General features: G+C 32.1%; 1 protein-coding gene and 1 long non-coding RNA gene across 2 annotated transcripts; one reads left to right on the top strand and one right to left on the bottom strand.

The window, feature by feature from the left end:
- The first annotated feature begins 17,077 nt into the window (after nucleotides 1–17,077).
- LOC107947463 (protein DOWNSTREAM OF FLC) lies at nucleotides 17,078–18,083 on the top strand. Its single transcript, XM_016882110.2, has 2 exons — nucleotides 17,078–17,486; nucleotides 17,589–18,083. Exons 1-2 carry the CDS (start codon nucleotides 17,339–17,341, stop codon nucleotides 17,912–17,914), a joined length of 474 nt encoding a protein of 157 aa, XP_016737599.1. The 5' UTR covers nucleotides 17,078–17,338; the 3' UTR covers nucleotides 17,915–18,083.
- Nucleotides 18,084–43,443: 25,360 nt separating this feature from the next.
- On the bottom strand, nucleotides 43,444–45,376 carry LOC107947462 (uncharacterized). Its single transcript, XR_001697129.2, has 3 exons — nucleotides 45,087–45,376; nucleotides 44,241–44,305; nucleotides 43,444–43,916 (listed from the first exon to the last, which is right to left on the bottom strand). It is a non-coding gene; the product is annotated as an uncharacterized lncRNA (long non-coding RNA).
- Between the last annotated feature and the right edge of the window lie 26,713 nt (nucleotides 45,377–72,089).

Below are 72,089 nucleotides of genomic sequence, written 5' to 3'. Positions count from 1 at the left end.
AAGAAGTGAATAGAACAATACAACACATGTATTTTCTCATTACCACACTTCTTATTTTTTGTAATTGATCAACTTTAGATCATCTCATATATATTTCACAATTATAACATTACATAGTATAAATATTATAAACAATTATAAAAGAGATAATAAGGAGATGGGTAAATAAAATAAAATTGTCAACCAAGGTTTCCATAGTTCTATTTCTAGAAAATAAATAAAAAAGTAAAATTACATAGTTTTTCCCCACAAGGCATTCCTTGGGTCTTCAACCACCATCACTCCAGCTTTTTCTTGTCATGGATTTCTTATGGAAAAATTAAATTTAAATCCTATGCCTGTTTCTGGCTCATAAGAATTCTATCAATTAAAAAAAATAGTCCTACGTGGAGATAATAGTCCATTGTCTATTTCCTACGAACCACAACCTTGGCAAAAAAATTATAAGAAATATATAATATCACATTCATTCTCATATATAACTCAAAAATGCATAAGATCTAAAGAATTTCACTCTATATGAAATCAAATCATTTAAGAAGAAGAGAAATTTATTTTGATTATATGTTTATACTTATAGATAGTGCACAACCTAAATATGCTACCAATTGTTGGAAAATCGATTTTGGAAAACGCATTGGAAAATAAATTTACAGAAAACTCAAAGTTTTAAAAAAATCCAAAATAAGAACTTGGTTTTGATATCTACAGTAATAAACACTTAATCAAAATTTTATATTTTTTATTCATCTAATATGAACGCTTCAACTGAGTAGTCTTCTTTGCTATCCTCAAGCTAACGTCTAACGAGTGTGGGCTTGCTTCGAATCAGAAATGTTTTTACAGAACTTATCAGTGGGGTAATTCACAATTTCTCTAAACTTTTGGGCCAAGCTATAAATAAGAAAAATTTCTCTAGAAATTTTCTGAAATAATTTCTTCAGAGAATTTTCTCTCTACAATTTTCTTTTGAATTCAAGTGTGTGAAAAATAATGACTCAAGACTCTCTTTATCAATATAAATATTAAATTTAATCACTTTAATATTACATTAATATAATATTTATCAAGATAAATATTAGATTAAGTTTAATATTAAATCTTATTTAATTAATAAAATATTTATCTACAAGTTAAATATTAAATTAAATTTAAAATTAAAATAATAAATTTAATATTAAATCTATTAAAATAATATTATTTTTGGAATAGTTAATCTGAAATCAAATTCTCTGGCAGAATCCTAATAGAAGTGTAATTCTTCCACTGTTTAACTACCAAAGACCCATTGCTACCAACCATTTTCCAGCCACGGAATGTCGTTGTCATAGCCGACAGCACCCTGAGCAGATTTGATTATTGCCAGTTTAGTCTAGGCTAGTGACCCCCTGGCTGGTCCAGTCCAGCTGGTCGGCTCGGTTTCATATACCATGCTTAGTTCAACCATGTTTTGGGTCGTGGTTTCATTTTTGGGCTCCCGGGCCCAATTTATGATCTCCAATCCAATTTTCAAGTTTAATTACTCATTTGGCCAATTGTCTAACTTGAAAATTAATTTCCAAAATTATCATATTAATTTTAATTAATTTGATTAATTTAATTTTACTTAATCAAAATTAATTTTCCCAAAAATCACTTAGATTTTCCAAATTAATTTTTCAAGAAAATTCATTAATTAAATTATCTAGTTGAACAATTCTTACGATCGCCAATTTTAATTCCACATCGAAGAAATCAAATCAATTGAATTATTTCCAAAGTTGTAGAATTTTCTTCTAATTCAAATGCACTCTAATCCAAATTTAATTATCTAGCCAGAAACATCTAACATGCATATCGGAAAGTGACTTAGCCTTCGATTTTTTGAGAATCGGCTCAACCTAGGCTTTGATACCAAACTTGTAACACCTTAACCCCTACTGGAGGACTGAGGCGTTATACTAAAAGCAGGCTTAAACTTGGTTCGTACTTTTATTGAGGTTTTGGCATATACTCATTGAATTGGAGCGTTAACCCAAAAATTTTAAAAAAAAACAATCAAATTAGGGATATGCCATATAATATAAAACATAATTGAAAATTAACTTTTAGTGAAAGTCTTACAAAAGTCGACAAGTTTATATAAAATGCAAAGTAAGTTTCTTCCCAGACAAAAATTTCAAGTGCATCACTGGTAGTTAAATATCGTTTAAAACAATTTGGCATATACGACTAAAAGATGATCTCATAAACCTCAATTTACAAAGGTTTAACCTATACTTCAATAGTATGTAGGCATTCTCTTAAAATAGTGATTTGGTGGAAGATGCAAATTATTACAAATGTCGTTTACAAAATAGAGTAACAGTTACCTACCCAAATTGAAAGGATATGCATGTTACAAAACAAACATAAGTGAGGCTCACAACAGAGGTTGCTATCTTTTGGCTAAGTCCCTTCCACGAGCCCTCAACACCATGGTATGCTGGAGAAACGGAAAGAAATGGGGTAAGTTCGAAAGAACTTAGTAAGCTCTAGAAATATAAATCTTCAACCCTTTCCAAACAAGTTTCATGAATAAGATTACTAAACGTATATATACATATATATAAATAGCAATAAGTCAACAAACTTCACGCCAAGACAATTGGGCTTATACCCTCCTACATACAACAATGGCAGATACCTATCCCTGGCGAACAATATTCCCTGGCGGACTCTATCATCTATCGAATACAATTCGCAACTACTTTCTCAAAGAACAATTGCCTTACCATCAACAGAACGGATACTTCCTTCAAGGAACACAAATGCTACCAAACATTATCGTTATTATCTAAGACATATTGATTGACCGGTACTTACACACCTATCAAATTTTATTTCATTAGGGGGACCCTGTATGCCAAGCACAACCTAGGGGATACGCTACATACTCAACACAGTAATAGTATTAAGATTTACCACTCATCAAGCAATATTATCATACACTGCAATTACATTATCAAACATTCCTTCTCAGCGTCTCCTTCCTCTCTTCAGATATACATAACATGCATTACAAACAACAAATAAAAATTTACAATTTCTTACTCTTTTTCCCACCTTTCTTGTGTAACACCCCTTACCCGAGACCGTTGCCGAAATCGAGCAAGAAGCTTTACCTAACTTATCTTCCTAATTCGAAGCATAAAAATTTACTTTCAAAATTAATTCGCTCACGTTCAATCAATATGTCCCTAAAAAGGATCCTCGAGACCCTAAAACATGCAATGAAAACAATTCGGGTCAAAACTGAGAACATTAAAAATTTTCCAAATACTTAAACAAATTAAAATAATTTATTTCACTATTCACAATAAAACTGTCCAACTGCGCAACAGTCACTAAACTAATTATAACTTGAGTTACGAAACACAAAATTTAAATCTGTAAATTTTTCCTAAAACTAGACTCACATAACTTATTACCATAAAAATTTTAGAATTTTTTGGTCTAACCAATTAATACAGTTTATTCATTAAATTTTACCCTGTTTCTTTACTCGATAGTTCTGACCCCTCTTCACTAAAAATTAATTATCTCATTGTATAGATTTCATATGGTGCTTCTGCTTATTTCTACTAAAAATATACTCACCAAGGAATCAAGAAATATAAATTATAACTCATAATTATTTCTGTACAATGTTTAATTATTTTCCAAATTCACAACAGGGGACTTTAGAAACCATTCTGACCCAGTCAGACTAAAATTCAAATATCTCATAATATAAAATCCTTTTGCCTGTACTGTTTCTTTCATATGAAATTAGACTCAATAATATTTAATTATATATCTCATTCACTCCGTAATTCCATTTATACTAATTTTGGTGATTTTTCAAATTCACATCATTGCTACAGTCCAAAAATTGTACCATTGCAAATTTTTACTCTTTTATTATTTCTTTGTATTAACTATCATTTAGGCATACATAACATCAAACATACTCCTAATTAGCCATTTCAATAGCTAATTGTTATCTAATATTTTCATGTCATTCTTTAGCCATAACATAAAGACATACACACAAAATGACTAAGTCCCTATACATGCCATAACTTAAAACGTTTGTCAATGAAAATACCCAATTGGTAACTTGAAAGTTGATAGTGTGAAGCGATCTCCCATGACCTCCAACCTGAGCTTGTTTGATAAGACTCTGAAACAAAGGAAAGGAAATAGGTAAGCTTAAAAAGCTTTGTAAGTTTACATGTAAAATAACAATCATCAGTAATGAATTTAGATTATTACTAAGCTTTCATAATTTGCATAAATAACGTTAAGTTCATACTTTCCCATCTTACTCATCGGTAACCTTACCAAAAGCTGAAAATAAAAAAAGTAAAGCACCTCACTTAATAGCTTGCTTACGTACCTACAACATTTCATTTAACACATTAATACTCTTTCATAATATAGGCATATTGTTAATCATGTCACAAAGCATCATAAGTATAATTGAAAACTTATCACTTACTTAATACTTGAATATACTCATTAAAATACTTTTAATATCATCAACTTAGAACCTCAGTATTATTAAGCCTTATGTACATACATGTACTCTTTCCTCATGATCTTACCTTGTCATCGCTCTGAATTATTCTTTGGATTACTCAAGTACCTTTCCTTTTAAAACTTACCATTGCCATGACTTGACATGGTCTCATGTGGTATCCTTGTCTTATGAACTCATCAATTCCATGCCTTGGAATGGTTTTACATGGGATGTTTCCTATACTCCCAATGCCATATCCTAGAAATGGTCTTACATGGGAGTTCTCATATCGATACCCATGTCATGTCCCAGCAATGGTCTTACAGGGGACCTCTCATCTCGGTTCCAACACCATGTGCCAGACATGGTCTTACAGGAGACCTCTCATCTCAGTGCCAATGACATGTCCCAGACATGGTCTTACATGGGACCTCTCATCTCGGTGCCAACGCCATGTCCCAAACATGGTCTTACATGGGACCTCTCATCTCGTGTTGACATGGATGAACCAAGGTACTTTTCCGTCATTTCTTTCTTAATTGCCATGTTATAAACATGGACTTTTCCGTCATTTCTTCCTTCATTGCCATGTTATAAACATGGACCTTGAGATATCAATGCCTTGACAAATCATAGCTGAAACATACTTGCTCAAATTCTCAAGGTCTGTCACATAACTCAATAATAATAATAGCAACAATTGCATAATAATAAAATGCTACTCAACTTACATACTTACATTCTCAATATCACTGAAAATCGCTTAGCAAAAATCGTTTCATAATTCTAGGCTTCATATTCTATCATGAAACATCAAAATACACACTTTTCATCTATGGGTAATTTTCCAAATATAAACCCTAGCTCGAATTAATGGTAGAATTAGCTTAAGCGAGTTATCAGGATTCTAAAAATGTAAGGAACACGAAAAATGGGGCTAGAACGGACTTATTATGAAGCTTGGAAGATGAACAAACCCTAGCCATTGTGTTCCCTTGCTACATTCAGCCATATAGAAAAGAAATGAAGAAGATGATAGCTTATTTCATGTTATTTTGTCTTTATTCATTAATTAAGGCATTTTACCAAAATGCCCTTAAATACCTTACTTAGTAACCATGTCTATTTTTGTCCATCAAACTTTAATGATCTAATTACTATTTAAGGACCTCTACCTTAAACCCCCATTTCAATTAAGTACTTTATGAACTAGAACACATATTTTGCAACTTTTGCAAATAAGCCCTAATAGACAAATTAAACATGCAATCTATAAAATTTCTTATCGGTAGTCTTAACACATGCATCCAATCAATCGGTAAATCATGATAATTCATCGTAATAAAGTTTTCTATTTTAGATTTGTGGTTTGTGCAACCACTATTTTGTTTAGGCCCTATTTCGAGATGTTACATTTCTCCCCCTTAGGGATTTTCGTCCCCAAAAATCTTACCAGTTGACGGATTAAAGACTGATTTCACAAGGCATTTTTAATTTCTCGTATAGTCTCGGCATCCCTAGCATCTTACTGCTCAAGCTAAGATTATGAATTATACTCTCTTATCATAGACATATTAATCACATTACTAATCCTTCTCGGATTCTGACTGAAATACCTACTGATAAGTAACTAACCTTATTCTTTCTATAATCTTGTACTCTTCGATCAACCGTAACTCACTTTTCTCTACTTACCAAAATAAAAAAAATTATATTAATAAAATACATTCAGAAGCACCTAACACTCATCTGAGTTTCAATATTCTAGCCTTTCGATTCTATACACAATTTCTTATAATCTGTTTTTGATCTCAAAAATCAATTTTCACCTTTCTCTAATCTTTCAGCTTAAATTAACCCTGTGAGTTTCTCTTTCTCAATTGCTCTTAATATTTAAAACACGATACAAACTTACCTTTCTAAGAATCTGAATCATTTCCTTAATTTAACTATTAGTACTAGAGTGACACACAATAACATTCAGAAATCTCGTACTCAAGGCTTACTGTACCTTTCTTCTGGATTTATAATACAAATCTCGGATTTCAACCATAACCAATGAAAATTTGGGCTTTGTATAAACTGACAACCTCAGGATAAATAACTCAGATAACCCGTCAATAGAAAAAATTGGTCATACTGAGAAAAATATACATAAACTTCCTCGAGTAGATAGATAATTATCATTGTGTCAGACTTTATAACTATTGCATAATCTCTTTACTCAATTCAGATTGAATCATAGCAAATACTTCGGTCATCAATTTCTTCAGCTGTTTATAACTTTACTAACATGGATTTAAGCCAAACTAAACTTCATATAATGAGAACTCTAGCAATCGGGCAACTTGGATTGGCAAAATCATACCCCAAACGTAACCCTTCCAATGTGTGTATATCTATATATATCTCTGTATCATAACTTCTAGAGTAGGTACTCTTCACTCAGGTCATTTATCCATTTATACATAAACAATCAACATTTAATTTTGGAACTATGAATAATTCTAACATACATATAACTTAATCAGACTGCTGAACTGAATCGATTTTGACTAATAAACAATAACTTTTCAAGAACTGCTCTTCTTTATGCTGTCATAATATCTTAGACATACATCCTGTCATGATCTCTTTAAAGAGTTAACTACATATCATTATCACTGTAAAACTCGAAAGAACATAACATTCGATCTTTAACTTGCTGATACATGTATAAAGATCATTTAAAAAAAGTAAAAAAAATCAATACCCCAGTCTAAGCTGAACTTCCTATCACTCACAGTTTACCAAAGTCACTTTCTCTTCAAATCTAAGGAAAGATTAAACATATATTAGAATTTACTTTAACTATTTCTCATCGAGGCACTGAACTATACTGAGGCCACAATATTGATTCAGCTTAAAAATTACGGTGCCATAATAAGACTGACTTCTCAATTACTTTAGTAAATGACTTCCCAGCTCTGTACTTTCATTATCAGGTCCAAACTCATATTCATTAATAGAACATTTCTTGCTAATATCTCACGACTATTACTTTGAACAGTAATTTTTTAAGAAACGTGGGATAATAAAATCTCGGAACATGGAGCTATACAGAATTTCTGGAAATCACATCTCATGTAGAACAGTTAAGGTCTCGATGGCATCTCAGAAAATTTCCAAAAGGGAAAGATAATACTCACAAGCACTAAAATCAACTATAACAAATACCATACAATTTTCCTTTATATTTATTAAACAATAGCTAGTAGAACGGGACGCTAACATCATATGGACCTTACCGTCAACTTTCCATCTGCACACTGTAGTAGAAAACCAAAATAGATAGAGCAATATCAATCACAACTCAAGCAAACTACAATGCTTTCATCTGTCTATAAATTTAACTGACATCCTTATACTGTAGGAATTTCATCTGAAATCTTGTAGATATAAATATATATATACCTCTGAAAATAAATGTACACACATATAATAGTCGAAAGAAATATCTGAAATTTTCTCAACCAAAAACTCTGCATTCAACTATTAATACTGCTCAATCATTATTCCTCTGTCTAATTCTGTCATTACTGAATCAACATTATCTCATTCATAATCGAAATTTATTTGGAAGAAAATTCAGTAATCATATACCTTACAAATCATACCTGAATGAGTGCATTAGCTGTACCTGACTTTTCTTTAACTGTAACATTTCAGAATCTGGATGATCTTCATATTAACCTGGCATCTTTTCTGTAACTGTGTTCATTTGCTAAATCATTCACAACTCTAATTATATTTTCAACTAATCTGCCACTGAACTCTTTAGTTTTTCACTTGTAAGCCTATTCAATCTGAATTTCATGTAATCTCTTTCTGATATACCTTGTTGGAAAGGGGAGTTGAGGTTGGGACACCTCTGATTTACCTCATATATACTCATGCATATAACTTAATACTCATCAATATATAATATTATCACAATTGTACAATTTGCTTCAAGCAACTTAGCATGCACATTCATAATACAGAGACTTCATGATCATCTTATGAAAACTAGTGCACATATACGTGCATTCATGAATCTCAAATAACATTACTCATAAAATTCACTTAACTTCTCTAGTTATACATATAACATCATACAAATGCCAATTTAACATGAACACTTATCTCAATATAAAATTTCATTTCATCTTATCTCATCTTTCATATTTCCCGAACAATTCTTATTCACAATTTATTCATTCTAACATGGACATCATGAACTATTATTCTTACCTTTTATGAGCCCCAACTCATCATAAACATACTATCTGTACTATCAAACTCCGCTCGGTTGGACTGCACATCTGTCTGACAAAACATTTTACATCTGGGTCGGGAGTCGTCACACTATCACAGTTTAATATGGCATGTATAGCTAGACTCTTACGCATGCTAGATAGCCCGAGAACCGACTAAACTCTTGGTCTGATACCAACAAATGTAACACCCCTTACCTGAGACCGTTGCCAGAATCCAGCATGAAGCGTTACCTAACTTATCTTCCTAATTTAGAGCATAAAAAATTTCTTTTAAAATTAATTCACTCACGTTCAACCAATATGTCCCTAAAAAGGATCCTCAAGACCCTAAAACATGCAATGAAAATGGTTCGGGTCCAAACTAGGAACATTAAATATTTTCCAAATACTTAAACAAATTTAAATAATTAATTTCACTGTTCACAATAAAACTGTCCAACTGCGCAGCAGTCACTAAACTAATTATAACTCGAGTTACAAAACTCAAAATTTAAATCCGTAAATTTTTCCTAAAACTAGACTCACATAACTTATTACCAGAAAAATTTTAGAATTTTTTGATCTAGCCAATTAATACAGTTTATTCATTAAAGTTTACCCTGTTTCTTTACTCGACAGTTCTGACCCCTCTTCACTAAAAATTAATTATCTCATTGTACAGATTTCATATGGTGCTTCCGCTTGTTTCTACTAAAAATATACTCACCAAGGAATCAAGAAATATAAATTATAACTCATAATTATTTCTGTACAATGTTTAATTATTTTCCAAATTCATAACAGGGGACTTTAGAAACCATTCTGACCCAGTCAGACTAAAATTCAAATATCTCATAATATAAAATCCTTTTGCCTGTACTATTTCTTTCATATGAAATTAGACTCAATAATATTTAATTATGTATCTCATTCACTCCGTAATTCCATTTATACTAATTTTGGTGATTTTTCAAAATCACATCATTGCTATAGTCCAAAAATTGTACCATTGCAAATTTTTACTCTTTTATTATTTCTTTGTATTAACTATCATTTAGGCATACATAACATCAAACATACTCCTAATTAGTCATTTCAATAGCTAATTGTTATTGAATATTTTCATGTCATGCCATAACTTAAAACGTTTGTCAATGAAATTACATAAAGACATACACACAAAATGACTAAGTCCCTATACATGCCATAACTTAAAACGTTTGTCAATGAAAATACCCAATTGGTAACTTGATAGTTGATAGTGTGAAGCGATATCCCATGACCTCCAACCTGAGCTTGTTTGATAAGACTCTGAAACAAAGGAAAGGAAATAGGTAAGCTTATAAAGCTTCGTAAGTTCACATGTAAAATAACAATCATCAGTAATGAATTTAGATTATTACTAAGTTTTCATAATTTGCATAAATAACGTTAAGTTCATACTTTCCCATCTTACTTATCGGTAACCTTACCAAAAGCTTAAATAAAAAAAGTAAAGCACCTCACTTAATAGCTTGCTTACGTACCTACAACATTTCATTTAACATATTAATACTCTTTCATAATATAGGCATATTGTAAATCATGTCACAAAGCATCATAAGTATAATAGAAAACTTATCACTTACTTAATACTTGAATATACTCATTAAAATACTTTTAATATTATCAACTTATAACCTCAATATTATTAAGCCTTATGTACATACCTGTACTCTTTCCTCATGATCTTACCTTGTCATCTCTCTGAATTATTCTTTGGATTACTCAAGTACCTTTCCTTTTGAAACTTACCATTTTCATGACTTGACATGGTCTTATGTGGTATCCTTGCCTTATGAACTCATCAATGCCATGCCTAGGAATGGTTTTACATGGGATGTTTCCTGTACTCCCAATGTCATATCCTAGAAATGGTCTTACATGGGAGTTCTCATATCGATGCCCATGTCATGTCCCAGACATGGTCTTACAGGGGACCTCTCATCTCGGTTCCAACACCATGTGCCAGACATGGTCTTACAGGAGACCTCTCATCTCAGTGCCAATGACATGTCCCAGACATGGTCTTACATGGGACCTCTCATCTCGGTGCCAATGCCATGTCCCAAACATGGTCTTACATGGGACCTCTCATCTCGTGTTGACATGGATGAACCAAGGTACTTTTCCGTCAATTATTTCTTAATTGCCATGTTATAAACATGGACTTTTCCGTCAATTCTTCCTTCATTGCCATGTTATAAACATGGACCTTGAGATATCAATGCCTTGACAAATCATAGCTGAAACATACTTGCTCAAATTCTCAAGGTCAGTCACATAACTCAATAATAATAGCAACAATTGCATAATAATAAAATGCTACTCAACTTACGTACTTACATTCTCAATCTCATCATATCTGCAATTTATCTTACTCTCCGCAAATTATGCTATTCAATACTTTCTTGATTTTATACAAAGCAACTATGGTCTTATATGTAAACTTATTTGAATTCTCATTTTTAATGTCGAATCATTATCGAACATTTCTCAACTATTATCATTATATTCAAAAAGTAATACTAAAGTATTTATAACTAATATATTAATTTAGCATTCAAACATGCTTAATTAAATGCATATTAAACACATGAACTTACCTCGATACCAAAACAACCATTTGATCAACTTTCCCGATTTTCGGTTTTTCTTCCATTCTAGCTTCAAATCTCGTTTTTCAAGATCTAAAACATCATATGTCACTTATTTAATCAATTTACTAATCATTTCAGACCTAAAACATATTTTGACAAAATTTATATTTTTCCCCTAAACTTTTGCATAATTATGATTTTCCCATGGGCTCAGAAATTAAACTTTATTCCCTTTCTTATGTTTTATGACATGCTGAAAATTTTTCCCTTCTATGGAAACATCAAATTCTTGCTCTAACATGCACTTATGAACAATAATAATTTTTACTGATTATGTCGTTTCACTCGTTTTCCCTGAAAATCGCTTAGCAAAAATTGTTTCATAATTCTAAGCTTTATAATCTATCATGAAACATCAAAATACACACTTTTCATCTATGGGTAATTTTCCAAATATAAACCCTAGCTCGAATTAATGGTAGAATTAGCTTAAGCGAGTTATCAAGATTCTAAAAATGTAAAGAACATGAAAAACGGGGCTAGAACGGACTTACTATGAAGCTTGGAAGATGAACAAACCTTTGCCATGGTGTTCCCTTGCTACATTCAGCCATGGAGAAAAGAAATGAAGAAGATGATAGCTTATTTCATGTTATTTTGTCTTTATTCATTAATTAAGGCATTTTACCAAAATGCCCTTAAATACCTTACTTAGTAACCATGTCTATTTTTGTCCATCAAACTTTAATGATCTAATTACTATTTAAGGACCTCTACCTTAAACCCCCATTTAAATTAAGTACTTTATGAACTAGAACACATATTTTGCAACTTTTGCAAATAAGCCCTAATAGACAAATTAAACATGCAATCTATAAAATTTCTTATCGGTAGTCTAACACATGGATCCAATCAATTGGTAAATCATGATAATTCATCGTAATAAACTTTTCTATTTCGAATTTGTGGTTTCACAACCACTGTTTCATTTAAGCCCTATTTCGGGATGTTACATCTTGCGCTAACCTTGGATACCATATTTACACGTTAGAATAGATATAATAATCCACGTTATTTCGAACACTTGTGTGTTCCCATAAGTTTAGGGCTCTTTGCCATGGTTAACAAATAACATTCCCTACCGATGGTAGCACTCATATTGCTAGGCTGGTTAGAAACTAACAGGCTTTATCAAAGACCCAACATACACGCGAATCTAGTTAGCAACTAGCATGCCTACCAGTGGTCTATTACATCTGCCAATCTAGTTAGCAACTAACATCCTTTACCAGTGACTCATCCTATCCGGATTCTGAGTTTGCACACCAAGGAAATCGTGTTTGTTTCCTATCACTTACATACACATGCAATTGATTAAATGCAATAGCTTACCATATTTCATGAGGACGATTTCACTTAAACTCATAAACTATAACTAGGACGACTAGAACTTAACAGTATACAAAGACTCGAGGGAAACTTACAGACGACTAACACAAACTGGATACTCACAAAAGATCTCAAAGTGGCTAGTTACACCACATGTCTTTCGTTACACTCAACGATTTTTACTTGTTATTCAGACACGCGTTGGTTCTTCTCTGACGAAGAACTCTTTCTTAATCGGGGTAGAAGAATAAAAACAATAAAGAAGAAAGAAAAGAAGAACCCCTACCACAACAGTCACACATTATTTATAGCCCACACAGCTCTCACAGTAACCCTATAGATAGCCAGCAATTGGACATGATTCAGAATCTCTTAGTGGCTGACACATCAATCTATATACAGTCATTTCTACCAAACACCACTAATCAGAGTGGTACACTTTGCTTGTACTTATAAGTAACCAACTAAACAAGTTGTTCAATTACCTAAACACATCAAGCTATCATTTACAGTACTCTAGTTCAAATCCAACAAGGTTTTAACAAGAAACTAATTAAAACTAAATAGTATACTCATGTCTCACAAGCAAGCATGGTAAATTGTTCCACAGTTACAACCTTACCCATCGCGCTCTCAAGAAAAACTATCGAGTCCAACAATCTGCTTCTAGTGGACTCTACATACCAAGTGAAATAGACCATTTGGTGAATACTAACAGAAGGGTCCGCCAGCGTAAAGCTCACTAAGAGAATCCACTGATTGGCGGGTTCTCCACATCAACCACGCCATGATGTATAGATTAGTAACCTACATTTTGCCAAAAGACAAACCTTCCACCATATCTTTACAGACTTATCGGGATAGCCAAAAAATGCGTCAATCATAGCGCAACAATCAACACTAACTTAACCTAGCGGATAAGGCGTAAATCAGCCTTCTTTGGCTTATACTTAGCCAAGAATCCACCCACACAAACCACCAACTGGGACTATGTTGGGCGGGGTGTTATATGTTGTTATATCAAAAGTTTGAAACATCAAAGCTATCATAGTCTAATTCAATGCGTTGTCCTCCACTTCCTCAAAGAATCTCATAAGTGTAAGGATATGTTCTTTGATTGGAGTTTAAGGCTTCTACATAGAGTTCATCAAGTTGGGAATTGCAGATTGACAATCCAAAATAGTTTGACCTCCGAACATGTCTTTCAAATCGTTCATGATCTCTTTAGTTGTGTTGTAGCCATCATGTTGCTTTTTCAAAGTGATGTTAACACTTGCAATGATATAGTAAAGAGTTATTTTATTAGAATGTTTCGAATGAGCTTTTGCTTCAATTGAGATCCAGGGTGGCATGCTTCATCAAGCACAAATTTGTGTTTCTCGCAGCTTAGTACAATGTGTAAGTTCAATTTCTATTACTTATAATTGGTTCCCTTCAATTTGTTTATAGTAAAAATATTAATGAAAGGAGATGATACCATTTCGAATTGAAAAATAAAATTACCAAAGATTAATTATCTTTATATTAAGTAAATATGTCATCTAGTTTAGCAACATAAAAATACATTTAAATGATACATTCTTCTTACATTAAAATCTTTAAAACATATATAATTTATTGTAACAATAACTTTCACCGTAGGACAATCAAAATCAACTAGTAATCACTGTGGAGTTTATTATATCCCTTGAAAAAAACTTTAATTTAATGTTTTAATTTTTAAAAGTAATTATACCATTTAGCCAAGACGGCGAAACTTACTACTGCTCCTCTTGCTACACTACCCTACTTATAATGGCAGTGGTTGACACACCACCTGAGCATCGATAACTACCTTAACCTTTCTTTAATTTCATGTGATGCATGCTGTCATGCACATGATTTGCCTCTCGCATGAATATTTAGACAACTAAAAATATTGCAAAATACGATGGTTTTGTCATAGGGATTGATAACATTCATTGAAGTCTTAACATCAATAATTAATGAAGTCAAAATGGATCTTTTTTTCCTTTTTCAGTTTTGCAAAACTTTTTCCATGCTTACTCCTCCATTAAGTTCGCAATTGCACATGCCTTTCTAGCATTATGCGATAAGGTTGACTCTCTTCAATACTTTTTCAATTATTACTTAAGACAACAATTCTCACCATTCAAATCTACACCACTCATTCATGAATTATAGGTAAATAGTAATTAACTTGCTTTTAATAGTATTTTTGGATATACAACTACTCAAAACAATTACAATTTTGAGAAGGGATTGAGTTGTTTTTGGGTTATCAACACCAAATTGATTAACCATTTGTTTTTGGGTTGTTGACGATGGCGTTATTGTTTTAGTATACTCTAAAGTAGTTTAATGTCTCATATCAATATGGATTAATGGTGTGAGTATAAATTTTTAGAATGCTAAATTAAATGACACCCTATGCCAAAAAACTTTTTCACTTCTTGAATCAGAATGATAAAATGATAAAAGTAATTACTATTTTTTAAATAAATGGTAAGTTTACTTAGAGGTAGCTTTTGAAATATTTTTTTAAAGGTTTAAAAGTAAAAATAAAAACCCTTGTGAAAAAAAAATCAATAAAGCTCATTGACTTAATTTGTATCCACTTGAGCCCTTGTTGTTAGTCCCAAAAAAAAAACAATTAAGGTCCTTCGCTAACAATTTTCGTCTTTAACCTCGTTGATTGTTAAAACCAACTGACGGACCAATCAAATAGCGACACATGGTAACCCCAAATTCAATCTTTCATTTTTCTAATAAAATTTTTATATAAAATTATAAAAATTCATTACAACTTATAAAAATTCTAATAATTAAAAATTATTTAAAAATTATTGAAAATATTGAAAATTTTATTTTATTATTTTCTCATTTTAGAAATTAAGCCCCTAAAATCAAAATAAACACATGGTCTCAAACTAATAGTTGGATAATTGGAATAGTCATCACATCGTTGGGGTCTTTTCATGTTGAATTAATTGTTCTTGACCTTCCACGAATAAAACGAAAATTGCAGTGCCCTCTAATTTTATTGATAATGTATCATTTTTATTTTTGAATTTCTTATCTCTAATTTTTGAAGTATAGTATAGTAGTTTGAACCTTGAAAAGTTGAAAACTATGTGCTAAGTACTACATGTTATAATGTTTTTAGTACTATTTGATACTATAAAACTAAAATTTCGCTATCCAACAATTTGTTTAATAACACATGTTATATTGATTTTAAGGGTTTAATTTTCAAAAAGTGGAACCAATAAAAGACTTTTTTATAAAAAATAATTTAAATATTTTTATTTTTTGTTATAAGTTTTGATAATATTTATATTTTTTATGATTTTTTCCTAATTTTTCTATTTTTTATAAGTTTATATAATTTTTAAATATTTTAGGATTTTTAGGATTTTTTATAAGCTTTATTTATTCATTTTTATATATTTTTATAATTTTTTATAATTGTACTAAATTTTATAAGTTAATTTAACATTTTTAATTTTTTTATGATTTTCTATAATAGTTTATGGTTTTTTATTAGAAAAATAAAATATTAAATTAGAAGTTGTCACATAGCGCATTTTGATTGATCAAACAGTTGATTTTAATGATCATCGTAATCAAAAACAAAAATCGTTAACGGAAAAGGGGTCTAATTGATTTTTTTTACTTTTTCTTAAGGGCTTTTTTTTAAAGAAATATTATATAAAACATTTAAAAGTAAAAAAACCCTTATAATACAATCTAGTGATTTATGTATATCAAAAAAATTGTTAAGCTTCTCAACTGAATTTATATCAGTTTGACTTGTAATTCCAAACTTACTCGAGGTATAGGATAGAGTCTAAAGTAGCTTAACGTCTAGGATCAATGTGAAATAATGACGTGCAGACCTTACTTCGTATTAAGTTATATATTAGGTTGTACACGTTTAAGAATGTAACTTTTCATATTTATTACATTATTTTTTATGCTTATTAAACGTAGTGTATTCTACGTATATTTTCGTAATCACTGTATCACATATATAGTAATAAGTAAGGAACATTTTGTTAAAATTTTCATACATAATACGTATATTTGCGTATATTATCGTAACTAGTCACTACTTGTTTTCTTTCTTTCTTTTTCTAATAATTAATCACTATTGTTGCTGGTAAATGCTTCGGGGATCTTAAATTTCATACATTAATTGGTTGTGAAAAGCCGTGCGATAAATTATTCTTTGCAGAATCCATATGGCGCAAACGAAGGATTTGGGAACTTGGATCTGATCCCGACGCCTCCAATTAATGCAAAATTTGAGAACAAAATGCCGCAAGACCCGAATCATTCAATATGTTTCAGCATGTGACCGTCTTCAGAGTCCCCGAAGTAAACTATTACTATATTTTCTCTACACATGAACAAGCCCGCGCATATACCCCTTATAAAATATTACTCTCGTTCCCCCTCTTTGAGTAACCCATTTTCGTAGCGCCTCTTTCATCTCTCAAATCAAAGCAATGGCTACTAAGTTGTTCTTGTTGCTTGCTATCTGTGTCCTCCCCGTGCTCGTTAATGCAAACAATAAAGCTTTCCAAATCGTTGGCAGAGTTTACTGTGATGCCTGCCGTGCTGGTTTTGAAACATCTAAATGCTCTTACATCCACGGTATCATCATTAAATTAATTATCTTTCACCATCGATTATGTTTTTTTCTTCAATCTTTGTCTCACATCATAGCTTTCTTGGGTCTTTTTATTTTGTTTTCAGGTGCAAGGGTCGAAATCAAGTGCTTTGATAGGCCTACATTGAAGCTGAAATACAGCATCGGGGCAGAAACGGACGAAACTGGAACATATAACATTGTGGTTGAAGATGACCACGAAGACCAAATTTGCTACGCAACACTTGTTAGCAGCCCCATTCCCAGCTGCAGAATTGTGGACCCTAGACGTAATAAGGCCACTGCTATTCTGACCCGCAGCAATGGTGCCATTTCCAACCTTCACTATACAAATGCAATGGGATTCCTCCAGGATACGGTGGCGGATGGTTGCCAAGAACTGCTCCTCAAGTTGCTGCAGGATGATGAATAAATAATTTACATGATCTTCACGATTTAGCTTCTTTTATTTTTCCTTGACTTTAGGACGCAATTCATAATGATGATGCTGTTGATCGATCTATGTTCACCTGCCATTTTCTTGATGATCGGTTTTATATAATCTCATTGTGCTCATTAATAAAGAAAACTATTTTAGATTATTTCCTCTCTGGAAGGTTGTAAGGATAAATATTAAAATTATATATTAATTTTGATTCAATATGTAATTTGATATATAAATTTTGATATTATATAATTATATTTATAAAATTTTGATTGTGGTTTAATATATATGTTAAAAAATTATTTTTATTGAATTATATATATTTAAATAAATACATCAATTTATATTTATATTGAATAAATATAATTATTTAGATATACAATATATAAACATAAAATAATATTGTATCGATAATGATATTATTGGATAAACACTATATGTTAATTATTTAAGTAATGAAAAATAGCAGTATAGCTGTCATTATTTAGCGGTAGAGTTACCGCCACCGCTATAAGAAGAAAAACCGCTGTGAATTTAAATCACTATAGTAGTGACTGCAATAATTGGTATAGCGGTTAGTATAGCGGTTAATAGCTAAAGTAGTGGCTCATGATTCTCGTTTTCAAAATATTTTTAAATGAAAAGAAACGAAAACAAATGAAGAAGAGAGAGGGAACGCTACTGTTGGAGAGAGAGTGCTGTTGACGAGATGGAGAGAAGATGGAACAATGAAGATAAAAGCAAAGTAAAAACAAAAAAAAAAACAAAACTAATGTTTTAAGCTTTGACCTTCTAGGCACACAATAGAAAAAAATTGTAATGAAAGAAAGGGTTATAGAAATGATTAAGAAAAAGTACTATAATGCAATGAGTAAATTATTCAGGTTGGTGATTTAATTTTTACAGATTTTCATTTTAGGTAACTAAAATATGTTTGTAAAATAAATACTCTCCTAATATAATTTGAATATTTTGATCACTCCCATTAAAATGAGATATAACAATTATATGTTAATTTATCACTAAAATTTTAATTTTCCACCTAATTATGTAATTTCCAGTTCATTATCATACATACGCCACTACACCAAAACAGGTTTTTAGCGGTGTTTTTTTAGGTCTTTAGCGGCGCTTTTTAGCGCCACTAAAGGTGTTTGCGGCGCTTCTACAAGCGCCTCAAAAAATGCCGCTAATGACAACGTCGCTAACGTTTGCAGCGTTTACGAAAATAGACGCCGCTAAAGGTCATGTTCTTTAGCGGCGCTTAAAAAAAAGCCGCTAAAGATCATGTTCTTTAGCGGCGCTTAAAATAAAGACGCCGCTAAAGATCATGTTCTTTAGTGGCACTAGAAGAAAAACGCCGCTAAAGATCATGTTCTTTAGTGGCGCTTAAAATAAAGACGCCGCTAAAGATCATGTTCTTTAGCGGCGCTAGAAGAAAAACGCCGCTAAAGATCATGTTCTTTAGCGGCGCTAGAAGAAAAACGCCGCTAAAGAACATGATCTTTAGCGACGCTTTCTTCACGAATGCCGCTAAAAGAAATGTTCTTTAGTGGCGCTTTCTTCACAAACACCATTATAGAACACGCCTTTTAGCGACGCTTTTATAAAAAACGCCATTAATTTTGAGATTTTTGTAAAATAAAATTTTCCATTTTTTCAGCCCTCCTGTAGCAACAAATCAAAAGCAGCCAGATCTAAACCAGCCAAAAGTAATAAATTTATATAATATTTCAAATTAAACGAATAAAATAATATTAATATCAATAAATAAAAGTGAATTCATATTATTTTTAAAAAAATGTTAAAAGTTAAAATGATAAAAATATTTATGCAATACACTATGACGGCGGAAGTTGCGACTGCTGAAACATCTTCATCATACTCTGAAGCTGCTATTGGAGTTCGTCGTACTTTCTGCTCTGCTCTGCTTCTCTCGATGCCGCATCTGCTTTAAGTTGTAGCTGGAGTTCTTCATATTTCTTTTGAACCTCTGCTTCTCTCGCTGCAGCCTCTGCTTCTCTCGCTGTCGCCGCTGCTTTAAGTTGTAGCTGAAGTTCTTCATATTTCCTTTGAACCTCAACTGTGGTCGCTTGCATCTGAGTCATCTGGTCTTTTAACCTCTGAACTTCAGCTTGAGCCTGACTCCCCAAAGCCATGTATTGCTGGGAGCTGGATCCAAAATATTGGGTTGGGCTAACAAAAGATCCTTGAAATCGAACCCGACCATACCTTTCAGGACCCAAAACTTCAGTAATAATCTGGTTATCAATGTCTTCAGGATGAACAAAACTATCACTAGAAACAATCGCTTCGTACTCCGGCTTTTTATCCTTTAGTTTTTCCTAATAAATAAATCACATAGTTAGGAACGCAATATAGATTAAAAAAACAAATGCAACATAACAATAGTCGCATTACAAGCAATGAATTAAACCATTAGAAAATAAACACTATAAATAACTAAAACAAGTCAAATCGTATTAAGTAAACGTACCATAATTTCACCAGCTTCAGGAGTCATAGCAGATCCATCTTTCTTCCTATGTGTAATTTCAAAAAGTTGAAGGCGTCCAACTTTTTGACCGGACGATAGTTCCTACAATATAGTAGTAAAAATATTATTTAATGGAAAGTTATACATATTTGACAATATTAAAAAATTAAAAATACATCCGCCTCAACTACACATGCAAAACTTCTCGACCCGGCTGTGTGAGTGAATTTTTGTTTCTGCTTGCTGCTTTTTCCAACTCGTTCACGATCCTACGTTATCAAATTTTTAGTACGTAAATAGTAAATACTATAAACCAAAATAATTACAATAGTTTGGAAGTACGTCATACCTCGCCTTTCTTCGAATGCCAAAATCTAACCGCATCTTCCCATTGGTACCTCAGCATACCCGGCGGGACATTTTGCAATTTCTCATCGAGGTTTGTTTTTGTCTTATAATAATATTTTTTTCAAAGCACTTTTATGCTCTCTCCATCTTTTTCCCAATGCCTTCTTTACATAAGCATCCGAGACCTCTAAAGCAAACCTCGCCTACAAAAAACACAAGTTAATAAAGTAAATATAAATGAAACTATTTCCCAAGTATTACAGATGACATTAACATTTTGATACCTTAATATTATCGAGGGCTTGGTTTTTGTTGCTATCGGGCATTTGATGCCATGACTCGTAGTTGATAGGCAACATATTCGCATTTCGTGCTAAAATGCCCATGTATCCTGCTAAAAGTCGAGCTTTTGATCCAACAGGCTGACCAAAACTGTTTCTGCATACCTTGACACCCTCGACTAGATCTAAATCGTATAAATCTCTAAGTAGCGTACGTCCTCGACCTCTACGCGTCCCACCATTTTCAGCTGCAAATGGTATATTATAATATAAGAATTTGAAAAATAAATCAATTATAAGTCAACACGCATGTAAATTAAATGTAAAATTACTTTGAACTTCTGTAGGATCCTTAGGTGTAATCAGAACATTCGAAGATCCAATTACTGTCTGTTGTTCTGTACTATTTGTTTCTGTCGAGTTTGGATCATTTTGAACAATGCTTCCCCTTGGAATTTTTCTTCTAGGCATTTTATCTGCAATACACATAAAATAGTTGAAAACTTAATAACTAATTACAACAATAACAACACATATAAAATAGTTTGTACTCCATTCCGATAACTGTTGCTTACCCTTGACAAATTCATCCAAGACCGGTCCATTTCTTAATTCTTTAAGTCTGATGTTGGTAAAAAATTGCACGAGTTTAGGATTTAGGGATAAGTATAACTAAGCTATGAAAGTTATTATGTAAGTTAATATTTTTCTCAATGTAAGTTATGTATTATGTAAGTTATATAAGTTATGTAGGTTATGTATTATGTAAGTTATATAAGCTATGTAAGTTATTATGTAAGTTAAGATATAATATATGTTGATTATGTATTTAGTAAATTATGTAAGTTATATAAGTTATGTAAGTTATATAAGCTATGTAAATTATTATGTAAGTTATGTATTAAGTAAATTATATAAGTTATGCATATATTATAAAAGATATGTAAGTTATGTAAGTTATATAAGCTATGTAAGTTATTATGTAAGTTATGTATTATGTAAGTTATGTATTTATTTAAGTTATGTATTATGTAAGTTATGTAATGTGTCAATATTAAAAACATTAATAAATAAATTTTAAATATATACATATATTAAAACTATATATAAACATTAATAAGTTATGTAATGTGAGTTATGATATAATATGTACCATTTATTAAGTTATGTATGTATGTGACTTTTGTAAGTTATGTGAGTTATGTAAATTATGTATTAAATTAAGCTCAGCTTTGTCATTACATAACAATGCTCAAAATACTCATATTTTACAATGAACCACTAGCAATGGCTACTGCTATCAACAAACAAGGCTCATCTTTTTTTTAAAACTAGCTCTTCTTTTTTTCTTAACCATTTGCCTAAAGGTTCATGTTTTTTTAAAAACCACATCCCCTCAATTTGCAACTTTTATCATAAAGAAAAGCTCAAATTTATCATAAAATGATGCTCAAATTATACAAGTTATGAAAAACGATATTCCATAATGTAAGAACAAAAAGAAGAAAATGATATTATACCTGATAACTTGTTATTAGAATCTAACCGCAGCTTCGAGAGTGGTCAAGTTTTCAATATTTGATGGGCTTTCACCTAAAAATATAAATAAATTGGTCAAAATAGCTTCATGTTATAATTATGTTATCTTTGTCTATGTATTTTTTAAAATTTATGTTTAATGTCGATAGCTAACTCAGAAGTAATCATAAGCCATTACCTATAAACTCAGCTTTGTCATTACATAACAATGGTCAAAACACTCATATTTTATAGGTTGGTTAAAACACTCATAAAATAAGTTGGTTAAGAACTATACCTACCTCCATTCCATTGCTATCTGTCCAACCTAATTCTAAGCTTATTCTGGCTAAATTTTAACAACACTGAATTCACATGGCAATTTTAGGTTAAATTCCAATTTTAATCCCTTTGCAGTGTTTAACATTGATATTTAATATTTAGTATAATTATTTGCATTGCTAAAATAAATAATTAACACTGTAAAATACCGATTAAAATACTTTGGTTATGATTTTCATCAAAAGCCATTTAATTACTGCCATGTAAATGCAACTGAAAAAAACCGTTAGAAACTAATGCACAATACATACGGATGCATGACTGAAGAGAACTAGGTACAATATCAACCTTCATGACATTGCCTGATTCTGTATTGTAGAGGAAAAAAATAACTTAAGCCCAAGTAAGGACGGAGATTGTTGCAGCAGAGGCTATCACGAAAACTTACCGATTGTTACGGCAGAGGAGACCGACGGACGGAGACGGTGATGCGCCAGAGGAAACGGCAACGTCGCAAGAGGTCGGGTTTGGGGAAATATGGATTAGGGGAAATTTTGGGGACTTGGGGGAGAATGGGATTTTGGGGGATAAGTCACGATAGTTGGGGTTTAAGTTTTGGAAAAATGTATGGGGCAGAGGAGACCAACGGACGGAGACGGTGATGCGCCAGAGGAAACGGCAACGTTGCAAGAGGTCGGGTTTGGGGAAATGTGGATTAGAGGAAATTTTAGGGATTTGGGGGAGGATGGAATTTTGAGGGATAAGTCACGTTTAAGTTGGCGTTTAAGTTTCGATATAATGTATGGGAAAAAAACGACGACATTTTCTTATGAAAATGAAATCATTTGTGGCGCTTATAAATAAGCGCCACTAATATCAGTACAAACGCAGCCGTTTAACACACATTAAACTAAAACTTGTGACGCTTAGAGTAAAAACGCCACTAATAACATGGACAAAACGGTGCCGTTTCCACAACTCGAAATAAATATTTGCGGCGTTTTTTAAATGCGCCACTAAAAGAAAACAAAAAAATGTCACCGTCTTTGTTACACTTAAAGGAAATTTGCGGCGCTTCTTCGTAAAACGCCGGTAATACATCACCTTTAGCAGCATTTTTAAAATGCGCCACTAAAAGAAAACATAAAAACGGCACCGTCTCTGTTACACTTAAAGGAAATTTGTGGCATTTCTTCATAAAACGCCGGTAATACATCACCTTTAGCGGCGTTTTTAAAATGCGCCACTAAAAGAAAACAAAAAACGGCACTGTCTCTATTACACTTAAAGGAAATTTGCGGCGTTTCTTCATTAAACGCCGGTAATACATCACCTTTAGCGGCATTTTTAAAAGGCGCCACTAAAAGAAAACAAAAAACGACACCATCTCTGTTACACTTAAAGGAAATTTGCGGCGTTTCTTCATAAAACGCCGATAATACATCACCTTTAGTGGCGTTTTTAAAATGCGCCACTAAAAGAAAACAAAAAAAGGCACCGTCTCTATTACGCTTAAAGGAAATTTGCAGCGTTTCTTCATAAAATGCTGGTAATACATCACCTTTAGCGGCGTTTTTGCTGAAGCGCCACTAATGCCTTCCTCCAAGATTGAAGTCAAATTGATCCAAAATTAAAACAAAATTTATAAAATGAAATTATTAATTAATAAAAAGGGAGAATAATGCATTTTAAAAAAAAATTCATGTTCTAAAAAAAATTTACATCAATATATTTTTATATTGAATAAATATAAATATTTATGTATGCAATATATAAATGAAAAATAATGTTAATTATATCAATAGTTGTGTTAATATTTTACAAGATTTAGATCAAATTAAAGTTCATATATACAATTGAACATTAAACCGTTGTTCATGTACGCTTATGGGATTTAACCCATTTTGATATATATATTTTTTGAAATAATATTTTATATTTATCTTATTTAGATTTATATTCTAAAAAATCTAACCCTAAACCCTTAAACCCTAAACCCTAAAACCAACAACCAACCCCCAAAATTCGACCACCAATATACCATAAACCTTAAATCATAAATCCTAAACCCCAAACCTAAAACTCTAAAATCTAAATTGTAAACCCCAAACTGTAATCCTAAACCATATTTTTTGGAATTCGTGTGGCCAGTGTTAGTGTAGTACAAGACATATATTTTATATTATTATATTATATAATATGGGTGTAGTACAAAATGGCATGAATCCCAGTAGAATCCAAATGTTCTTCAATTTCCAAACTAAACCCTAAAACCCTTAACTCAAACCTTAAACCCCAAACTCAAAATCTAACAGATAAACAATTAACCCAAATTAATAAATATTATACCATAAACCCTAAACCCTAAACCTTAAACCCTAAACCATAGACATTAAATCTTAAATTTTAAACCCTAAAACCTAAAATAAAATGATGGATTTTGCTCAACATTTTACGACGTTGAAACCCTAACCCCTAAATCCCCTAACCTCTAAAGCATAACCCCTAATCCCTAAATCTCCTAACCCCTAAAGCATAACACCTAACCCATAAACCTTAAATCCCAAACCCTAAATCCATACCTCAGCATACTCCTTAAACTCTAAACCGTATACTATAGTGATAATTAATTCAATATTTTAAAATTAATACTATCTCTTTTACGATTATATAGGAAATTATTTAATATATAAAATAAAAAAATCAGTAATGTATCCAAAAAACTTTAAAATTATTTTAAATAATAGTATTTTAATTTTTCCATTTTTAATGAATATTTTAAATTATTTTAAATCCTTGAGCATTAGAGGCGTTTTCTAAAAAATGCCGCTAAATCCCCGAAAGTACCGAAAACGGTGCCGTTGGGCTTAGTTTTTTTTTGCGGCGCTTTCCCAAAAAACACCGCTAAAAGCCCTGATCATTAGCGGCGCTTTCATAAAAAGGCCACTAAATCCCTGAAAGCTCAGAAAACGGTGCCGTTGGGCTTAGGTTTTTTTGCAGCGCTTTTTAAAAAACGCCGCTTAATCCCCGAAAGCTCAGAAAACGGCACCGTTGGGCTTAGTTTTTTTTGTGGCGCTTTTCCAAGAATGCCGCTAAAGACCTGAGCATTAGCGGCGCTTTCGTACAAACGCCGGTAAATCCCCGAAAGCTCAGAAAAAGGTGCCATTGGGCTTAGGTTTTTTTGCGGTGCTTTCTCAAAAACGCCGCTAAAGCCCTGAACATTAGTGGCGCTTTCTTGAAAGCGCTGCTATATCCTCGAAAGCTGAGAAAACGACGTAGTTGTGCTTAGGTTTTTTACCGGCGCTTTCCAAAAAATGCCGATAAATCCTTGAGCTTTAGCGGCGCTTTCTTAAAAACGCCGCTAAATCCCCGACAGCTCAGGAAACGGCGCCGTTGGGCTTAGGTCTTTTAGCAGCGCTTTCCCAAAAACGCCGCTAAATCCCCAAAAGCTCGGTAAACGGCGTCGTTGGGCTTAGGTTCTTGGCGGCGCTTTTTGGAAAATGCCGCTAATTCTTATTTTCAGCGGCGTTTTCCATAGAGCGCTGCTAATGATCTATCTTTAGTGGCATTTTTTATCTAAACGCAGCAAAAAAAAGCCGCTAAAAGCCTGTTTTGGAGTAGCGCGCCTAAAGAACTATCATTTTAGTCACTATGGTCCTTTAATATAAATGAATACCAACCCTAAAAATTGGGGAAATTTTTCATTGCTTAATCTCCTTGTATATGGTGCACAAGTGACGCAATGGTGAAGAAAAGAAACTAGGAAGGGAAAAATTAAAGAAAGAAAGAAAGAAGTAGAATATTAGTTTTCATAAGAAACAATGAACTCAATGTTATTTATCTTGTCCTGTTATTAGCTTAAATTATTAAACTAAAACTGTCAAGAACGGATGAATAGATTTTTTTATATTTTGTGGATGCTAGAGAATAATGATACAAAAATTGAACACAAGAATTTTGAGTGCTTCGATCCCAATTGCCTACTGCACTACCTTAACTTTTCACTACTAAGGATTTTCCCAAATTTACTAATTTGACAATCTTTAAGGACAATGTTTAACCTTACAAACTCCATTAAGGTTTCTACCCTAACCTTAAGACGCAAACCCTCTCAAAGAGATACAAATAAGCAAACAAGGAAATAACTCTTACAATATCAGAATATTTGCAAATTAAGCTCAATTACAAAGAGAAACATTTGAGCTGAATAAAAATAATGAAAGTTCTCAAGTATTTAAAGAAAATTGTTGAGAATTGTAAGCACAATGTTGTTTTTTTATTTATCTTTAAGCTTGATAATCCCTTTTGTTGAGGTAGGACCTTTGAAAGCTGGTATTTATACCCCATAATTGATTTCCAATCGTAGTGGTTGTTGGAGACACGAATAGAGCTGTTGGGGATGAAATAACTATTGGAAAATCGAGTTTGAAAAACATAGGGGAAAATAAATTTAGGGAAAAACTAGATTTTTAATTTTGTTTTTCAAAAATAAGAACTTGGTTGTGATACCTAAAGTAATAAACACTTAATCAAATTTGTACCCTTTCGATTCGTTTAAGATGAATGCTTTGATCGAGTAGTCTTCTTTGTTATCTTCAAGCTCACGTTTGCCGAGTGTGGGCTCACTTCGAATTAGAAAAATTTTTACAAAAATTACCAGTGGGGTAATTTCACAATTTCTCTAAAATTTTGAGCCAAGTTGTAAATACGAAAAATATCTCTAGAAATTTTTTGAAATAATCTCTTTAGAGAATTCTCTCTACAACTTTCTCTTGAATTCAAGTGTATGAAAAATAATGATCCAATACTCTCTTTATATAGGAAAAGTTTAGAGAGTTCAACTATGATTAAACTTAATCACTTTAATATTAAATTAATATAATACTTATCAAGATAAATATTAGATTAAATTTCACATTAAATCTTATTAAATTAATAGAATATTTATGTATAAGATAAACATTAAATTAAATTAAATATTAATCTATTAAAATAAAATTATTTTTTGAATAGTTACTTTGAAATCAAATTCTCTAGTAGAGTCATAGTAGGAGTGCAATTCTTCCGTTGCTCAACCACTGAAGACCCACCGCCGTCGGCCATATGCCGGCCACGGGAGTGCCACCGCCACAGCTGCCAGTTGTGATCTCCCAAACCCGGCCTAGACGTTTATGGCTAGATTGAGAAGGCTACATTAGTCATCGAAATGGCTAATCTAACTTATGTTACTTTTGAAGACCTTCAATAAACTCATTTTAGAGAAAACTCGTAGTTGTACTATTGGGTTTGTAAAAAAAAACATTCATTTATTAAGTCATCTGTACTTAAGATTCATTTTATTATTGACAATGTTATTTTAGAAAAATCGTTTGTTCATCGCTTTAGTTTGTAAAAATTTGATGTTAGCTAACGCAACAGAAAAACCATTATTTATGTCATTTTGGAAATCTAGTTGCCTTATTGATTTGTTTTTTCAAAAACGGTTTCTTTGCAATGAACATAAATTATGGAACAATGTCAAATTTTACTTAAACCAGATATCATGTGTTTTCTGGTTATTATGATTGAGTAATCCATGCATGCAAAAATCCCCAAATAAAAAGTTACCAAGCCACAAACCAGAAATAATTTAAAATTACAAACCCAAAACCAATATAGACTTAATAATATATATTAAAAATAGTCCGATGTCCAAGGTGATTCTCCAAATGCCGAGTCCAGTCCTAGTTTTGAGGTTTACCTGAAAAGTTAAACACTATGGGGGTGAGCTTATGAAAGCTCAGTGTGAGTCGAGCAGTTATTTAAATGAACATAAATATCAAATATAGTGAAACATATTAGCATTAACAGACAAACACAGAACCATCATTGAAATTTCATACAATTACATAGTCATTATCAAATCGATGTCAAACGATGTGTGAGCATAGGTCATCATTCATTCGAGTAACAATCATTAATTTCGATACCATTCAATACCATACAATAAAATGTGTATCATAAATCAATAACATTCGAGTATGTCGTGAGCATGATGCAATACAAAAAAAAAGATCCTATCTAAAACACCTGCTACACACCACGAGTTTCCCAGAACCCGTTTGCCAAACTCTAACTTTTGCGAGCAAAGCTTGATGTGGTAGAAACCACTATATAACATAAATGCAAAAAAAAATCTGCTGAATAATGCGATAAAATCACCCATCCCCTCAATACTCCAAGCGCAACGCACTTACTATGTATAAATGTGGACTTAATATGCCGCCATACTCCACGAAACTCTTCCGTCAACCACAAAAATAACCAGCCCCAATGCACATGCATACATAGCCATAAATCAATACTTTCATATTTTATTGGCATTTTCAACATATGCCCTCAATTATCAAATACTTTCCTTTATGTGCATGTATAACAATCTTTCGAACATAACATAACAAATCACTTGTACGAATATATCATGCATAATCCTTATCTTCATTCATAAACATAGTATACATACAACAAATCATACATAAAATTCACCAAACATTCATGAGAACGTCAATCATTCAGTCAAACTAGCAATATTACTACCATGTCAAATAGTTAGGGCTCGAAACATACCTGATTCGACCACTTACAAATTAATTACTTAACTAATTAAGCACGATCAACAAACTAAATCACCAATTAAATCATAATAATTATCATTACCAATTAAGTTATTGAGTTTATGACCCACAACTTATTTACGCTCCTTCGCAGCACACTAACGAATCTTGCGATTTCTTTAATAAACATTAAAACAAACCTAAATTAAATTAAATCATTGTAGAACTTAATTAATACACCTCTTAAACAGCCCCTAAACACAAAATTATGGGTTCAATCCATTCTTCGAAACTACATCAATTTTCCGAATCCAAACTAGTTAGATTTCTTACACTGTTTTGATGCGAATTGTACTCATGAACGTCTTTCAGCTTTACTGTTGATTTAGAGCATTCGGATCAGCACCTAACACATTTGAATACTGGAAAACCAGTAGCTATTCTTGATTAAAATCATTCATTTAATCAATCCATAACCTTTTTCCCAAAATTTATGTCGAAACAACAAACTAGTTTACGATTACCCACACTTACGCTTCCCAAATTGTCAGGTCCGAATTGTCTATTGATCAAAAAATATTTTCCCTAATTAACATGTGATTAAATGATATTTCGGACGGGTTCAAGAACCCAAAATCATGCTGGAAAAATATGGTAAATAAATAAAAAAAAGTATAGCCCATTTTATTGCCTATAGGCATACACACCACCTCCCGCGGTGGCCAATTTTGGGGCTAATCTAAAACCACTTTTGGAATTGATTAAAAAGCTGGAAAATTATCCATTAAATCTTTAAACATCCCCCAAATTCCAAATTTGGGAATTTAGGTTCTTAACTTAAAAGATTCATCAAGAAATTGAAAGAAAACAAGAACTTACACAAGTTAGGTGAAAGGGCAGCAATGGAGTTCTTTTGGGGCATCAATGGAGACAGATCTTGAGTGCTAAAATTTTAGATTTAAGGCTAGAAATTTTATGATAAAATGACAGAAAGAATAGGAAAATAATGGTACAATAACCCATTGGAAAAAGAAGAGAAATTGATGGTAAATCTTGGTAGCTTGGGCGGCAGCACACAAAGGAAGAAAAAAAGAAAATTGAAGAGAAAAGAGGAGAGGAAGAGGGTGAACGGCTAGGGTAGGGAAAAATATGATTAAAGGCTGACTAAACTTGTTAAAAATAATATTTATACCTAGGTTTACAAGGGTATGGATGACACACACAAAAAAAGACAAGGGATTTTGCAAAATTTAATTATTTTGCAAGAGAAAAGATTCGGATGAAGGGATTTGAACTTTAATTTCAAGGAACGTTTCACTAACACTTAGCAAACAAACCAATACCTCAATTATTTCCTAAAAGCGCATAGATAATCTCAACAATTAGGACATGACCACTCTTTCCCTTTATTCACAAACCCGATTCTACTAAACCCTAATTTTTGGGATGTTACACTGGCACCTTAAACTGGTTTAGTTTTTGCCGGTTTGGTCAGAGCTAGTGATGGCCTAGTTGATCCAATTTAGCCACCGGTTGGACCGTCAACTTGATTTCATATACCATACCTAGTTCGATCAATTTTTGGATCTTAGTCTCGGTTTTGGGCTCTCGAGCCCTATTTACGATTTCAGGTCCAATTTTCAAGTTCAATTACCCATTAGGTCAATTGTCTGACTTGAAAATTAATTTTAAAAATCATATTAATTTTAATTAATTTGATTAATTTAACTTTACTGGATAAAAATTAATTTTCCCAAAAATCACTATGATTTTCCAAATTAGTTTTTCAAGAAAATTCTTTAAACAAATTCTCTAGTTGAATAATTCTTACAATCGCCAAATTCAATTCCACATCAAACAAATCGACTCAATTAATTATTTTGAAAGTCGTAGAATTTTTTTCTAATTCAAATGTAGTCCGATCGAGCATTTGTTGAGCTAACAGAGGGACCAATCGAACATATACAATTAGGCTCTAGTAATTGCAATTAAGTCTAAAAGCATCGTTCTGATAATTCGTAATTACTTAATCATGGAGTCAGTCCACAAGAAGTACCATGATTGAAAAATTCTTATTGTATACTCTTTACGAAAGCAATTCATACAACTGCTTTGCCCAATTACCTTGTCATGTGTTTGTTACCCTCATATGATATCATTGATTCCTTTGAGCTAAATCATTTCACTCAATACAATCCTATATTATCTCATTCTCACAATTGTGTCTTCTTAATGATCAATATGATCACTGTCAACAAATGACTGTGATAAATTGCTCGTTCAATAACAAACAACCCGTGGCCACGTTTCATATTTATCAATTCACACAATGAGAATGAGAGGATATAATTAACTCTTTAATGGAGATATGAATTCCACTATTGCTACTAAATTAATGCTAGACACAAGTCATGTACCTAACATACTAGCTATCGACTCGATCATCTTTAGAGCATAAGCCTTCACTTATATCAAAGTACATGAGTTACATATGCATGGTCAGTGACTAACTTAGGATTTAGGTAAATCACACCATGAACGTCACAAGTGAATTAATTCACAAATAGATTTAGAATTAATTCATCTTGGGTCTAGTCCAAAGTATCATTCTACCAATGAATACATCTATGTCTCTACTTGTGGAGTCAACTGCTCCGATAGTCAAGACTAGTCATCTTTTCAATTGGAATTGTAGACGATATAATAATCTTTCTAAGTATTTGTATCAGATGCTTACTTTGATTCTTTTACGAGATTAGGAACTCGTTTAGATTATCTACTAAATATGCTATCTTTCTCACAATGTAAACATTCTTACAATGCCACTTATCATTAGTTTGAACTTAGACAATTAATGAGCTAATATTTCCTGGTCATAATTTTTTTATGCATGCAAAATATGAAAGACAAAAATACCAAAGACATAATAGTGAAATGCGAAATTAACTGTATTTATTTATTCATTGTTCAAATAAATAAAAACAAATTACATGTTTACTACAATATGGGCACATTTCCAAAAAATAACCAGTGCCTTTAATTCACCAATAACTGTGAGTACCGATACTAACCAAAAAGGTATCGATATTTTTTGCATTTAATGCAAAATTTAGTAACTATTTAAGCTAAAGATATCGATACCAGAGGAATTTTATCGATACCATATGAGAAAGTATTGATATTAGATTGATACTTAGTTGAATTGGTTAAGAAACAGAATGTCAATTTGGTATTGATTTTTGAAAGGGTATCGATATTTTTGAAACTATCGATACCTAGCCAAAAAATATCGATATGTTTTGGTCTAGAGCTATTCTGACTTGTTTTAAAAACAATTTTACTGATTGAAAAAATTCTAACTTGATTGAAATCATTTTAACTTGATTTAAAAGTTAATTCAAAATTTTTGTAAGAGTTCAAAGTATAAGATTCAAAAATTTATCTCTTAGACTTCATTTGAAATATCATTTTGTCAATTTTGTTCAACTTTACCTTTTATTCAAAAACATTTAATTTGTTATATCAAAACTTATATAAAATAAAGCTTGGTATAACAATCTCCCCCCTTTTGATATAACAAAACACTTGGTAATTCTGTTTTTAAATAAATTACTCCCCTTTTATAAAAGTCATTTTCAATTTAAAGCCTTTAAAAAAAGTTGACATATATTTAAAAATTTTGCATTCATTAAAAACAAGGTCACGTAATTTGCATAAAGTTCACTTAGCACAATATCAAATATTAATAAATGAATTTACTTTTGTTTTCTCTCGTTTTTTGTTATATCAAAAATCAAATAAGGTTTAGGAGTTCAAGAATAAAAATTAAAAAAAAAACCAAGTGAACTAACATGTGAAAAGAAATCACCAAAGTATATTAAAAATACCAAATAAACATTAAGGTTCAATATAACATAGTCATGTGAAATAAGATAAAGTACTAGTGCAAATGTTATGAACAATGATATGAATATGCAGAAGTAAAGTTTTATTCTAATAATCATCATGGGGAGAAAAAGGAGGGGTCGAAGGAAAAAGAGCTAGAATTGATGCCGTTTATATCTCTAACGATGACAACCTAGTGTTAACATCATATCTAAATCCCCGAAGATCATTAATCAATGAACTAAAAGAATTAATGAGTGTAATATTGACATTGGAAGAAGAATGAGCAGCCTGAGATGGAGTAGCTGGTGGAGGAACATGCTCTAGAGCCAGAACATCCTCGAAAGCACCTTCGGCATCGTCATCTTCATGTGTAGCTGGTAGTCCAATCTTTATCCATTCACTGGAGTTAGCATCAAAATGGTAACCGGAATGGTGACGGGCCCCATAACTAATAGATTGATTAGAGATGATAGGGTGTCTCCATAAGTATTAATCCCTAATTTCTTAAAAATGTATGACAAATAAGTGTCATAGGGAAGGGTAATATTTGTAGACATTTCCTTCCCGGTTCCCTTAGTTATGTCATTGAACATTATCAGAGCTAGGTAGGGACACCTATTGGATTGGACGAAATCAATCTACCAATAATCAGTGGAGTGAAGCATGGCATGCGTTCTGATAGGATATAAATTCCAAGTAATGATGAGATGGAGAACATGATCGTGGAGATTGAGTTCGGATGCATGTCTGGACTCAATATAAAGAACAAGGTTGTAGGCTCATTTTTCATTGAAGGTAACTTCGAAAGGAAAATGAAGAAAATTTTTGACATCATCTAAAGTAAGTCAAATTAGGGTGCTCACTAAAAAGGATGTGATAACAATGGCAGTATCACTAGACTCATCATGTACGAGTTTGGCGTTTGAGTAAAAAGATCAAACAATATTAATGTAAGTAAGCGAGGAAATTTTTAAGAAATCAATCCAACCCCAACTTTGAAAAACCAAAATACAAGAAAAATTAACACCTTCTAACATGGAAAAATCTATCTTCCTAGTCTTCTAAACTCGTTTTGACACAAAGTTCCTATTGAACCCTTCTTGTTACTATTTTAAATGAAAACACTCATTAAATGATGATTTAAACCTACTAGAAGGATTTAAATAGGAGGCACGGGTTCTAGGACGCTTCTCAGGGGCCATGGAAAAGGACTAAGCACTAAAAAACATATTTAAGCTATCAAAAATTTTATTTAGGAATGTAACACCCCAAAATTTCTAATTTCCTTATTATGAAAATATGACACAAATATCTGTCAACTTTAGTGGTTATGTGCTCTGCGAGTGTTTGGGAGGTCCCAAGTTCAAGCCTTCGCTTAGGTAAAATTTGGTGTTTTGAATGAATTGGGCCTTACTCTTGTTCAGTAGGCTTTTATTTGATTGTTGGGTAAATTACATCAGAATGGGCCTGCTGGTCTAGTGGTTAAATAGTGTGATATTATGGTGGAGGTCATGGGTTCGAATCTTGGGTTGTGTTTTTTCACTCCTAATTTTGGCAAGAGTTGTGCTCAACTGGGTTTCTGAGTGGTGGATGTGTAGTGGGAAGTGGGGGAGTGAATTAGGGGATTATAGGGGAGTATATCCAAAATCTGATCATTTGTTTTCTTTTTTGAAGAAAAAGAGAGTCGTTTTTCTCTCCATCTTTCTAACGTTTTCTCCCTCCATCTCTGTCAATTTTTTTTCTTATTTGCTTCTTTCTCGATTATCTTTTCTTTTCTTACCTCTACTGCCGAAATTCCCTTGTTCCCCCTAAACCATTCTTTCCTCTTAATTTCGTAGCGTTAAGCAGCACTTGTACAAATTCAGTAAGTTGTTGGGTATCATTTTAAGAGATTATTTTGTGTTCAATAGTCTAATTCTGGGGTGTTGGCTGTAGCATTTTGCAAGGATTAAGGCTCTCATTGTGATTTTCGTAAACGTACCGATTTGAATTTTTTGCGGTAAGTGTTTATTGTTTTATGAGTAAGTATTTTAGTTTAGGGAATTTGATTAATCGTGAGGTAAGACTGATTATGGTGTTATTTGTTCAATTATAGGCTTTGGAGTGCTCGAGGACTGTTTTAGCATAAAAAAAACCAGGTCTGTACCCGAAACGCAAAAATAAGGTATTCGGCGAAAAGCCGAAATTGCTTGCAGTTTGGATAGCAGTAGTAGGATGATTTTTTAATTATCTCCATAAATTGTGGAAATAGAATTAGAGGATGAAAAACATATGAAATTAAATCTTGTTGAGTCTAGTTTCTCATAGAAGAAACAGTGTTAGTAATAGAACTGTAAATCGTGAGATATAACAAACTTTGTGAGACAAGGTCAAAATGAATTTGGGTTCCCCTGTTCTGACTTTTGAAAATTATCAAAAATTGGAGAAAAATAATTAGGGGTTAAATTTTACATGTTTAATTATTAATGAGTATATTTTCAATAGAAACAAATAGAAACACCATCCAAAATTTGTACTAAGAGATAAATAATTTTTAGTAAAGAAGAGTTGAAGCTGTCAGACAACAGAGCAAAGGTAAGTTTAAAGATTTTAATGTACTTATTGGCTAAACAAAAAATTCTGGAAATTTTATGGTATAAAGGTACTTGAGTCTAGTTTCAAAGACATCAAGTGAATCTTAATTCAGAATTCTGTAGCTCAAGATATAAATAATTTAGTAACAGTGACTCAAGTAGACAGTTTTGAAGGATCATATGAGTAAATAGTGGAAACACATATGAATAATTAACTAGCATGGGTTACATTAAAATGGATCACGAGGGCAAGGGACTGTCCATGATGATTTCCCATACGGAAAGATCATTTGCTTGTATGAACAACATCATTCTTGTCTTCCAATAAGAATAGTTGGCACTGTTGAAGTAAGGAGGTTTGGAGATATATTTTGATTCTCCAAGAAAAACTAAATTGAATGTAGATGCCATCTATTGTGGATTGATTGACTGAAAGTTAAGCTACCTCAATGATCTCTTTTTTGGTTGTTAAATCGTCTAAAAGAGACTAGCTCTAATATCAATTGTTAGCTCAAATAATCAAAATCGAAATTGTCAAGAGAGAGTGAATTGGCTTTTTAAAATTTTGTGAATGCTAGAGAATAAGGACAAAAAATTTGAACATAAGAATTTAGAGTGGTTTGGCCCCAATTGCCTACTCCACTACCTTAGCTTTCCACTACTAAGGATTTTTTCAAATTCACTAATTTGACAACCTTTGAGGATAAAGTTTAACCTTATAAACTCCCTTAAGGTTTCTACCCAAACCTTAAAATATAAACCCTCTCAAACAGATACAGATAGACAAACAAAGAAATAACCCTTATAAGATCAGAATGTTTACAAATTAAGCTCAATTACAAAGAGAAACACTTGAGCTGAATTGATACGGGGTTGCGCGTGGACCAAGATCGAGTTGCCAAGTCACGAGAAACTCCTACGAAAGCTCTAAACAATCAGATCTGAAACGAAACAGAAAATTAAAAGATTAGAACTTTGAATTTCCAGATCTGAAATAAAATCCCCAAATCAGCAAAGAATCAAATTGAGAATAGAAATAAGTGTTAATAAGGGTTCTTGAAACCCTAAAGGAGATTGTGATTCTGCCCAATTGAACACCAAGATAGTTTTCCCCAAATTTCGACAATCTAATTTCACCTAAAAAGAGTATGGAAAAACCCTAGAAATTGGGGATTTTTGGGCTGATTCCTTAAGATAGAAAAAGGCTGAAAACACAATAAGAACAGAAAATAAATTAGATAAAGATTCAGCACAAGTAGAAATAAAGAAAGAATTGACAGCAAGAAATTAAAAGATAAGTCCTAAGAAGCCTTGAAATCCCGAAAGATCTCACAACTCCCTTCAAAAAATATCAATTGCAAGAAGAAGGCTGAAGATGGCTCCCACAATCAAAAGATTGTTAAAACAACTTCTAAAGAAAACTCAAGAGAGAATTCTTGGAGAAAAACTCAAAGAGAATTCTGCACTTAAACAAATCTGATATTTTTGATATAATTGAGAAGTTCTTTACAAGGTGGCCAGCCATGCCTTTAAATAGGCCTTATAACTAGTCCTAATCTAATTAGAAAACTAAAATAAAAAAAACTCCTAATTATTTTAATATGGAAATTCAGTCAAAGGTCTTTATTTGGGACTCTTGGACTGAATATTTACATAAAAATTTAAACTAAGTAAATAAATAAATAAAAATAAAAATAAAACTTTACAACTTGGGCCACTTTGACAATTTGGCCTGATTTTCAACTAAGTATGTATGGATTTCTTGATTGGGCTGGGAATTTGCTTATTGGGCCTCGCCTTCAAGAATTTGGGCTTTTGTGACTCGTATCATTCCCCCCTTCCTCAAAAAGATTCATCCTCGAATCTGAAAAATCAAATGGACTCGACTTTCCTCGATCGAACGGGACTAATGGCAATTGAGTCCACTTTATAAGCAGAATAATAAGGATCGATTTACCTTTTCCATTTAATACAAACCTTCGCTCATCGGGGGCATAGTGTAGTCGAAGCTCTTCGGGCTCATGTAGTGTGATTTTATCTTTGCCTATGTTGATCGTTTGAAAGCGTCTTTCATTTGAGAGGTATTGAAGTTGAAAGTTATCTTTCGGTCTTTCGGGAACCTGAAAAGTAGCAACACAAGAAAAATTCATATCTTGGTTAGTGGAAACATTCCTCACTACCCTTTCCTCGTCTTTTTCTTTTGTTTCTTTTTCTAACTCATTTTCTCTTCTTTCTTCAACTTCTTTTTCAATTTTCTTGTTTGTTCACATTCCTTTTCACTCTCAATCTCTTTTTGCTCTTTTTCATTCTCTTTTTCTTTTTCCTCACTTGTTTTAACAACAGAATTTTTCAGTTTGATTTGGTCCTCATGGACTTGTTCCGGAGTGAGCGGCACTAAAGTGATTTTCCTTCCTTGATGCTTGAAAGAATACCTATTTGTACGACCATTGTGAGTGACCTTTCGATCCAGTTGCCATGGTTCTCCTAGCAACAAATGGCAGGCTTGAATAGGCACTACGTCGCACACAACTTCGTCTTGATACTTACCGATAGAAAAGGCGATGCGCACTTGTTGAGTGACCTTAAATCGGCCTTCGTTGCTAAGCTCTTGTAGTTGATAAGGTTGTGGATGCTTGGTAGTGGTTAAGCAAAGCTTTTCCACCATCGTTGTGCTGGCTACGTTCGAGCAACTTTCACCATCAATAACAACTCTACAAAGCTTACCTTGTACATGGCAGCGAGTATGAAAGAGATGTTCTCGTTGCTATTCACTCTTTGGTTTTGCCAAAGAAGGTTGCCCACGATCATGAAAATCATCATCCATTCTAGGGACACGTCGAGGGCCGCGCCTATGGGGCTGGTTATCCCTATCTTCCTTGATTGGATCTCGATAATGAGGATCTTGATTCAATCTCACCTCATTGAAAGCGGTACTCAAGGTTCGAAGTGTGGCAGCGTGTTCATCTAATTGTTGTTGGAGTTTTTGAAACATGTCATAGACATCATTATGGTCAATATCACCTTTAGACATTTTCCAAAAATCTGCAAAAATAAACACTCAACACTCAAAAATAAAAGTTAGCAAACCTCACCGTTAATCACTCAAAAAGAAAATTCAAATTCTCAATGAGGTAGAATTCAATCTTGTGAGTTCTTTATCAGAGTTTATATCAACCAAGTAGAGAATGTGAACCAAACTACCAAAGAATCCTAATTTGCACTAGGATGCCAAAAATTGACGAGACACTAATTGATTCGTGTTGCACCGAGGAAGGATTGTGCACACGTTTAAATCCTACTAACACAAGAAACAAGAAGGTGTTAGATATTGTAAAGGGAGAATAAAAGCAAACAAATGAAAACCTACAGCTAAGAATCAATAAAAATTGCTGAAAACAGAAAACCTGAAAAATTGTAGAGTAACTTGACAACTTCGTTCGAGGTGTTCCTGATCTCAAAAAATCATGAAAATAAATCTGGAATGTCCTTAGATATTTAATTTTTGATCTGGAAAGTTTAGGCACTAAACTCAACCCACTGAATATTTTTTAAAATTTTTATTGGATTTCATCTTTTTTCGATTTTTTGACTTTTTTGACTGATTTTTTTGCGGGAATAATTTTTTTATATTCAATCACAGTGCCACAAATATGTATGTAAAATTTCAGATCAATTGGACAACGTTTACCCACTCAAATGAATTTTTTTGAAAGATTTTTCTGGGTAAAACTGATGTTTTTGCTTTAAAAAATTGAGATCAGTTTAGAAATCAACCAAGAACACCCAAAACGCCCAAAATCTAATACCAAATGATACGGGGGTTGTGCGCGGACCAAGATCGAGTTGCCAAGTCACGGGAAACTCCTACAAAAGCTCTAAACGAACAGATCTGAAAATTAAAACAAAGAACAAGATTAAACTAATCAGATCTGAAATTAAATCCCCAAATTCAATTAAATGAGCAGCAAGGAACAAAGAACGAATGAATAAATGTATTCGGAGTTCAAGAAGGTGAAATCGAACTCCAATAGTGAAATCCCACAAGCCGAATCTGCCAAGAACACCAAAACAGTAAGTAGATTGAAACAATCAGATTTTTAATTGGAAGATTAGGGATTTGGGCGGCAAAAAAGAAAAGAAAGAAATAGATGAAATTGAACGGTTCAAGAAGTGAATTTAAGTTGCGATTCGGTCCAATTGAACACCCAAGATGAATTGCCCAAATTTCAGCAGCCGAATTTCACCCAACAAGAAGAAATAGAAAACGGCAAGAACCCTAAATTTTGGGAAATTTTGAATCGATTAGATGCTGCCAATAAAAGAACCGATTAAATGAAGAGTTCTTGGAGTTTGAATCAAGGCTGAAACACAAACAAAAACAGCAAAGAAATTAGATATAGATTCGGCATCAACAGAAATAAAGAAAAGAAATTGAACAGCAAGAATAAAAGATAAGTCCTAAAGATCCTTGAAATCCCGAAAGATCTCACAAATCTCTTCAAACGGCTCTAATCTTCCCTCCAAAGAATATTGATGGCAAGAAGAAGGTTGAAGATGGCTCCCACAATCAAAAGATTGTTAAAACAACTTCTAAAGAAAACTCAAGAGAGAAATCTTGGAGAAAACTCAAAGAAAATTTTGCTCTTTCAAATCTGAAATTTAAGAATGAATCTAAGTGTTATGTACAAGGGGTGGCCGGCCATGCCTTTAAATAGGCCTCAAGTAATCCTAATCTAACAAGTAACTAATAAAATTAAACCTAAGTAATAGAATAAATAAAGGAAAATTCGGCCAAGCATATATATGGGCTGTTTTTGGGTCGAATTTTACATGTATGTTCCTAAAGCTTAAAAAATTAAATTAAACAATTAAAATGTTTATAAATTGGGCCCTTTGACATTTTGGCCTGATTTTCAACTAAGTATGTATGGATTTCTTGATTGGGCTGGGAATTTGCTTATTGGGTCTCGACTTCAAAAATTTGGGCTTTTGTGACTCGTATCATGAATGAAAACAATGAAATCTCACAAGTGTTTAAAGAAAATTGTTGAGAATTGTAAGCATAAGGTTGTTTTTTATTGATCTTTAAGCTTGATAATCTCTCTAGTTGTTGTAGGACCTTTGAAAGCTGGTATTTATACACCCTAATTGATTTCCAACCGTTCTAGTTGTTGGAGACATGAATAGAGCCGTTAGGGATGAAATAACCAGTGCATTTAATTCACCTGCAACTACGAGTACTGATACTAGCTAAAAGGGTATCGACTTTTTTTTTGCATTTAATGCAAAATTCAGTGACTGTTGGAGCTAAAGATCTCGATACTAGTGGATTTTTATCAATACCATATGAAAAAGTATCGATACTGGAGCGATACTTAGCTGAATTGGTTGAAAAACATAATATCAATTTGGTATCGATTTTTGAAAGAATATAGATACTTTTTGGCCTGGAGCTATTCTGACTTGTTTTAAAAACAGTTTAATTGATTGATAAAATTCTAACTTGATTGAGATCATTTTAACTTATTTTAAAAGTTGATTCAAAAAAATTTCTAAGAGTTCAAAGTATAAGATTCAAAATTTTATCTCTTAGACTTCATTTGAAATATCATTTTGCCAATTTTGTTCAACTTTAACTTTTATTCAAAAATATTTTAATTTGTTATATCAAAACTTACTATCAAATAAAGCTTGGTATAAGACCTACAAAATTCGAAATTAAAATATGTTTATTGTTTTTGAAACTATACTCAATAACCTTCTTTCCATAAAATAATTTGAATTTACTTTAAAGTATATTAATACCGATTTTTTTTACAGTCGTCTCAGGGGCTATTATTTGGCAGCTTGAGTCTTCTTCACTGAATTTTTTTTTTAATTACCACAAAATTCTAAATCTGATTCTGTTTGTTTTGTATAAAACTAGGCTCATCAATATTTTAAAAAAAAATAAAGTTTTCTTTTTAATTCATTCTATACAATTTCAGCATTTTTTTAAAGTTGAACTACTGTTAACTTTTTTTTTTATTTCAAAACAGCTTGCATGTCATATTCACGTAAAATTTGTTCATACTTGTAACTTTCATGTCACTTAATATATCACTTACTTTAGTTCTAATAATATCTAGAAATTAATTCTCATGAAATTCTTTATGTCAATATTATTTTAATAATTTCATATGATTTTATCATTTATCTCAAACTAATTCTTTGAAAGATAAATAGGATTTATAAGAATAGTTACCATGTACCAAAAATCTTATAAATGAATAGCTATCATGACCTGCGTTCTTTGCATGTATTACAACCAATCATTTTAAAACTGAATCAGACCTGTCTTCCAATGGTTCAACCAATTTATTATCAGTTCAACCGTCAAATAATTAAAAAAAAAAAAACCTTCTCAATTCCACGATTCACAATAAATAAGCCACTTCATCATTTCCTCTAGTAAGAAAATATTTGAAATTAATTTATTATTAATTTCTTTCATTCTACTCTTCCAAATTCTCACGTCTTTTGAAAGAAGCTGTTACTTTAAATTTCTTGTTTTTTCCACCAAACTTCATTTACTCCTTAAAACACCATACAACATATTTAAAAAGAGAGTTTAGAGATGGAAGAGAGATCTGCAACAAATAAGTTTTTTCTTTTCTAAAGTTTTATGCTTATTTCTCAAAATCATCTTTTAGACCAAATTAATTAGATCACAAATTGATCCATCGATATATTCATCTAAAAATAATAATTAAATTATTTGAATCGAAAATCGTTTTAAATTATTATTTAACCGTGAATATCATCTATAAATAACCATCCATTACACAAAATCAACTCGCCCAAACAATAAAATCAACTCCCAAACAGTACGCAGCCCAAAATCAAATAAAGGATGATTGAAGAAAACTAATCTGACAGAAACTAGAAAGAATGAGTGGAGAGGAAAACCTAGTAGAAAAAAGAAAATGAAGAGATCCATAGGAAAAAAGAAAACCTTAATGAGGGATTTTATTCCACTAATTTATTTAGGTTATGTTTGGTTCACTGTAATTGAATAGAGATGTAATTGAATAAAACTGTAATCAGTAATTCAATTGTTTAGTTTAATGGAATGAAATAGAATTGTAATAGTATTCTTGTGTTTGGTTGAATGAAATGATGTTGTAATAGCATAAGGAAAAAAACTAAAATGACTAGAATACCCTTAGCATAAATTTTTTTAGGTAGATGATTATTGTTATTGTTATTAAATTTTAATAAGATTATTATTAAAAATAATTTTATAAAAGTAATAAATAATTTAACCATATTTTAACATAATTATTATTAAATATAATTTAATAAAATAATATATAATTTAATAAAATTCTTAATATAATTATTATTATATGAATTTACTAAAATCATAATATATAATACTACAAAAATAATATATAATCTACTTTATTATTTTTAAACTACAATACATATTTAATGTGCTAAAATATCATTAGTGAAACAAATAATTTAATTATTCTACAATAAAAAACAAAATATTAGAAGTAATAAATAACTTAAGAATTATATTTCACGTCCAAACATAATATTCATATATTAACAAAAAGTTACATGATTTCATTAGTTTATATGTCATAATCCATATATTATAAAATTTTACAATATAAAAAAGTTACAACATTGTAATGACATTCTATCATGTCATGAAATGAAGGAGAAGAAATATAATCACTTGCATCAGAATTTTTTTTCTTCTTCTTTGAAAATGTGGAATCCCCTTGATTTCTAGTTGGTTACGGTTGCGTAGCTGAAACATCCATGTCATCCAAAGAAACATCAGCTTCGCATTCATAGAAATCGTTTCTTTCTTCATGAATATTTGTAGTAGCTACATCCTCAATAGCTATTTCCTCAATAATATCAGTGGTTGTTTGAGCATCTTTCCTAATGACTCGATCATTTACGTAGATGGCAGTAAATTGGTCATTGTTTCCTTCTCAATCCTTCTATGAGCTTCAAAACATATTTCCATCAAGCAGCTATGTTAAATGACCGTAAGCTAGACCATTTTAATTGATTATTTGCTAATAAAGTCTCTGATTTTTTTGTAAGTTCATTAGCAAGTACTAAAATATATGACAGATTACATAAAGTCTTCAAGAACCAACTAGACAAACAACAAGACTTTAACCCCCTACTTTACACTCTTCTACAACCCACGATAACTATTACAAGAAGAGTTATATATGGAACCAAGGAAATTCTAGTAGTGCACACGATAAGAATGTGGAGGAGTCAATCATTAGCAAGTCATAAAAAATTGAAAGAACAACTCACTTTCCCTTCTTATCTGCATCAATAATTATCCTGTTCTTGGAGAGTTGTTCCTGTATTAAAATCACCTGAAAGACATTGGCAGAATCATGACATTACAATGATAAGATATTATCAGGAAACAGAACAATAAATATTTGAAAAATAAGAGACTAACAAGAGAAGAGAAAAATAAAATTCAGTTCCAACGAGAGAAGAATTCGAAAAGAAAAAGTATCAACAAATACGGCTGTGAATATGTCTATTTCAGGTAAATCAAACTCGGAATGCGCATAAAAAAGAGCCTGGGTGAAAAACAAGTACTTAAAGTGGAAAGACAAAAACAATCATAACTCCAAGAACCATTATATGAATTATTCTTAAAGCAACAAAATTTTACATGTACTAATCTTATTCGATTTTGAAGTTATCTTCCAATCATTGAAATGAAAAGGTAAAGAAGAAATTACTTAGGATGAAAAATACCAAATGGATTTAGTGTCTACATTTACATTTGTAACTACATTTATATCATCACTGCATCAAAACAATATCCTATCAGACAATCCAGAGAGAAAATATCAAGACCATTTGCTGATGGGTCCATTCGAAATACTACATCAAAAGAGTACCTCGAAATTTTCGTTCCTAATAAAATAACTCTGACAAAACAATGAAACCCATTGAAATGGGTTTCAAGCAAAGAGTTAAAAATTTCGTTCCTAATAAAATGAAGAAAAGAAACATTGTCTAACATTTTCAGTAACTTTTTTTTTCATCTTTTTCTCCATTTTCTTCGCCTTTGCTTCAGTTTCTAAATACTCAAACATTAAAGAAGGAAAAATCATAAAGAAGGAAAAAATAAATTACCTGAAATATCTAAGTTTCCTCTGCAATCAATGGAAAAAAAGGGAAACGTAAAGATGGTTGGAAAGAAAGTTACAGAAGGAGAAGATGAAGCTGAGGGCAAAAATTAGAAAATGGGAAAAAGAAAATCGAAACAGGCGGATGGAATAGCTAATCAAATCTGAAGGCAACGAATCGCTATTACAGCCTTTTCATGTAACAGGGCCTAAATGAATTCAGGCTTTAATGGTATTATAGCCAACCAAACGTTAGTTTGGTGGTGGGCCCACCGAATTGGGGGAATGCATTCCTATTTCCCTCGACCAAACATGTTGTATTACATTTATTATAGTAAAATGTTTTTATTATAAAAATAATAAAAGATGGAAAGAGAACATTGTACTTTACTAGTTAGGGGTGAGTAAAATTTGAAAAAATTAAAAAAATTTTAAATTTCGAATTAAACGAATCAAGTTATTTTAGTTAACTTGAATTTTTTTTCGAATTTCAAGTTCAAATCGAGTTTAGTTTTCGAATTCGAATAAACCGAATATCAAACTATAATATTTTATATTTTTACCTCAAACCTTTTTACTTTTCTTGAATACTTTTACTCTCTCTCACTTTCCCTCAAAACTTTTATCCCCCTCTCATACCACCCCCTGTCTACCTCAAACCCATTTCCCCCAAAATTTGTTTTGAATATTTTTCCTCCGTTTACGTTCCCCAAAAATTTTACTTTCTCACCTCTCAAAATTTTTTTACTTTTTCCTAAACTTTTACTTTTCACCCTTTACCTCCAAATAAAAAATTATCCAGAAAAAAAAATCTAAATAGTAATAATTTTATTTATATCTACTATTTATATTATCAAATTAAATTTCACATTTTTTACTATTTATATTATTGAATTATTTAATCATATTAAATGTTTATAAATTTATGTTAAAATTGAATTATTTATGATGCCATAAAATATTTATGTTAAAATTTTATCTTGGTATCAATTTCACATTTTATCTTTAAGATAACTTTTATTAAAAAAATCACATTTTTAAATGTAATACATTTTTTAATTTAAAAATACATAGTGACAAAAATCAAAAGATAATTGAAGCAACTAAGCAAACAAAGAAGCTAACCCATATATAAAAGATTAATAAATAAATTATGAGTAGATGAAAGTTAATAACAAATTTAATTACGGTGGGTAAATTTGATTATAGTAAATAACAGTGGTTACAAAGACTCAAAGTCTTTTTATTTTTAAATTTAACTCGAACAAATATATTCAATTCGAATTTCATTTCACTCGATTCGATTTGAGAAAATTTCAAATCGAGTTAGGATGATAAAATAGGATTCGCCAACTCGATTATCAAAATTTTTTCATTCAATTCGATCAAATGCTCACTTCTATTACTAGTTAAATCTTTTTATCAATTTCAATTACGTGGACAAACAACAATTGTCAACACCTAATAATGCTAGGTGTTTTTATTGATTGGAAGTTTCTTTTAATCCACAAAATTAATTTTTCATTCTTTTAATTAATCACCGCAACATTTTAATAAATATTCTTTAAATTAGTTCTGCTTTAATTTTTTACCCAATTTATACATAAATAAAAACAAATCAATGTAGAAGATATTAAAACGAATTAAAGAAATAATAATAATTTTTCTTAGGGAACACATAAATAAAAATTAAGAGAATAATATAACATAAAGGTAAAAAAAAACCTAGTAAAAAATATTTAATTGAGTCATAAAAAAAATCCAATTGAACCCTCAACGACCTAAAAAAATTAATTGACCTCTTCCATTAAAAAAAACTCTTAGTTAACCATTTTGATCGTTAACCTTGCTGACGTGATAGACAAACGTCATAAAAAACTATCACATGTCATGTCAACAAAAAAATAGAAAATATAAAATCTTATTTAAAAAAAATTAAAATGTACATATAAAATGAATTTAGACATAAGATTATTTAGATTCATTTTGACTGAGTGCAAAACTAAAAAATATTAAAATTTATAAAAAAAAGTTATATGAAAATTAGTTAAAAATTCGAATATATATAAATATAGAAAGCGTAAAAACTTAAGAAATATTTATTATTCGTTATGTTTTACTAAAAAAGTATGTTTCTAATATTGTTTTAATAACTAACTAATTAAAAATTGAAATATCATTCCATAAAATATATTATATATATTATTAATATTATATATTTCATCGTTAAGTGAAATCAGATCAAGTGCAAATCCAATCTTCCCACTGGCCGCAAACTTCTTAATTCAAATCTAGCAGGATAATAAGCAATCCAAAAACAACAAAATCAAATTCGAAACTAGCTTGTAACTACTCTATTTTAGATAAAGGTTGAAAAATACGGTTTTAGAATTCAATTCCATAAACTACGTTAATGAAATTGCAAATAGAAAAATTTATAAAGTTCATATGAAAGTATATTAACAGTAGGTTGAATAATTAAATCAAAAAAATTATTAATTAAAACATAAAGATTAAATTGTAAAAATTCAATTGCCAATGAATTTTAAATTACAAAATATAAGAGAACTAAATTAGCAATTAAGCTAAGAGCCTATTCGTTATTTAACCATTTTATTTGTAAGTTAGTGGGATATCATGGTTAACTCCAATTATTATCATAAGTTTATAATGTATTAAAGTGATCCGGGATTCTATTACTTGAATTAAAATGTTGTATTCTTCTAAGTAAGTACATTGGTATGGACTGATTTGAAGATACAATGTAATTGATAATCTAATAATTGTTAAGTACTGTAAAGGAATCCGTCAAGAGCAGTATCCGCTGAGTTTTGTTCTGGAAAGTGTATCAAACTACTATATGCAAAGAAATTATCTAATAGGATTCGAAATATGGTGTGAAGTCTGAGATCCACCGATCAGGTGAAATGTGTATAAGACGGTTAAGTGTAGAGATTGGCATATGGTTATCCGCCAACCAGGAATCACTAAAGTATCCGCCAATGTCTAAAAGGAAATCCAAAACCCTTGAGTCGAGAAATTCTACAACACTGCTTAAAGGTAATAATGACTGAGGCTCACGAAGTTCCTTTGAACTCATATGCATATTTCGGTATGTAAGTCCTAAGAATCAAACCAGTGCGTCATAAAGGACCAAGTCAGGGATACACCATGGTTGTAGATCGAGGGCAATGTTATGCATATTGAGGGACACTTTTAGAAATATGTTTTCAAATGAAAAATAATAATACACGCTACGAATATGTCTGTTTTATCAAACATTTATGTTATATGACTTTATACTACCTTAGAGAGTCTGTGACAAATGATAAATGTTTCATTCAAACCCTTTTGTCTTAAAAAGAATTTTAAATAAATAATAGGTACATTCATTATGATTTTCACAGATTGTAAAATTTTGTTAAGGATGTAAGTATTGTGAAATCTTATATTCGGATCTGGTAAATCGGGTCGGGTATAGGGTGTTACACATTGTTTCTTGTGCGTAAATTTGACGGCGAATTTCGTGAAGCCTCATCTGTTTTAGAAGTCTCCATCACATTTTCAAGGTTCATGAGTATGTATTAATGTTGGTTGTTGACTCCTATAGCTTGGTATGTACGTAGGCCGAGTTTCATTCAATAACGAATTTGAATGACTTGGTTTGTAATTCGATGAATGATAAGTTATATTATACTCTTTAAAATGTTGTGTTTATGAATGAAAATGAGTTTGAGTCATTTAAATGTGTTAAAAATGATTGGGAACCTATTGGTACAATATAGTTTTGTTTGGGAATGTTTTTGAAATGTTTTTGGGTCACTCAGTGAGTGATATGTCACAACCATAGAGTTGCAACATAGCGACCTTGGGACCCGACGTCGTGGCCTTGCATTTCTCTTGTCCTGACCTTGTTACTCAGTAGGGCTCGTGTCACAACATTAAAAGTCCCTTGTTGCGACGTCGTGCCATTGTAACAACTCTACACTATTTTAAGTTTTTTTGACTTTCTGAGGCTCGTTTTGTGTTCTAATAACCTCCAATCAACTTCGAATAAATTCTAAATGATTTTAAATTGTTTTTAAAACTTTCAATTTGCCTAAAACATAGTTTCATTATTTTATATATATATTTTTAAAACTTTTAATTCTTAAATAAATTTAAGATTTCTTACTCGTACATGTTTCGGTGGCATATCCGATCCGCACAGGTCGTCTGGAACAGGTAAGAGGTATTACAATTCATCTCATTCATATCTAGTTAGTACATTATAGATAAAGCTATTTGTTTCATCCATCATTTGAATTTGTCTAAGAATGACCACCTGTCCATCCTTAGATTTATTTTCTATAGATGCTTACTACATTGTTAAGGATTCATATATTAACATACTCAATGAACATGAGCTTGAGTATATAGATTTGTTGGAGAATCAGCTGAGATGAATGTGAAATGCGTGTTAGCATCGATAAAATATTGTTAATATATTTTGATTAATTTGTCATTCAATGTGTATTCTTTCTTCCACATGTTCAGGAACCTTTGGCAAGATTTTATGTTGTTTGAGATCTTCCTCTACAGCCATGTAAACTTCTTTCTCTTGTAGCTTCTGCGTATCCTTTTGCTTTTAGATCCTTTGAGTTGTGGTTTAAATCTCGAAAGACTCCTTTTCTTCTTTCTGCGATCTTTGCTTAAAAATAATATCCTAGGTTGCCATAATTTTTTCCTTATTCTAAAGTAGATTATGCGTGTTAATTATTTTGGCTAGACAGCCTACTTGGTTTTCTGATCTTTAAACTACTGAACCATTTTATTGAGCAAACAGGAAAATTTATAGTTTTGGCACCTGCTAATTGGATTTTATCATTGGAGCTCCATTTCGTTCTTGATTTTCTTTCTACTCTCTTTGTTGACCTCGTGTAACCATGAGGGTGCCCCAAGGCTTTGGTTACCGAAAACAAATTGCTTAAATGGTTTGGTATTTGCTTAATACTACACTCATCGATGCATCATTAGTGATAGTAGTACTAACCAAAATATTTGCTTGGTCCATGCAATGGCACAAGTTGGAGGTATGGTTATGTTGTAACCTGAAGTGGGAGTTAGCAAAGTGAGATTTAAGAAACTCGTCGTGCGATACTTAAAATCTGTCATACGCTAAAAAGAACAGATAATGTTTTACCAAATAAATATAAAATCTGTCATACGCTAAAAAGAACAGATAATGTTTTACCAAATAAATATGTTATGTTAGTATCACAATCTCTAATGGATACTAAAATGTCAAAAGTCAGTAACTCTTTCCCCTCTATTTTTGTATCTGTTAGAAATTTTTGTATTACTTGAACAAAATTTTGTAATAGAAACTTTGGCATTCACCCAGGTTGACCGGCCAAAGAACTTGCAAAAATAAATTTTTGTACAAAAATTAGTAAAAATTATTTAAATTTTTTAAAAATTCTTTAAAATTGTAAGAAAAATGTTTAAGAATTATTAAAAATATTTTAAAAAATAATACTTTCTTAAAAAATTGTATAAATTATAATAATTTTAAAAATAAAATTTTAACAATTTTTAATATATTTTTAAATAAATATTAAAATTTTCTAAATAATTTTTACTAAATTATATATATATTTTATAATTGGGTAAACTAGCAAAATAGTCGCTTTTGTTTGTTTCAGGTTACATTTTAATCACTTATGTTTGAAATGTTACGTTTTAGACACTTATGTTAACTTGTTGTAACATTTTAATCACTGAGCTGTTAATTATCATTAACGGTATAACGGTATGCTGACGTGGCATGTTAAATCATCATTTCAAATAAGAATTTTAGGTTCAATTATACAATTTTCGGTTACATTTTAATCACTTATGTTTGAAATGTTACGTTTTAGACACTTATGTTAACTTGTTGTAACATTTTAATCACTGAGCTATTAATTGTCATTAACGGTATAACGGTATACTGACGTGGCATGTTAAATCATCATTTCAAATAAGAATTTTAGGTTCAATTACACAATTGGTCCCCATACTTTTTCGTTTTGAGCAATTTAATTTTTTTTTCTTTTATGTTATTTTAACTTTCCTTTTTTTTTCATTAATCTCTTCTGCCTCTCCCTCTATTTTCCTCACTTCCATATCTTTTATGATCTTTTAACTTCTTTTTTTTTTTATGTTCCCTTCTCCCTTCTCCCTTCTCCATATTCTAATGGCAGTTTCAAGAGCTACCTCAAATGATTTTTGTGCAACCAGACCCTTAAATCCATCATATGGTTAAATGCTAGACATTAACAAGTAACCTTAAGTTGGTTGTTTGATATGATTTGCAAATGCCTCATGTTTGAAATCCAAAATTCTTTGAATTAATTATGTGGAAAATAGAGATGAAGAAGGGAGGAAAACAAAGGGAGAAGCAAAAGAGAAAGAAAAAAAAAGTTAACATAAAAGAAAAAATTTTTAAAGATTTTTTTATAACTTTTTAATATTTTTATGTATTTTTAAACAAAATTTAAGTTTTTCTAAATATTTATTTACTAAATTTTATATTTTTGCAATTTTTTTCATTTCAAAATATTTTTAATGATTTTTTAACCGGTCAACACCGGATGAATGCCCAAAATATCTAATGCAAAAATTTCTGAAATTTTATTTGAATTAATATTATTTTCTGAAATTTTGCCTATTAATTTTATTTTTCATATAAAATTCTTACGCAGGTTGTTTCATTAGGATTGAAGGCAGATTTTACTGAATAACAAACGAGCAGGAATTTACAGAATGCAATGGAGAAAAAAATGGGTTAGCTTTTTTCACAAATTTTAGTGATATGAAATCAACATAAATGTTGAGAGAACTTCACTACATGCATTTCTTGTATAAAGATAATCATATAGGTGCCGGATCTCTACTTTGCACATATTTTCATAATTACCCATTGCAGTGTGTTAGTAGCTCAAAAGATCATTTTTTTACATGCATTACCACCCTTAAAGGTAAAATTCAGTAAGTATATGGTTCACAGCATTATATCTGCAATCATTTCTTTGTACCCAAAAAAAAAAAAAAGCAACAAGTATTGAAGTTGAAAGGGGGGGACTATTGATGTGTGTGTGTTCTTTTCTGGGCCACAGTGATGTGGGTGGTGTTAATTCCTTTAATTTGCACACAAGCTGTAGTGGGACTCAATGGTTGGAAGGACTGTGTCCTTTATGCAAGCCATGGAGGCCCCTTCCTCAGTCTTTTCCTTTTAAGTTGGTAGGGAACATTAATTATTCCACCTTTTGCTCTACACCCATACATTTGTTTGCATGTGTGGCAGACACCATCTTTGCATCAATACTATTTGGGCAAAACCTCTTAAATCTTTTTTTTTTTTCTGTAACATAGATGCTAGCTATTGCCTGTTATCTGCAATGAAATCAATTCTTATTTTGATTAAAAAATACAATTGGATATTGACTATGATGATGATATTTGTAGTTTATAATTGAGATTTGAAATTTGATTTAACCTGATATTAAATAAGTATAAAATATATTAATAATATATATAAATCTGGTTCAAATTTGATCTAACCTCATATTAAAACTAATACTTAAGAAAAAATAAATTTATTTATATCGCTTAAATATCGTATTAGTTAGATAGTATAATTTCTTAATAGAAATAGAAATAGAAATAGAAATAGAATAAATTTCACACCCTTCAATCTCAATCAAAGGTAATTGACATGCAATTGTTTAACTACAACCAAGAAACCAAGATGGGACAATTTTTCCCATCATCTTGTTGCTTTGTCATCTCATTTTCACTTACATGCTGAATTATTGGACATTAAAATTTCCCCAATTGCTTGGTAATAACAAGCATATACTAAACAAATTAGATTTTCAGTTTCCAGATCCAGTTAACTCGCGAGTCATGAGAAAGTGGCTTCAATAAATAAATAAAACGATTTAATTACTTAGCCTGACGATGGAATTACAAAATTAATCTAATCCACAGATCAAGTTGTTATCTGAATTTTTTTATACCTTCGATTAAGGTGAAATCAATCATTTATTTTTTTATCGTAATCAAGGTATTTATCATCCGACAGCATTGGTTAATTCTCTTATCTATTAATGTTCTTTGAAGAAGTAAACAGTTGATCATGAAATATACTTAATTCCCTTGAGGGAGAATTGGACCCTTGACCATATAGTTAAGGGATAAGATGAGTAACCACCACACTACACTTTATGGTTATCAACAACTCATTTTTACTATTTACTAATTATTTTTAAAATATTTATATATTTATAATTAACTTTGAGTTAAATCACTTTTTTGGGCTTGAACTTTGTAAGTTTTCTCACATTAGGCTTAAACCTTTTTTTGGTTCAAGTTAAATCCTGAATTTGACAAATGTTCTTATATTGACCTGAACTTTTTTTTGTCCAAGTTAGGCTTTGAATTTGGCAATTATTCCCACATTGGGGCTCGAACTTTCTCTTTTGTTCAAGTTGATGCCTGGCACCCTAGAGTTTAGGCCTAATCTGGGAACAATTATTAAGTTCAGGCCTCAATAATGAAACAATTGTCAAGTTTAGGAATTAATTTGGACAAAAAATAGTTCAAACTCCAATTTGAGACAGTTGCTTAGTTCAGCTCCCAATGTGCGAACAGTTATAAAGTTTAGGACTTAACTTAGATAAAAAAACTTCAGACTCCAATATAAAAAAAACTGCCAAATTTAGACCCGGTTTAACCCTTAAATTTAATAGATATTTTGTTATGAAATTACAAGTGTATCTGCCAATACAATATTAATCGATGTTAATCATGTTGTTGAAGTTATTAAGTTGGTCATCCACTTATTTGACATCATAACATAAGCATGAGTTAACGATTATTTTTCACTTAAAATACCTTTTTCGATTAAATATCAATATAATTATGTATTAATTAATAATTTTTCTAAAATTAATAATAGTAGGAAGGTAAAAAGAATGAAAAATGACAAGTTAGATGGAGATGAACCAACACTTGGTAATCATTCATTTGAGAAATAATTGTTGGTAGGACCTTTTCATATGACCACACCACGTATTGTCATGTTTTGATTGGTTGTTTTAAATTCCTATATTTTTCTCTCTTTTTTGGCAAAACTAAATTTTTTATTTGAATAATATATTCACATATCTTTGGCTAAATTGAATATTCTTGTTAAAATATATATTTGTTAATAATTATGAATCATTGCCCACACAAAGGACATAAGAAGTGACCAACTTAGTCTTTCATCATTATTAATTTTAATATATCATTATTGAACTTTCTATACTTCTTAAGTGAAAAATTGATTTCATTAGTGTGAATTCATATACATGGCAATATTCTATTCATTTGTAGATTTGGATAATATTTTAATTATTATCCTTTATTAATTTGGAACATATGTAGATATTAATTGTTAGATATTTATTATATGAATCTACTTTATTTACTTAAATAATAGGTTCAAATTTGGATACCAATTATTTGAATCCGTTTTATTTGTTTGAATAATAGATTTAATTTAGTTTAGATATCTAAATTTATTATATATATTTTACTTTTTACTTTTTTATTTTAAAATTTGTTTAGACTTGCTAAATTTGGATGTTTAGTAAATTCAAATATCTAATATCTAATTTAATTAATTTAAATTTGAATACGAATAATAACACCCAAATTTAATATGAATAATAAATACATCTAAATTTTTGAAGCAAATTTTTCAATTTCGAATTATCTAAATTTTTAATTCTTTCCTTAACTATTGTTTCACTTTTTGGTTGTTTACTCGATTATTTTCCTGATTTTTTCTTTGTTCTGTTCGTAGTTAATTAGTTTAGTTAATTTTAGTTTTCAACCAATCATTTGAATTTATCGGTTAAATAATAGAAAGACAGTAGTTACTAGTACTTTTAGTCTTCGTGGAAACGATATCTTTGCTTACTGTAGCTATACTATTAATTGATAGGTGCACTTGCCTTTGTTAGATTTTTAGTTAGTTTACGACTGCATCAAGTTTTTGTCACCATTGCCAAGGACTAAAATATTAGGAAAATTTTATTTCTATTAATTTATCCATTTTTTTAATTTTAATAATTTTGTTTTTAATTTATTTTTTACATTATAATTTTTTGTTTGTTTGATTTTGACAAGTTCTTTTGGTTTATGACTAGAGGAAACCCGTCAGAACCGTTAATTTTTATCAGTGAGATCAAGAAAATTGCTCGCAGAAATCAAAGGGAAGTTAAAGAAGCAATGCAAAGTCAATAGATATTAATAAGCAATCAAGAGAAAAATGATATTATTGTAGAGATGGAAGATAATCAAAATAATCAGCATGTAACACCCTTAACCCGTATCCATCTTTGGAATATGGTTACGAAGCATTATCATAAAAAAGTAACTTTAAAACATACATTTCAATACTCAACATAAAAATTCCATAAATCATTCATATACATGCATATCGTCCCTTAATCGAGCCTTCGAGGCCTTAAAAACACTTTAAAAACAATTTGGGACTAAATTGGAATCAATCAGAAAGTTCATAAAAAGTTCAAAAATTTAGATTGTAGGGGTCACACGGCTGAGACACACGCCCGTGTCTCAGGCTGTGTAATAACAAAATAGGGACGTACGATCGTGTCCCAGCCCGTGTCTGTGTCCGTGTAACTTTCAAAGTTGGGTCACACGGCTAAGCCACACGGCCATGTAACTTTTGAAATAGCCTCACACGCCCATGTGCCAGGCCATGTAACTGCTTGACTTGTATGCCTTAAAACCTATAGGGGACACACGGCTGAGTCACATGCCCGTGTCTCAGGCCGCGTAGACATGAAATTGGTCAAAATCAAGCCATTTCCAACACCAACCCAAATGTGTACCTACAAGCAATTTGCACCCATGACCAAGGCATAATAAACATACTAAAACATGCATAAATGACCAATTCAAATGACCAAATCCATTCAACCAATATGCTACATAAGACACCTCAAAAGCAAGCATACAAACTTACCTATACATATGCATATTTTACCATTTCTCAATCATAAACATTTAATCAAATAACATTTCATAACATACCATAGTTATGATCATTAGAACTTCCACATAAACATACCATTTGTTCACTCAAGCATGCACCATAACTTAACCATATTCACACACATCAACAAGGCACCAAAAGTACCAAGATTACATCAACCAAAATGACATATACATGCCAAACTCATCAACTAACATTCAACTAAACATCAACCATAAGTCCACCTATACATGCCATTATAACCTTGGCTAAAACTTCCAAAACTACTGATATAATCACTGGATAGTGTGATTTATCTCTGACAAGCTTCCAAATCAATCGAGCTTCTGATAATCTATAAAGTAAAGGAAAATAACTACGTAAACAATGAATGCTTAGCAAGCTCGTAAAAACTTTAAATATAATATTCCATTTCAATGATGAACTTTATAGGATAATTATAAACATATACCAATGCCATAAGATTTATAAAACTACATAACCATTGACTCACAAATGAGTAAATCCTTCAACATCACGTATAATTTTCATTCATAACATAATAAGATTTTATAAGTTGTATTACATAATCATCAAATTTTTATTAAGACGATGAACCATTCCATTTACTTACTTTCCACTTCATTTATTTACTTTTCATTCCATTTACTTAGCATAAGCTTAAATAATATTACCAATTCACGAATTAGTGTGTTTATTCATGACATAGATAAATTCATCCATAGCATAAGTAAATTTCTCACATATAAGTAATTCCTTTAACTCTTCAATCCTTTTATATCATCATATTACATCTCAATTATGAACTTACCGTTTCATTACATTTTCTTACTCGTATCATTTGCATAATACAAGACATAAGCATAAACATCAACCAATTATACATGCTTGACGTAAGCCTAAATATCATCATCAATACACAAGTTAGTGCATTTATACATAACTCTTTTGGGATCAACCACATGATAAGTCATTTCATAAGAAAATATTTCTTTTGATTCATACAACCTTTTCATGCACATAAGCATATTTCCATTTGGACACTTGTCATTTCGATGTATATCATTAATATTAAGCATGATATAATCCAACCATAAGCTTGGCACCAACCTAAGTATCATCAACAACACATGTTAGTGCATCAACTCATAATTCCGTTGAATTAACATAAGATAAGTCATTATACATGAACAACATCATTTAAAATCATCAATTTCATGAACATAGACATACTTTCACTGGACATTTCTTTTCAAACCTTTTCATAGATTAATGACATAAGTCATTCGAGTACTTACTATTCCTTTCCTTTTCATGCCCGTTGAACCATTTAAAATAACATCAGATACGCGGGAAAGCTCACACAAAGTGTGCTAAACATATAGTCGTAACCTTTCCTTTTCCTTTACGTTGTTGCTCACTCGATTAATGAAATGGGTCTACTTACACATGCTGATAGTCGGAATGTAAGCTACGCGATGTTGCTCACCCAAGCTGTTGAGTATTTGCAAGAAATGTCGGACCTCAGCCATCGGTAGGACATTCAGGACCAACACTCGAAACATGGTAACCCTAATGACATGTCATTTGTATCCTACGAATTCCTAAGGTTCAAACGGGACTCAATAATCGTCGTAACATAATTGGATTTCAACATTTGATTTCATGGCAAACAATACATGAATACATAATTTAATATAAAATTAAAATGTTAATTAATCATACGAACTTACCTAACTAAATTACAGTAATGACTAAGTACAGGGGCTATTTGGTAATTTTCTCTTCTCCTCGATGTTTCCACTCATTCTTAATCTAAATAAAAATTTCATTCAATTCATTAATTTAGACAGCAAAACCAATTCATTTTATGCAATTTAGTATTTTTTGATATTTTTACAAAATTACCCTTAACTTTCCATTTTTATTCAATTTAGTCCCTATGTCCTAATCATGCATGTTGACACCATTTTTTTAACAAAATGAGGTCGACTTAGATTTTGAAAATGGAAATGAAAAAACGGGAGTCTCCACCAATCCTTTTTGATAAGGTGTGATAGGGTCACCTTGAAAAGTGGTTGTTTTTAATAAACGATTTGATTTTATTAAAACAACGATTTTGGTCCACGAAATTCAGAAAAATAGGTTCGAGAGTCGGTTACGTACGAGGAAGGATTAGCACCCTCGATACGCCCAAAATTGGTAACTAGTTGATTACTTAATGTCTTAGTGTCAAAAAACTGAAAACTTTAAAGAGATTTAAAATACGATCCTAAAAAAAAACTTGAATGACATGGATTAAAATTTAAGAGGATATTTGGCTATTTGGTTAAACAAGAAATCGAAACCCAGCACATTAGGGCACATTTCCTCGAATTTCTAAACGTAAAATATTGTCTTATTTCGAAATTTTAAAAGGATATTTGGCTATTTGATCGAACGAGAAAAATCGAAACCCAGCACATTAGGGCACGTTTTCTCGAATTTCCAAACGCAAAACATTACCTTATTTTGAAATTTTTAAAAGGATATTTAGCTATTCGGTTGAACGAGAAAAATCGAAACCCAGCACATTAGGGCACGTTTTCTCGAATTTTCAAACGCAAAATATTGCCTTACTTTGAAAAATTTTCCTTTTTTGAAGTATGGTGTTAATATGCATAATGAAATAATAAATATGATAATGTGAAAAAAAAATAATATGAACAAAAATGAATAAAAAAAAACAAATCAATCATGTATATACCATAACAAATAAATAAATAAATAAACTAAAACATAAAAATGGGCATGTGTATGTACATATAAGGGAACTATATATGTATGTATATACATAAAATTATGAAAAAAATATATATGAATTATAAGATATAAAAATATAAGTATTTACATGTATATGTATATATATTATAAAATGCAAAAAATATATAAAATATAAGTATGTACGTTATAAAAAAGTGTGTATGTACATAAATTTATAAAAATATGAAAAATATATGTATATATGTATTTTAAAATTATTAAATATAAAAGTTTATGTAAATATGTATATGCACGTATATGTATACAAAATGTATATAAAAATTATAAAATATAATATATATAAGTATGTATATATATAAATAAATAAATTATAAAAATATGTACGTATAATATAAAAAATGCACGCATGCACATATATATAGCAAAATTGGAAATTGGAAATATATGTATATATATAAATGAGGAAATAAATAAATAAAAATAATCATAATAGATTTATTAATAAAATAACCAAAATAACGAAAAAGGACCGAATTGAAATTTTAAAACAAAATTTGTGGTCAAATCTGAAATAAATAAAAAAGAGGAAGGGCCACATCAAAAGCGCTGAAAAACTAGGAGGGGCAAAAGGGAAATAATCCTATTCTTGTAAAATGCGAGTTCCAGTAGGGACTAAATTGAAAACACAATAAATCATAGGGAAAAATTAAAAAAAAAACTAAAAGACTTGATTATAAAACCATTAAAAAGGGGAAAGGCTAAAAGTACAATTAACCCATCCCTTGAAAACACGCGGATCCCCCTGGAGCGGGTCGGGTCAGCCAACGGGTCAGGTGAAAACGGCGCCATTTTGGTGCCTGAGAAGGCTGCCCAAAACGACGTCGTTTTGGAACCCTATTTAAGTCAGCTTTTTTTTAAAAAAAATTCATTCTCCTTGTCCTTTCAAAAAAAACTGCAAAAAGAAACACTCTCCCCTCTCTCTCTTCCCCGGTCAAGGGTCCGGCCGAGAGCCACCGCACCAGCCGCCGGTTGCTGGCGCCGGCGCTGCTGTGCATGGCGGCGGGGAGACCAAAAGTCTCTAATTTTCTCTCCGATGCCTCTCCTTGTCTTCCTGATTGCTTCGGCGTCGGTAAAAAATGGTAAAAACGCCTCATTTCTTCTTTTTTTTGTTTCAAAAATAGGAAAAGAAAATAAAATAAAAGACGAAAAAAATAAAAAAAGCAACCACCTTTTTTTTATTTATTTTTTCTTCAAATCTCGTCAAGAGATTACAACAAGAGATCCCTCCCTTTACATTTTCGAATGGCTTTTATATAGCCATTTTCACATATTTTTTATTCCCTTTTTTTTTGCTTTCTGTCGCTTCTTTCTAATTTTGCAGGTGCAAGTGGCGATCTAGCAACGTGACCGTGGCGGTGCTGGTCAGAGGCGGCGGTGGCAGGGTAAGTGGGCTAGGTGCGGCGGGTAGGGTTAGGGGCTAGGATTTTCTTTTGTTTTTTCTGAAAATGGGTATTGGGTTTTTAGATTTTGGGTTGTGGGTTAGTTTGGGCTTGTTTTTGGGTCTGTTATTGGGTTTGTTGGCTTTGTAATGGGCAAAATATTGGGTTGTACAGCTGCCCCTCTTTGCTTGTTGTCGTGTAACGAGAACAGAGCAAAGATCTAGAAAGACCAATATTTTGCCTGGTCTCGCTGAGTCTTAACTTCTCTTGACGCTTCTCTTCAAGTAGCTTTATTTCAATCCACTGTGGCTTGTTGTTTCGCTCTATTTCACTGCACTTCAGGAAGCTCTGACTTGTAGCTTCAATCGTCTTCGTAGCAACTTTAGAGGGACAAGATTTGTGGTTTTAGTCTACTCCACTGCAAAAGGGAATTAAGGTTCGTCAAGTAAGTAAGATTCGCTGTTTTTTATCTGCTCTACTACTGCTTAGAGAGATAGGATTCACAATCTTTAACCTACTCCACTACTGCTTAGGGAGATAGTACTAATGGCTTAAATCAGCTTCTCCACTATCTTGAGAAGATAAGATTCACCGTCTTTGATCTGCTCCACTATTGCTTAGGGATACAAAATCTACAATCTTTGACCTACTCCACTACTGCTTAGGGAGATATGACTAATGGATTAAATTTGCTTCTTCACTATCCTCGGAAGATAAGATTCACAATCTTCGATCTGCTCCACTACTGCTTAGGGAGACAGAATCTGCAATCTTCAACCTACTCCACTACTGCTTAGGGAGATTGGACTAATGACTTAAATCTGCTTCTCCACTATTATGGGAAGATAAGATTCACCATCTTCGATCTGCTCCACTACTGCTTAGGGGGATAGAATCTGCAATTTTCAATCTACTCCACTACTACTTAGGGAGATAAGACTAATGGCTTAAATCTGCTTCTCCACTATCTTGGGAAGATAAGATTCGCCATCTTTGATCTTCTCCACTACTGCTTAGGGGTGCAGAATCTGCCATCATCAACCTACTCCACTACTTCTTAGGGAGATAGGACTAATGGCTTAAATCTTCTTCTCCATTATCTTGGGAAGATAAGATTTGCCATCTTCGATCTCCTCCACTACTGCTTAGGGAGACAGAATCTGCTAGCTTCGATCTACTCTGCTGCGAAATACAGGAAGACAAGATCTCCTATCTTCGATCTACTCCGCTACCAAATACAGGAAGACAAGATCTGCTATCTTCGATCTACTCCGCTGCCAAATACAGGAAGACAAGATCTACTATCTTCGATCTACTCCGCTACCAAATACAGGAAGACAAGATCTGCTATCTTCGATCTACTCCGCTGCCAAATACAGGAAGACAAGATCTACTATCTTCGATCTACTCCGCTGCCAAATACAAGAAGACAAGATCTTCTTTCTTCGATCTACTTTGCTGCCAAATACAGGAAGACAAGATCTGCTATCTTCGATCTATTCCGCTGCCAAATACAGGAAGACAAGATCTGCCATCTTCGATCTACTCCGCTACCAAATACAAGAAGACAAGATCTACTTTCTTCGATCTACTCTGTTGTCAAATACAGGAAGACAAGATCTAGTATCTTCGATCTACTCCGCTGCCAAATACAAGAAGACAAGATCTGCTATCTTCGATCTACTCCGCTGCCAAATACAGGAAGACAAGATTTGCTATCTTCGATCTACTCCACTGCAAAATATAGGAAGACAAGTTCCGCTATCGTCGATCTACTCCGCTACAAAATACAGGAAGACAAGATCTGCTATCTTCGATCTACTCCGCTGCCAAATACAGGAAGACAAGATCTGCTATCTTCAACCTACTCTACTACTACTTAGGGAGATCAGACTAATTGCTTAAATCTGCTTCTCCACTATCTTGGGAAGATAAGATTCGCCATCTTCGATCTGCTCCACTATTACTTAGGGGGACAGAATCTGCAATCTTCAACCTACTCCACTACTACTTAGGGAGATAAGACTAATGGCTTAAATCTACTTCTCCACTATCTTGGGAAGATAAGATTCGCCATGTTCGATCTTCTCCACTACTTCTTAGGGGGACAGAATCTGCCATCTTCAACCTACTCCACTACTGCTTAGGGAGATAGGACTAATGGCTTAAATCTACTTCTCCATTATCTTGGGAAGATAAGATTCGCCATCTTCGATCTGCTCCATTACTGCTTAGGGAGACAGAATATGCTATCTTCGATCACTCCGCTACGAAATACAGGAAGACAAGAGCTGCTATCTTTGATCTACTTCGCTGCCAAATACAGAAAGACAAGATCTGCTATCTTCGATCTACTCTACTGCGAAATACAGGAAGACAAGATCTGCTATCTTCGATCTATTCCGCTGCCAAATACCGGAAGACAAGATCTTCTATCTTCGATCTACTCCGCTGCCAAATACAGGAAGACAAGATCTGTTATCTTCGATCTACTCTGCTGGTAAATACAGATCTACTCCGCTGCCAAATACAGGAAGACAAGATCTGCTATCTTTTATCTACTCCGCTGCCAAATATAGGAAGACAAGATCTGCTATCTTCGATCTACTCCGTTGCGAAAAAGAGGAAGATAAGATCTTCTATCTTCGATCTTCTCCGTTGCTAAATACAGGAAGACAAGATCTGCTATCTTCGATCTACTCCGCTGCCAAATACAGGAAGAAAAGATCTGCTATCTTTGATCTACTCCGCTGCCAAATACTGGAAGACAAGATCTGCTATCTTCGGTCTACTCCGCTGCCAAATATAGGAAGACAAGATCTGCTATCTTTGATCTGTTCTCTGGGGAACATGATCTGTATGTTCTATTTCATGAACCTAATTATGCCTAGCGATTAGGATGATATGATCAAATCTCCTAACTTAATGCAAAATGCCATGCAAATGATCCATTTTTAATGTTTGGGTTATTATTCCTTATTCTTCATCAAGATTTTATTACCAACATGTCAGAATGCTATCCTGCTCGGCTGGTGGCACTCATTTCTTAATCAATCGGATTACCCCCACTGTAATCTTCAAACTTCAATCCATTGTAATCTTCAAGGTTAAGGCCATTGTAATTTTGGGACATAAAATTTGAACTGTCTTCCTCCCACTGTAATTTAGGAGTATAAGATCTGGCTCTTTCTCAAATATTTTCCACTACTATTCAGGGATACATGATCTGAATCTCCTTGGTCTCTCACACCATTCTCAGGGTGTCACACCAAATGCCTATGCATCAATAAATAATTTTCTTCTCCCAGAAGACCTTTTCTTGGTGAACATCGCTTATTTGTTCATTGAAGCTTTGCCACCGACACTACATCTTGTCATTTTGCTCAATCAATGTTTGAGTCAACAAAATCCGAAAGGATAGTCTTTAACTTAGACTCTTCCTTCTTAGATATTTCACCCTTTAAACTTGGTGTCTTCTAAACAATAGTCCTACTTCAGGTTCCTATATTATTTAGAAGCTTCTAGAGTAAATATGCAAAACTTCCATTGTGAAAGTATTATTAGTCCATTAATCATTATTCCAATGCAACATGCTTGCAAAAGATCATAACAATGGATAAAAATAAAATTGATTTTGAAGCATAGCTCGAAATGAATAAATTATCAAGAATGAAAGAGGAATTGATTGGAACATGTATCTTGAAAAAGAATGAAGTATTCAAAGAACAACAAATTCAATATATAAATAGTATGAAGGTTAGGTGCCCCAGATATCGCAGCTTGAAGTTCTCTGTACTAACTTTCTGAAAGCCCATTCTGAGTTTGACATGTGTTTAAGAGATCTGTAGGACTTTGTCAATGCCCCAAGATGTCGCCTACCCTTTCCTGTTGATTTAGGTATAGCAAGGTCATTACATGCCCCAATTTAATCAAAATTTAAGCTGCTCTGATCACTTCGTGCCCCATTTTGTTCCAAAATTTGAGCCACCCTTTTGGGTTTTCAACTTAAATCCCCTTTGGTCTCAATGCGCCCTTCGCGGGTTTTCACCTTGGCCTCTCATTTTTTTTTCTTCTTCTTTTTCAAAATATATTTTTGATTGCATCTAAACTCATAGGATTAGGCATGTCCTTGTTATCCCTTCTGATCAAGATTGATGCTTTTCTAGATAAGGCCATCCACATAATGTTCTTTCCAACTTGGCATAAAGTTCTTTTGTATGGGAAGGATCTTCTTCAATACCAAGCCCCTCTCGTGAAATCCTCTAGGGCGAACTTCTTCTTCCTTTTTTTTGAGCTTGCATCATTTACTTTTGGCGCACTTGACCATGATGGATAACTTGGAACATTCCTCTTCAATTGGGATTGGATCCAAAAACTCAAAGAAAAGAAAATCTCGACCTCAATGAGCAAAACTGCGATAGGCCAAAGGGAACGGTATTGCCCCGGCAGAGATTTTTTTTGTTTTTTTATTTTTATTTTTTGTTTTTTGTTTTGTTTTGTTTTGTTATTTTTTTTTGCATCCCATACTAACATATGATTTTTTCGAGAATTTGCTGACTGTCAACTTTGTGACGTTGTCATATGAAGCGGCTTCTACCCACGAAGATAAATTGATGACTGCCAGAATCTTTTGACGAGATCGACCTAATGACTTTCATGCCCCACATAGGGAACAGATTCCATTGAGTTTTTGTAGGGTGGAATATTTTTTCAACAAGTCCGAAGATAAGCTACAATCTATGTCATCTTCAAAGTCATGAGATCCCTCTAAACACATGTCTCGCTCAAAAGGAAATTCTGAGTCTGTAGCAGCGTCACTCATGTCATTGATATCTGGGGACCTATTGTAGGTACAAGAGAATATACAAAGAATGTATGATTTTAAGAATAATTATCTGTACAATATGATTATGAATGAATGAAATAATGATTTGAAAGAAAGAATGAAAGAATAAAAATAATTATTCATAAAGAATGAAAGAATATTGGCTAAAAAATGATTGCAAATTCATTAAAATAACGACATTCAGACATGAGCCTATTTCACAAAAGAGTTCTTGTTGCCTCTAGGCTAAAAGCAGCAAGTGTGTTCTTAATATTACTCTAAGTAGGCTCTAAATACTACAGGGTCTCTTTTACTGTCCCATTATTTAGAACACTCCTAGGTTTATAAGGGCGACTATCTAATAAGATCTCTTTTTCAGTTGTTTCTTCGTATACAGCACTGATGTGAACGTTTCCCAACGTTTCTTCATTCATTGCATTCCCCCCATTATCCATATGATTGAATAGCAGATTTTCTGTACTGAGTGAATCCTCAAATTTGACAATGCCCATATTGACAAACCTTTCGACCAGCTTTTTAAAGGCTGTGCAGTTTTGTATAGAATGTCCCGTAATTCCCGCATGATAGTCACATTGCGCATTTGTGTCGTACCATTTGGGGTACGGTGGTTGTAAAGGCTTCAAGTAGAAAGGGAAGACAACATGTGCGTCAAATAAACTCTGATACAGCTCCCGGTACGACATTGGGATTAGTGTAAATTGGGGCTTCTTAATGTTTTGCTTTGTGCCAGATTCTTGTCTTGGGGGATTCTGATGGCCAGTAGCAACCGTCCTTGGTTGGCTTGCGGTAATCGACTTTGAATAACCCTCGTTATACCTACCCGCATTATTCATCTCATTTTTCCTCTTCCTCGAGACCTTTGAAGTATTGTTTTGGGAGTTCCAGTCTTGCCCTTTCCGTTTGTAGCGATCTTCAAATTGTTTTGAGAACTCTACCCTTGCCTGTTTTGTTTCTGCTAGATCATCAATGACAACAGGATTAGTTAGATTGCCCCTCAGATTGGAACCTGAACCTGTCGCAAAATTCACCGGTGTCGAAGTATTGGTCTGGTATTGTGGTCGGATGTTAACAGTTACCCCTTGTGGATATATGTTTGGTTATGCTTGGATGTTTGTTGGGGTAAGGTCTGGAAGATTTGTAGGACCTTCATTATCATTCCCAAAGTGTACCACTGGGTTTTTTCCTTTTTCTAACCTCATATCCAATAACTGGGTTAACTGGCTCATCAGATTTCTTTGGACTTCTAGCATCTGATCCTTCATATCTTGATGAAACTTGGCCAATTTCTCTAGCATCTGTATTTGCATCTGCTCTAATCTCTCCAATCTTTGGTCCATTCCTTTACTTTCTGTTGGGGTACTGAAAGAATGTTGGTTTTCCAGATTTGCTGAAATAATTTTCTCAATTAGGGTATTTTAATGGTCGATAATGCATATGATGTCATGTAATGCAAATGCATGAATGCAAAAAGAGACATTGATTCTTGGTTCAATTCTATTAGAACAACTTTACTAGAAAACAAATCTCTTTACATAAAGCGGATATATATACGGCTTTACCCTCATAGGCGGAGACATTCAATTTCTTCATTCGAGTGTTAAGATAAATCTCACGAACTCTTTAAAAGGGACGTCTTTTCTATCTCCTTTTTGCTTGATCCGGACTGCGACTCGTTAATCATTCATCCTCGTGACGCTCGTTGGCTTCTCTTTAAGAAAGTTCAGCGGCTCTCGAATAATCTTTGTCATCTTAAATTCTCAGGCAACGAAGCAATGGTCGTGTAGTCCTCCATTAAACTATCATCCTTCTCTTATCACGTTTTCTTGGACCATATTCGGACAACCATATTATTATCCACTTTATCAAGAAACCCATTTCCTTATGACAAGCTTTCTATTAAACAACCGAACGTGAATCAACACCTCTTTTTATGATGAAAATGCAAAGCAATCATAACAAAAAAGAAAACAGGTTAGTATAAAGCAAAAGCGAGCAAGAATAAATAGAACACCTATTCGGGTGAATACTAGGGTTCGAAGTGGTTCTACCTAGGGTGGGCTCCTAAGGTCCACTACATGAAGTTTGGCTCTAAAGTAAGGGTACCCAAACCAGCAGATTCCTCGATCTTCACCCATTATAGGCTCATATAGACCGAGTTCGGTTCAAGGGAATACATTTCCCTATGGCTGCACGGAGATGAAAATCTCACGAAGACATAGGTACAGATGCATCCCAAAAGCGATCCACTATCCTGCACAGAGGTGAAAACCTCACGAAGGAGTAGCTTCTCACTCCCACTTAAAAGGGGGTGACCAAAGGTCATGCAATGCAATGTGCAGAAAGATGCCAAAATTTAAGCCAACACAACGATCATAAACCATAATAATGGAAATTGTAATAAAGATGAATGAAATGCAATGAAAGGGTCGTAAATTTAAACCAAATCTTCAATTTTTGACAAGAAGACAAAAAGTAATCAACTCGTGGCTTGACTCTCTTATTTTGGATCCCTAGCGGAGTCGCCAAGCTGTTGACACCATTTTTTAACAAAACAAGGTCGACTTGAATTTTGAAAATGGAAACAAAAAAACGGGAGTCGCCACCAATCCTTTTGATTAGGTGTGATCGGGTCACCTTGAAAAGTGGTTGTTTTTAATAAACGATTTGATTTTATTAAAACAACAGTTTTGGTCCACGAAATTCAAAAAAACAGGTTCGGGAGTCGGTTATGCACGAGGAAGGATTACCACCCTCGTTACGCCCAAAATTGGTACCTAGTTGATTACTTAATGTCTTAGTGTCGAAAAACTGAAAAACTTTAAAGAGATTTAAAATACGATCCTAAAAAAAACTTGAATGACATGGATTAAAATTTAAGAGGATATTTGGCTATTTGGTTAAACGAGAAATCGAAACCCAGCACATTAGGGCACATTTCCTCGAATTTCCAAACGCAAAATATTGTCTTATTTCAAAATTTTAAAAGGATATTTTGCTATTTGATCGAACGAGAAAAATCGAAAACCAGCACATTAGGGCACGTTTTCTTGAATTTACAAACGCAAAACATTGCCTTATTTTGAAATTTTCAAAAGGATATTTACCTATTTGGTTGAACGGGAAAAATCAAAACCCAGCAAATTAGGGAACGTTTTCTCGAATTTCCAAACACAAAATATTGCCTTACTTTGAAAAATTTTCGTTTTTCGAAGTATGGTGTTAATATGCATAATGAAATAATAAATACGATAATATGAACAAAAATAATATGAACAAAAAAGAATAATAAGAAAAACAAATCAATCATGTATATACCATAACAAATAAATAAATAAATAAATAAATACACTAAAACATAAAAATGGACATGTGTATGTACATATAAGGGAACTATATATGTATGTATATACATAAAATTATGAAAATATGAAAAAATATATATGAATTATAAGATATAAAAATATAAGTATTTACATGTATATGTATATAGATTATAAAATGCAAAAAATATATAAAATATAAGTATGTAAGTTATAAAAAAAGTGTGTATGTACATAAATTTATAAAAATATGAAAAATATGTATATATTTATTTTAAAATTATTAAATATAAAAGTTTATGTAAATATGTATATGCACGTATATGTATACAAAATGTATATAAAAATTATAAAATATAAAAAATATATATAAGTATGTATATATATAAATAAATAAATTATAAAAATATGTACGTATAATATAAAAAATGCCGCATGCACATATATATGTAGCAAAATTAGAAATTGCAAATATATGTATATATATAAATGAGGATATAAATAAATAAAAATAATCATAATAATAATCATAATAGATTTATTAATAAAATAACCAAAATAACGAAAAAGGATCGAATTGAAATTTTAAAACAAAATTTGGGGTCAAATCTAAAATAAATAAAAAAGAGGAAGGGCCACATCGAACGCGATGAAAAACTAGGAGGGGCAAAAGGGAAATAATCCCATTCTTGCAAAATGTGAGTTCTAGTAGGGACTAAATTGAAAACACAATAAATCATAGCGAAAATTAAAAAAAAAACTAAAAGACTTGATTATAAAACCATTAAAAAGGGGAAGGGCTAAAAGTGCAATTAGCCCATCCCTTGAAAACACGCGGATCCCCCTGGAGGGGGTCGGGTCGGCCAATGGGTCAGGTCAAAACGGTGCCGTTTTGGTGCCTGAGAAGGCTACCCAAAACGACGTCGTTTTGGAACCCTATTTAAGTCAGCTTTTTTTTTTAAAAAAAATTCATTTTCCTTCTCCTTTCAAAAAAAACTTTAAAAAGAAACACTCTCCCCTCTCTCTCTTCTTCGGTCAAGGGTCTGGCCAAGAGCCACCGCACCAGCCGCCGGCGCCACCGTGCACGGCGGTGGGGAGACCAAAAGTCTCTCTTTTTCTCTCTGATGCCTCTCCTCGTCTTCCTGATCGCTCCAGCGTCAGTAGAAAAAGGGTTAAAATGCCTCCTTTCTTTTTTTTTTGTTTTGAAAATAGGAAAAGAAAATAAAATAAAAGACGAAAAAAAAGAAAAAAAAAGCAACAACCTTTTTTGTTTTTATTTCTTTTTTCTTCAAATCTCGTCAAGAGATTGCGAAAAGAGATCCCTCCCTTTACATTTTCGAATGGCTTTTATATAGCCATTTTTTACATATTTTTTATTCCTTTTTTTTTTGCTTTCTGTCGCTTCTTTCTGATTTTGCAGGCGCAAGTGGCGATCCGGCGAGTGACCGTGGTGGTGTTGGTAGAGGCGGCGATGGCAGGGCAAGTGGGCTAGGTGCGGTGGCTAGGGTTAGGGACTAGGGTTTTCTTTTATTTTTTCTGAAAATGGGTATTGGGTTTTTAGATTTTGGGTTGTGGGTTAGTTTGGGCTTGTTTTTGGGTCTGTTATTGGGTTTGTTGGGTTTGTAATGGGAAAATATTGGGCTGTACAATGCAAATAAACCCATTTTATTGAAAATCCATACTAGCTGAATGTTAATAGCATCCATTACAGCCTACATTTGCAACAATTTCACATCTTTAAATCCCTAATCATTTAAATCATTAAAATTTACTTAAAAAATACTTATAAATAATAACTAATACTTCAAACTCATCATTTAACATCTAAAATCACAAAGATTCATCAATGGCAACATTCAAAATCTTTAACGGTTTCAAAATAAAGGTACAGGCTACTTGGACCTAGTTGCAACGATCTCAAAAATATAAAATTTATGAAAAATCGATAAATAAATCACTTACATGCATCAATTTTAGTTTGGCTGAACCTAAAGCTATTCTAATGGAGTTTTTCACTTCAACATTTCGGTGCTAATGAATAATGAAGATGATGTCTTTTTTGTTTTATTATTTTTAATTTATTTTATTATTAAACCAACATTATATTAAAACAGTTTTTCACCTAATTGATTATACAACCACCCACTCTTCACTAAAAATGTCTAATTACCTTTTAAATCCTCCAAAAATCTTTAATTATGCATTTTAGCTAATAATAATCAATAGCGATTAACTTTAACGTCATTTACAATTTAGTCCTTTTTCATTAATTAACCATTTAAACATTATAATTTCTTAACAAAACTTTAATACTACCTTAATAACACTTCGTAAATATTTATAAAAATATTTACGACTTGGTTTATAGAAACGAAGTCCCGATACCTCATTTTCTAAAACCACTTAACTTCACTTGAACTTAATTGTTCTTCCATTTAACAATAATCATTAAATCAAAATTTATCATTACACCATTAATACTCGTAAATATTAAATAATAATATTTACGGACTTACACTTTAGATTTGTGGCCCTTAAACCACTATTCTGACACTTTAAAGAAATGAGTTGTTACGCAACAACCACTTGCACGTTTTGTTCCTCAAACTATGCATGATTATGCTAAGCCTACTCTGACTGGGGCTGAATCAAGTATTGTTAGACCAACAGTTGCTACGAAAAATTTTGAGATCAAGCTGAATACAATTCAGATGGTGCAACAATATGTTTAGTTTGATGAGTTGCAAGATGAATATCCAAATGCTTATTTGGCTAACTTTTTTAGAGATTTGTGACACATTCAAGATCAATGGCGTTACTGATGATGCCATACATTTACAATTGTTCATATTTTCTTTAAGGAGCAAGGCAAAACTGTAACACCCTTAACCTATTTTCGTCGCCGACTAGGGTTACGGAGCATTACCGTACAAATCAGAACAAAACTTCAAATCAGATTAATAATGCTATTTAATATCAATTATTCAAATCTCATACAAATCCAACAAACATACACATTTGGGCCTTAATTTGAACTTTCGAGGCCCTAAAAACAATTCCAGATCAAAATGAGACTAATTTGAAACAATTCAGAAAGCTTAGCGCAAATCTCATAAATTCCTAAAAAGAGGGACACACGATCGTGTAGCTAGGCTGTGTGAAATGCCCCAAACCATATAACTTTCACAATTGGGATACACGTGCGTCTCCCAGCCCGTCTAACTCACTGACTTGAGACACACGGTCGTGTCTCAACCCATGTCTCAACCCGTGTGGGAACTACACTTGTATAATTTTACAACATGCTCAGGGCACACACCCGTGTGGTTGCCCGTGCATGTCACACGGCCATGTGACAGATAGTGTCTCAGGCCATGTGCACCTAAATGTACCTTAAAACTCAAGTTTACCAAATATGCATACTTGAGACATAAACTTACCATTTACCAACTAATTTACTTACTCAACACACACCTAAACAAGAACAAAACATGCCAAAATCACACATAAATCTTACAATTCAAAAACTTATCCAATGTACCTCATT

Source organism: Gossypium hirsutum, chromosome D12, assembly GCF_007990345.1.
Source record: "Gossypium hirsutum isolate 1008001.06 chromosome D12, Gossypium_hirsutum_v2.1, whole genome shotgun sequence".
Lineage (NCBI taxonomy): Eukaryota > Viridiplantae > Streptophyta > Magnoliopsida > Malvales > Malvaceae > Gossypium > Gossypium hirsutum.
The sequence above is the reverse complement of the archived record's forward strand: the minus strand, read 5'-3'. Positions and strand labels throughout refer to the sequence as shown.

Coding starts and splice junctions, on each gene's coding strand:
- LOC107947463 (XM_016882110.2), top strand. CDS start 17,339: ATGGCTACTAAGTTGTTCTTGTTGCTTGCTATCTGTGTCCTCCCCGTG. Junction 17,487..17,588: donor TAAATGCTCTTACATCCACG/GTATCATCATTA, acceptor TTTTGTTTTCAG/GTGCAAGGGTCGAAATCAAG.